We start from the raw sequence: 71513 nt of genomic DNA on the forward strand, positions 1-71513 counted from the left end.
CCTGGAGACTGGAGCTAGGTTCAAGTTTCCTTAGCGGGTAACTTGGAAACTAATGCTAGATACCAGCCTATTAGTTTACCTGAAGATTTGGCCTCTTAGTCTTATGAAAGAGAAAGGCATAAAGCCACACATCTTAGTTCCCAGGGGACTCCTGAGTCAAGACAAGAGGTATCCTCTTGTCCATGTCGTCTAGAACTTAGTGACACATCAACAATCCCCCTTGAAATGTTTTGTGCCTTTAGCACAGGAAGTAACTGTGGGCCTATATAGTATAATCAGGTGAACTGGCTGGCTGATAGGATCAAGCACAGACAAAAGGCACTCAGAACTGCAAGGCCTCACAGCTACCTATTGTTGGAGCCCTGGCAATGGCCTGTGGCTGGCCACCAAAAGCCCTCCGGCCTCCACTTGCAGTTGTTGCCTCTCAACTCTAGAAAGCCATTATTTCCCTTTACTCTTTGAGAATGAAGACTGGTAATGAAAATGTAAGGCCCTGGAAAGCATTCCCATATGTTAGTCTCAGCAACAATCCACAGAATGCCCTTGCTCCATCAGCCAACCTATTCACCATGGCCCTCACCCTTTGTGGCCATTCACAAGTCTCCTGACCTGACTGGATCTGGAATTCAATCTTTTAGCAAACTTTTACCCTATCTCTGGGGTCTGTCCTCCCCACCCCATGATATTCTGGGGCTTAGAGCAAACCAGAGTAGCAACTTTGGGTCTTCTCTGCTTCCACTCTGTGGTAGTGGGGAAAATTCCAGATACAATAAACTCCCAGATTAAATTGGTTGTAAAGTAGCTATTTCCTCTTGTTATGAGTCTCACAACTTACCCAAGACTTCTAAGACCCCCCCCCGTCCTGAACTTCCAATCTTTGTCCCAGCTCTCTGTTGAGAAACCCAACAACATCTTTCCCTGTTTTGTTTCTCTTTGCAGATCACTTTCTCAAGAACAAATCCAATTCACCCTGTCTATAAAATGATACACTATTACCTTATGTATATTTTTCATATAGCTTTTGCATTTGGAAACTGCTTACTTTTGTTTGAATGTGTTGAGTCTCCCACATACTCCCAACAGTAACTGCCTTACAGTCTATTTGTGGAGTTGGAGACATTTTACAGTGGAGGGTATATTTAGAGGGAGAGAGAGAGGGCGGCACTGCCATGGATAGACTCCTATAGTGCATCTCTGATTCACAAATCCATTTAGATTCAGGATACACATCCATGCTTGAGTTTGCTTTGGTGGATCCAGAAGGTCAGAAGTGATCCCCGGACAAATATCTAGTCCATACCAAGAAAAAGGAACTGGATGGCTGTCAGGAGGGGAAATATAGTTTAGTGGGTTAAAGTACTTGTCGTGCTAACATGATAGCCTGAGTAGAAACCACCAGAACTTATGTAAAAGCATGACATGTTAGCATAAGTATCTTTAATCTCAGACTTCCTAAAAGAAGATGGGAGGCAGTGACAGTACAATCTCTGGAAGCTTATTGACTAGCCAGATTAAGGTAAAAAAACAAACAAACAAAAAACAAAACAAACAAACAAAAAAAACCACTCTGTCCCAAAGTGGAAAGTGAGGACCAATACTCAAGGTTATCTTCTGACCTCTACATATGCACTGTGGCATGAATATGTTCTATTCACACACATAAAGTAATAACTATTATCTAAAATATTAAAATATTTGTCTACAAAATCAGAGAAACTGGATGGGTATGATGAGATTTTTATAAAAGAGCTAGGAAGTAAAGGCAGGACACTGGTTGAAATAGATGAAAACTCATGACCAGAGTTTCCTCAAAACAGTGTCAGAATACCGGGTGTGATCCAATTTTTCACTTGGGATATTAGTGAAGAGAGATATTGAAAATGTGTCAGAGCGGAGCGTGAGTGTTAGGACTTCTAATACCTACTTTCCCTCTATTCAGCCCTTGCACTTTGGTTCCAACTCCCTTACCCATAAGATTTGATGACACTTTGTAGCTTTTAACTGCTGTGGTTACTTGCCATTATTTGGAAGAGTCTGGATTAAGGAAATACAGAAAAGAATGGAAACTTGGAGGTAGACCTGAGTTTCAGATAATTATTCTTTATCTCTAGAGGGGCTCAAGAATGAATTTGCAGAGGACTGTGTGGGGATCTTGCCTTCTCTTGTATCTGTGCAGTTATACTAACCATAAGAAAAAGACAGGCCCCTTCATCATAATCAAATACATTATTGTATACGGTTGCAAATACTGTCTTCCACAAGCCTGCTTACACAACTATAAGGTCAAATAAGTCTGACATTTAGCCCTCTTTCCTCTGACCTCAATCTGTTCCCTGATTTGGAACAATATCAGCTCGCACAGAAGAAGCTAACTTGTTTATCTAAAGAGCTATTGTTCCTTTTTTAAGTGGATATTTTATGTGTTTACATTTCAAATGTTATCCCCTTTCCCCCTCTCCCATTTCCCCTCCCTCTGCTTCTATGAAGATGCTCCCACTCCCACCCACCCACTCCCATCTCAGCAACCTGGAATTCCCCTACACTGGGGAAACAAACCTTCACAGAGCCAAGGGCTTCTCCAACTATTGTTGCCAGACAATACCATCCTCTGCTACATATGAGGCTGGAACCATGGGTCCCTTCATGTGTATTCATTGTTCTGTTTGGTTGATATTGTTGTTTTTCCTATGGGGTTGCAAACCCCTTCAGCTGTTTTAGTCCTTTCTCTAACTCCTCCATTTGGGTCCCTATGCTCAGTTCAATGGTTAGCTGGAAGCATCCTCATCTGTATCAGTAAGAGACATCCATATCAAGTTCCTGTCAGCAAGCACTTCTTGGCATCAGCAATAGTGACTGGCTTTGGTGGCTGCATATGGGATGGATCCTCAGGTGGGGCAGTCTTGGGATGACCTTTTATTCAATTCCTGGTCCACTCTTTGTCACTGTATTTCCTCCTGTGACTATTTTGCTCTCCCTTCTAACAAGGATTAAAGCATCCATAGTTTGTTATTCCTTATTCTTGAGCTTCATGTGGTCTGTGAATTGTATCTTTTAGGCTAATATCCACTTATCAGTGAGTGCATACCATGTGTGTTCTTTTGTGATTGGGTTACCTCACTCAGGATAATATTTTCAAGTTCCATTCATTTGCCTATGAATTTCATAAAGTCCTTGTTTTTGATAGCTAGTAGTATTCCATTGTGTAGATGTACCACATTTTCTGTATCCATTCCTCTGTTGAAGGACATCTGGGCTCTTTCCCAGCTTCTGGGTATTATAAATAAGGCTGCTATGAACATAGTGGAGCATGTGTCTTTGTTATATGTTGGAGCATCTTTTGGGTATATGCTCAGGAGTGTTTCTGAGGAACCGCCAGTCTGATTTCCAGAGTGATTGTACTAGCTTGCAATCCCACCAACAATGGAGGAGAGTTCCTCTTTTTCCACATCCTTGCCAGCATCTGCTGTCACTTGAGTTTTTTATCTTAGTCATTCTGACTGGTATGAGGTGGAATCTCAGGGTTGTTTTGATTTGCATTTCCCTGATGTCTAAGGATGTTGAAGCATCTAAAAAGTCCAATGAACCCAAAAGAAATAAAAGCAGTCATTAAAAGTCTCCCAAAGAGAGAGAGAGAAAGAGAGAGAGAGAGAGAGAGAGAGAGAGAGAGAGAGAGAGAGAGAGAGAGAGAGAGAGAGAGCAAAACCAGATGGGTTTAGTGCAGAGTTGTATCAGACCTTCAAAGAAGACCTAATACCAAGACTCTTCAAACTATTCTTCAAAATAGAAAAAGAAGGAACACTACCCAATCCCTTCTATGAGGCCACAATTATAGGAATTATAAGAAGTAGGTAGTAAATGTCTCAATAGAGAAAATGGAAAGATGTGATTAGGAGGTATCCAATAGCTTTATACCTTGCAGGACAGGGTAGGGCAGGGAAGGGCAGAGCAGGGTAGGCCAGTGCAGGAAAGCAGAGCAATCCCAGCAGTTACCAGCACTAACTCTTGGGCTTGGCCATAGGGCAACATCAGCAGACCACTCTGCACACTCTGTATGGCAGACCTTTACAGGGTCCTACCTTCCCTCCTAACAATTCTATGTTCATTTTTCTCATTGGTTGGGAACAATAACAGATGATTTTTATGCATTTCCTGGAAGGTAAAAGCTTGTGTGTGTGTGTGTGTGTGTGTGTGTGTGTGTGTGTATGTTTTGTGTTCACACATAATTATGTTTTATACATTTCTTATTAACAGTTCTATAATTGGTTGATATTTTGCACCTTTGAACCCAGAGCACAAGTGTCAGATTCTTCTATCTTATCCAAGATATCCTGCTCAGCAGTTTAACTACTTTTCTGTTGGTGCTGTTATTGTTAGTGTTAGTGTTGAGTTTCTGAAATAGGATGTCAGCATGTCCTGGAACTCAGGCTGTCTTCAAATGCATAGAGAGCCTCCTGCCTCTACCTTCCAAGTGCTCAGATTACAGGGTGAACCATCACACTTGGCTAGAACTTTCTTTTGAACAGTGTTTCAGGAGAAACAAAAAAAGTGAGAGATGTCTAAATATAACCTTTATTTCTGAGGCCTTACCCCACTGAGGCCAAGCCTTCCTTGTGGTAATGGAAGTATTGATTCTTAAGCTGTAAGACGAAAGAGTACACATTGAGCAACCCATGGCTCCAGCTGCATAAGTAGCAGAGGATGGCCTTCTCAGTTACCAATGGGAGGAGAAGCCCTTGTTCCTGTGAAGGCTCAATGCCCCAGTGTAGGGGAATGTCAGGGTGGGGAGGTGGGAGGGAGTGGGGAGGTGGGGGAGCACCCTCATAGAAGCAGGGGAAGGGGGATGGGATAGGAGGTTTTTGCTCACTTGGAAAGGGAATAACATTTAAAATGTAAGTAAAGAAAACATCCAATTAAAAATGAAAAAGAATTCTGGTTATGTCACAAAGGCCTAAACTGTCTATGTTCCTTGATGACCTGGATCCTAGAAAGCTCTCCCTGACCATGTCCAAATCTTGAATTCCTCAGAAGTCAATCTAGGAAAGGTAATCCAAGGCATCCTGTGACTTCTGCAAGGCATTTTCTCATGACCAGGCTTTCTGTGTTCCACGTATCTGTGAATGACACTCTAGTGTGGTTACCTCTTACTTGGTGGAAAAGAGTTCTATAGGACAGAGCACTCTGACCTACTCCTTTCTCCAGAGGCCATCAAGGTCTTTCTGTAAAGAGTCAGCTTTTTGGGACAAGAGATGAATTTCTGATATCATGTATAACCTCACATACATGAGTGAAAAACCAATGTCACACAGTTATTCTATTTATAAAATTCAAATCAGAATAATAGCTGACGGCAGTATTATACTATGTACATGGTGATGGGAAAAAAATTAGAATTAGTTTTTGAGAGTGATGTTTTTATAATCAGAGATTGAATCAACATGGCAAATTGCCAAATGTTCCTGTGTAAACTTTTTGGGGTGTTGTTGTTTTTATTTTTTTCTGGTTTTTTTGTCTTGTTTTGTTTTGTTTTACTTCTAGGCCAGATTTTGCTCCAAGGTTATTGACTGTGGATATATTTCTAAGGGATACCTGGTGAGCCCCTGGCCCTGGAAGCTTCAAGTCTAACTTTATCTGACCAAGTAAGAGAAAGGAAAATGCCCAGCCTCTAGAATGCTCATCTAATCACTCATTCTCTCACTCAATGAGAATTTCTTTTATTTTTTTGAATGAACATTTATTGAGCTTACATTGCATGCCAGGGGCTACACGTAGAAGCTCCCCAGCCTTGGTCTAGTGGGCCAGCCCTAGATACATATGCAGTGTAGCAGTCTTGAAATGGTGTGGAACAAAGCAGATGTATGCGTGAGTTAAATACCTAAAGATAGGTTTCAGAAATCCAAAACTCAATACAAATTTATGGCAAAGGTGTTTATGTTTAAAGAACACAGATTTTCTTCCATTAAAATGTTATTTCCTCCCCCATTTTATCACCTGTTCCCCCTGCTAATCCTACTCATCAAAACCCCACAAATATCCATAGACATAACTATAGACCAACTCACGAAAGTATGCTGTAAAGGTTACATAAAAATAATTTTATAAATGGCCTTTCCTCTGAATTCAGTTTCGAAATTTTGAAGCATAGCCAATAAGTGATTTGGCAACAGTTAAGAAATCACAACTTCCTGTCTACCAATGTAAACTTCTGCAAATCCCATGCTAGATTCTGCTGATGCTAAAACAACCAGATTTCAGAAGTTTGCCAAAATCTGCTCTCTGCACAACTCCTGTACACAGAGGACCACACTGCACTGCTACTGCAAGCTATTGAAAGAGAACCTTCCAGGGATCTCAGCCGGAAAGGGGTAAGCTGTGCCTAAGCTTGTCTCAAAGATCTCATGCAAAATATAATTTCCCATCTAGAGGTCTGGGTTGGTGGCTACTGATGCAAACAAAGAAAGTACTAACAGAGCCAAGTAGTAGCAGGAGCCAAAGGAAACCAGCAGTATACATTGTACGCTGGGAGGACTGCCTGTCTGATGAGCCTGTGAATGTTGTGATCAACTAATTAGAGAGTAAACTTTGAAAGCCGAATGCAATGATAATCGTATCATTCGGAACAGGAAAGCAAGACCCTTCCAAGGAAGAATTTGAGCTATTCTTTGATTTTTCTGGCCCAGCTAGAAAGCGTATCTTTTTCCAGAAAAAACGGAGTTGGAGGTTAAGAGAGAAACAAACATTTTTACCTTCCTTTGCCTATAGAACATGGGAAGTTCCCTACCTCTAGACCAGTGGTTCACAACCTTTCTAATGCCTCTACACTTTAATATAGCTCCTCATGTTGCACTGACCTACAACCACAACATTATTTCATTACTACGTCATTACTGCAATTTTGCTACTGTTATAAATCATAACGTGAATATCTGTGTTTTCCTATGGGCTTAGGCAACCCCTGTGAGAGAGTTCTTTGACCCCAAAGGAATCAGGAATCGCGACCCACAAGTTGAGAACTACTGCTTTACAAACATGTTTCAGTATCTGCAGCCTGGTGATAGTTGGTCTTAATCACTAAAAGCTAGAATTTCCATAGCAGTAGCTACTTTTCCTGTTTGAAGTTTAAAACACTCATCTTAACTACCTCTGCCACTACTGCCTTACACTGCCTAGATACAGCAAAAGGTCTGTTTTTATCACTGTCAAAAGGTATCAGATTAAAATGCAAACAGACTACAAGTCTTTCTGAATGGAATATTTTATAGAAAAATCAGGGAAGTTTAAAGAACAATTGGAAAATCTGACACGAAAAGAATCTCATTCAAAATTGACCATGTATGTTTTCCCTAGCCGTTTAGTGCATATTCAAGGCCTTTGTGTGCTTTTTTTTGACACTAATTTAATGTCTATTTAACTTATTGGAAGTTAATTTTTATGCTCACTTAAGGTCCATTATGGATCTGGAATATCAATTCATTTTGCACTAAAATTTTATGATCCTTACAAATGACTGCAGTGGCCTATATGGGATTGGGTCCAACTAGACCAACAGCACATATGACACTGCAATTGAACTTGTCCAGTTTCTACTTGGTAAATTTCTATGAGAGTCAAAATAGCTGGGCCCTAAGAAAGGAGAGTATAGAACTGTAAGAGAATCAAAGTAAGCTTGTAAAGAGGTCCTTGGCTTCCACCTGTCAGCAGGGAGAATGAGATGGGTAGGTTTTACAAGCTTACATTGACTCTTTTACTGTTCTATATTATATATGTATGTTGACTGTTATTTCATTTTCTGTCAATCACTGCTTCTCATCCTTCCGTGTGAAAACCCTAAAACCAACAGAACTGATGGGATACAAGGCAGGCTCATGGGAAGCCCAGACTGAGAATGCCATATACACAGGGACTCATACTGTGTTTGGGTAATTTTTCCAGGACAGCTTAGTGACTCCCACAGGCTCTATTCTGGGAATTACCATTCAGAAGGAATGCCTTTCTAAGTTCTATTGCGATATTTTACGTGTGTGTGTGTGTGTGTGTGTGTGTGTGTGTGTGTGTGTGTGTGTCTGCAGACGCACAAATGTGCATTCCTTTTTCATTGGAAACTTTATTTATTTACATTGTTGGTGGGGTTGCAAGCTGGTACAGTCACTCTGGAAATTAATCTGGACATTCCTCAGAAAATTGAACATTCCCCTACCTGAGGAGACAGCTATACCACTCCTGGGCATATATCCAAAAGATGCTCCAACATATAACAAGGACATGTGTACATTCCTTAATGTTTAAGACAGTGTCCCTTGCTTGGGTGGTACTTGCCAAATAGGCTAAGTTGGGTGGTGAGTGATGTACCTGTCTGCCCTTTCAGTCATTACATCTAGCTTTTCTTTTCTTTTTTTTCCTTCTTTACTTATTTTTTTTTTTTTGGACTGTGATTCTAGGAATCAAACTCAGTTCGTTGAGCTTTCAGAGCAAGTATATTATCAACAGAGCCATACCCCTAGCCAGATTTTCAAACTATGGACTCAAACATATACTTATTTAGAGATATGAGCAAACAGGGTTTTTTGTTTGTCTGTGGTTTTTGTTTGTTTGTTTTTTTAAAGAGCACAAAGCCTGTGGTTCTCGGTGAGTATTAATAAATGCAAGGTGTGTGTCCTTTTCAGGTGATTAGAGCACTGATCATTGATGCCTATGTCCAAACCCAGTAACTTTAGTGTCATCCTATAGAAAGTCAAAGGATCAGCAAAGTCAGGAGTGCTTGCTGTGGTGGCCTAGTCAGCACAGAAAGGCAAAGTGGAATATTTGCCCCCAGTGTCTATATCCTGTAGATTTGAAATGTATGGTGGTTTATTATATGTTTTTTATTTGTTTGTTACGTGGTTGAGTGTTTTGCAAGCCTGTCCATATTGCCTAGTGCCTATAGATGTTAGAAAATGATGTCAGATTGTGCAGAACTGGAGTTTTAGATAGTTGTAAGACAACATACAGGTGCTGGGAAGAGAATCTAGGTTCTCTGCAAAAGCAACAAGCACTCTTCACTGCTGAGTCATCTCTCCAGCACCTAGCTATGATGGTTTTGCTCATCTCTGCCACCAGATCATTCTCAATTTGTTCTTTAGGTTACAGCCATAACTCATGAGTTAACTGAGCATATCTATGCTCTGTTCAGCTTGGCTGCTTACTATGGGAATGACCTTGGGTGAAGAAGTAACCTTTCAAAGCATCAGGGTCCAAGTCTGGGAAACAGGTTTTTGATACTACCCACCTGTGCTGACTTGTATGAGAATGAAATAAACATATGGGTGCTTTGTACTTGACTTATGGCAAATCCCTCTATGATCAAAAAAGCATACTTTTCACATATCTTTAGTTGTGCTGAATCAGGGGGCGTCTCTTTAGCATCAAGTTCACTCAATTGGCATTATGTTTCTCTTGCTCTCCAAAGCAGTTCATGAATACCTCAGAATTAGGGTAGACAAAATAAAGCACCAACTATTAATTTCAACTGAGATGATAGATCATATCTATATATCTTTTGTAAAATGTTTTTATTTTATGTATATGGATGTTTGCCTGCGTGTATGTAAGTGTACTGAATGTATGGCTGGTGCCCTCAGAGATAGTATCAGAGCCCCTGGAACGGAAGTTATGAATTGTTATGAGCTACTGTATGGTGCTGAATCCAGGTTCTCTGCAAGAACAAACGGAAGGTGCCCTTAGCCACTAAGCCATCCTTCCAGTGTGCTGTATACATCTATTCCTTAATTAGTTAACGAGTATAATAAATCAGTGATCAACATTATCAAACAAACATTAATTCAAGACCATGAACAGTAAGAAAGAAATCTAGGCTAGCAAATTATCAGCTCTGCTTCCCACCCACTTGGTGCTGGAAAAGCTAAATGATTCAATTTGTCATGTATAATAACTAATCGGATTTTTGAACACTTTGTAGTTACCAGGCCTAAGGAAGAACATTTCTGGAGAGGGGTACAGCTTGTCTGAGGTAAAACATACCATGTTGAAGGAAAATCATTTGCTTACATTGCTACTGGGAGGACTTCAAGGCCTTTCCCATGCTAGAGGAGCACTCGAATGCTAAGCTCCACTAGCAAATCTTTTTGTTGGTTTATTTTATTTTATTTTATTTTATTTTATTTTATTTTATTTTATTTTGAGGCAGGATCTTACTAGGTAACTCAAGTTGATCTTAAATTCCTTTGCCTCAGAGTCCAGCTGGTCTTGAAGGAACCCTTAAAGAGGGAGAAAGAGTTCTCTGTGCAGATTGACAGCTGGACTCCTAAGAGCTCTATATGCTCCTACCCTCCCTGCACTGTAGATTCTGTAGGGTTCATTTTAGCCTCACTGAGAGGTGCTGTGGTTCTAGTACTCATACAACTAGAGTTTTCCTGTCTGAAGACCACTGGACCAATGAGTACGGAGTGGCTCCCAGCCCACCCGTAATCAGTTCAGGGGGCGGGGGGACTTTGGAGCTGCTCCTTTCATCGAAACAGTGTTTTCCAAGGGTTAATTAGGTGTCCCACGGGGTACTGAGTGAGAAGAAAGATCAGTGTGCGAGATGACAGAGGTGGAGTTCCTCACCTCACGTTGTGTGATGCCCTTGGGAGAACTGAAGGCTGTGTCCCATGGATGCAAGCACTGTGCAGATAATGCACAGAAAAATAAGGGAAAGGCTGAGATTTGGCTAGCAGAGTGTCACAGCTGCTTTGTGGTACAGAGAAAGGGAAGTTAAGCAGCTTGACTTCTTTCTGTTGCTAATTTTTTGGTTAGTGTTTATGATTCATAGGCAACGTTTGAATAAATGAGTTTCGGTTTTCTCCATTTGACCAAGGCAACACCAGGTCAGTCCTTTGAGCACTAAAGCTCCACCCTCCTCTTCAGAGGTTTTCAGGCTGTCAGCTCATGGGTATGTCTGTGCAGAGACCATTTTGGATGAGTTCCCCTGGTAGTGGAATCCACAGAATCATGCTTGTTTACACACTATCACTTTTACTGTCACCAATGTGAGTGCTCAAACAGCAGAAATACGTTCCTTCACAGTTTGACGAGAAGTCTAAAAATCCACGTGATATAGGCAGACTTGAATCTTTTGTGGGTGTCCTGAAGAAAACCTAAGAAAGGACAGGGGCACCAGGAAACTTGGTGTTCAAGGTAAATAATCGCTCTGTGCGATTTAATCGCTTTAAAAATAAACCAAGCGAGTGGACCCCAGAGAGCCCTAGAAAGCCTCACCGCTGCTGCAGGCCTAGTCACCATCACATGGGGAGGAGCTGCATCTGTCGCTGCTGCTCCAGTCACCATCACCACAACCATGAGCAGTGAGGCCAAGACCCAGGGCCGCCAACGCCCTCAGCGCCACTGACACCAAGTTGGGCTCCACCCGCAGCAGCGGCAGCAGCACAAGTAGTGGCAGCCCGGGTGGCCTCACATCCGCGGCATCAGCCGGCGGGGAGAAGAAGGCCATCTTATCGAAGGTTTGGGGAACAGTAGAGTGGTTCAATGTAAGGAACAGATACGGTTTCATCCACAGGAATGACACCAAGGAAGACGTATTTGTACACCAGATTGCCATAAAGAATAACCCCAGGAGTGTAGGAGATGGAGAAACTGTGGAGTTTGATATTGTTGAAGGAGAAAAGGGTACGGAGGCAACAAATGTTACAGGCCCTGGTGGAGTTCCAGTTCAAGGGAATAAATATGCAGCAAACATAACCATTATAGATGCTATCCACGTCGTAGGGTCCTCCAAGCAGTTACCAGCAAAATTACCAGAATAGGGAGAGTAGGGGAAAGAACGAGGGATCGGAAAGTGCTCCTGAAAGACAGGCCCAACAACCCTGGCCCTATCGAAGGCAAAGGTTCCCACCTTACTACATGCGGAGACCCCATGTGCGCGGACCACAGTATTCCAAGCCCCCTGTGCAAGGAGAAGTGATGGAGAGTCCTGATAACCAGAGGGCAAGGTAGACCAGTGAGACAGAATATGTTTCGGGGTTACAGACCACGATTCCGCAGGGGCCCTCCTCGCCAAAGGCAGCCTAGAGAAGATGGCAATGAAGAGGACAAAGTATATCAAGGCGATGAGAGCCAAGGTCAGCAGCCACCTCAATGTCAGTATCGCTGCAACTTCAATTACCGATGCAGATGCCCAGGGGACCCTAAACCACAAGATGACAAAGAGACAAAAGCAGCTGATCTACCAGCTGAGAATTTGTCTGTCTGCTGAGCAGGGCAGGACTGAGTAAATGCCGGCTTACCATCTCCACCATCATCTGGTTTGGTCATCCAACAAGAAGAAATGAATAAGAAATTCCAGCAAGAAGAAACAGAGATTGGAGCTGAAGACCTTAAGTGCTTGCTTTTCACCCGTTGACCAGATACATTAGAACTATCTGCATTATCTATGCAACATGGGTTTTTATTATTTTTACCTAAAGATGTCTCTTTTTGGTAGTGACAAACATGTTTTTTAAGAAAAAAGGCCTGTTTTCTCTCAATACACCTTTAACAGTTTTTAAATTGTTTCATACCTGGCCAAGTTGAGATTTTTACGAACTTCATTTTTAATTTGTAATAAAGTCTACATCTTGATTTTTTTTTCAAGAAAGTCAATAAACTGCAAACACCTGTTAATAAAGGTCTTTTTTAAAAAAAGCAAGGACTGGAGAGATTATTCAGCAGTTAAAACCATGCGTTCAGGGCTGGAGAGATGGCTCAGTGGTTAAGAGCACCGACTGCTCTTCCAGAGGTCCTGAGTTCAAATCCCAGCAACCACATGGTGGCTCATAACCATCTCCCTTGATGCCCTCCTCTGGTGTGTCTGAAGACAGCGACAGTACAGTCATATACATTAAATAAATAATTTTTTTAAAAAGTAAAAAGAAAAAAACATGCGTTCATTGTTCTTATAAAAGATCTGAGTTCAGTTCCCAGCACTCAAGTAGGGTAGCTCATAACCATCTATAACTCCAGCTCTAGGAGACCTGATGTCTTGTTCTGGCCTCCAGGGGCACCTGCACTCACATGCACACACATACACAGCCCACACATAAGAATATTAGAACTAAAAATAAGCTTAAAATAAATCTTTTTTAAAAACCTACAGCTCAGGCCGGGTTTGCATATGTAATCCTGGCATTCAAGAGGCTAAGGAGGATCATGAATTCTAGGCCAGTATGGGCTACAGAGTGAGGACCTATCTCAAAACAAAAAGATAATCAAAATCTTGGCAAGCCTCAGCCTTCAACCCATACCTGTTTGTGTGCAGAAAGTTATGTTGCCACTGGAGCCAGGCTGAGGGAAGCAGATGAGGTCTTGTTCTTATTAAAGATTCTTTTTTGATCTTCATGGACTTCAATTGACCAAGTTCTGTTTTCAGGGTCCCCGAACATTTTGTAGTTATGGCATGTGTCTGCCTAGGCTCACTTTGATCAGACCCTACTTCCCCAAAGGGAGTCCATGTGGTTTCCTGTCTGGAATGCTGAAGTAGATATTCATAAGCAAAGTAGATGCTGGAGTTCCAGAGCTGAGCCTGGGATGGGTATGGTGTCTTGTGCTCCACCAGCCCAGCATTCTTACCCTTTATCTCTCCTGTTTTCTCTCAGGATAGTTCATTCTGGCTCTCACATTTTGTCTAAGGCTCATAGACTTCATCATTACACACACACACACACACACACACACACACACACACACACACACACACACTTTCTTGTATGTCTGTCCATCACTTGCATTCAGTGCCTGTGGAAGCCAGAGATGGGTGTTGGTTCCTCTGGAACTAGAGTTTAAAATAGTTATTGGGTTGGGGATTTAGCTCAGTGGTAGAGCGCTTGCCTAGCAAGCACAAGGCCCTGGGTTCGGTCCCCAGCTCCAAAAAAAAAAAAAAAAAAAAAAAAAAAAAAGAAAGAAAAAAAAGAAAAAAGAAAAAAGAAAAAAGGAAAAAAAAAGAAAATAGTTATAAGCTGCCAGGTGGGTGTGGTTATTTATCCCAGGTCTTCTTGTAGAGCAGTCAGTACTCTTAACCGCTGAACTCTGACTCCTATCACCAGCACTCTTATTCAGACTCTTAGTCAATCCACTGGTCTGCCCCTTTTGAGATGCCTTTGCCTCCCAACTATAGAACCCCTCCAGGATTTTATACTGTAAACTACTCCACCCACCCACCCCACCCTATGTGTCTGTCTCTGTTTGTACTATCTCTATATATTTTATTTTCATTTTTGCATTCCTGTTGTATACTTGAAACATTGCTCTCTCTCTATTTTAACTCTCATAGCTATCATGTCACATGTGTTTCAATTATTATACTACCATGAACATGAATTTGTGGTGGAGCACTTTCCCCAGCATGCACAAGGCCCTGTATCCCATCTCCAACATGTCAAGGAAGGGCATAGTTGGAACAAGAGAAAAGAAAAGAAGGGAATAAGGAAGAGGAGAGAAAGGAGGTGAAAGGAGAAAAGAGAAGGGAAAGACGGAAGGGGAGGTGTGGGCAAGGAGGAAGAAAAGAAGAAGAACAGGAAAAGGGAAATATATTTTGGTCCATGTTCTATTGGGCTGTGTTCATAAGAGGGCTCTACATATTAAGTGTGCATTAAATACGATGGTCTAATGAAATAGATCGAAAAGTCTAGGAAAGAGAGGAGGAAGATGAAGGGAGGAAAGACAGGAAAAGTAGAAGAGGATGAAAGGAGAGAGGAAGGGGAAGAGGATGAAATGAGGAGAGAGGAGAAGGGGAAGAGGAAAAAGAAGTCTGCCTTGCTTCTGGGATTTAGCTTCTGTTTGCTTTCATTTTAGTAAAACGTTACTGAAAAAATGTAGCCTTCTCTAGGGGTGTGTGTGTGTGTGTGTGTGTGTGTGTGTGTGTGTGTGTGTGTGTAAGCTCCCTGCTGCTCTAAAATCCAGATGGATGTGCTATATTCAGCCAGGGAGTGTTTGATGGCAGCTGAGTACCTGGAGAATTAACAATTGTGGTGATTTGAATAAGAATGTGCTCCACCCCCACCTTGGGCTCACACATTTGAATGTTTGGCTCCTGGTTGGTAGACCATTTAGGAAGGATTAGGAGGTGTAACCTCGTTGTAGAAGGTGTATCTCTAGGGATGGACTCTGAGATTTCAACACCCACATCAGGATCAGCCTTGCCCTCTTTTCTGCCTCCAACTTTTGTATTGGATGTGAGCTCTCAGCTACTCCAGGATCATTCCTGCCTGCCTGTCACCATGCACTATGGTGTTCATGGACTAACCCTCTGAAACTCTCAGCAAGCTCCAACTAAATGCTTTTTTTCTATATAAGTTGCTTTGGTAATAGTTTCTCTTCACAGCAATAGAACAGCAACTAAGAGAGAAATGCACAGAAACTCTGTGAGGACCTGTGTGGAGTGCTAAGGCTTGATGGCTGATCAGTCAACCATTTCCCCTCAACTTCCTTGCTGTCCACTGCTCACCATTTAATGCACTTGTCAAATTTTTGTTATTTGGAATTTGCTCACTCATGTTCTTGCCTCAGTGACTTCTTAGGGGTCTGGTGTTCGAAACTTCAAGCTCTTCACTGAGGAATCTCTCCAACTTCTATTCGTTTCCATGACCCATAATTCCTACTGTTACTTTAGACTGTGTGAGAAACTTGTTTTATCCTGAAGGAACTTTTACTCTCAAAAGATTCCTCTGCTTGTGACAAGAGGTTCTTGGTGTTCTTCATATCTAATTGCCCTGCTTTGTATAAAATATATAGTTGTATTTGAAACTAGATGTGGAAACCTTAGTTTGAGGAAGTGGGGCCTTAATAGACAGCCTCTTCTCTTGGTTCACTAAGGATATCTTACCAACCAATACGTCTATTAGTGTGCAAAGGAAAATATCTGGAATCTAATTATGCCAGGATACTGTTCCCCATAGACTCCTTTACAAATTAATGGGATTTCTTTTAGTTAAATAAGTTCAACTCAAGGACTTCCATGTAAGTCCAACACAACGACTTACATAAACCTCTACCTTTCCTTCTTTACTCTCTTCCTTTCTAATGTTCTATCTAAATTTCTAATTTTTAGTATACATATCAGATAGGTAAGCATTTTTGTATGTATTTCTAGTGCTGTGTTTGAAAACAGTTCTTGCAATAAAATACATGTTCAATAAATATTTGCTGAGTGAATGAATATAAAAATTCTTATATTTTCCATTCCATTTCCACATGATATTCTGTCATAAGATTACAACTAGACCCTTAACCACAGACATTGAGATTATTTCCAATCTTTTGCTGTTGTTAAAAGGCTTTGCTTAGAGCATCTTTCTACATAGACATTGGCATATGTAGGTATGTCTTTAGGATCTCCTTCTAGAATTGAAATTGCTGACTCCAAGTGTACATTTCTAGCTTTGAAAGATGTTGCAAACTGTTGTCCATCTTAAAAGTAATGTTAGTTTCTATTTATGACATCAAGAAATGAGCTATTTCATGACATGTCCAGCTGCACAGTGGATTGATTTTAAAACTTGAATCAGTGTAATTTACTGAGCAGGGTTGGAATATCTTTTTGTATGTTTAAGAAATATTCCCAGGGGAAGAAGAGATGACTCAGTGGTTGAGAGCACTCTTCCAGAGCACTTATGTTCGATTCCCAGCACTCACACAGTGGTTCACAATCATCAGTAGTTCCAGTTCCAGGACACCCAAGAGACTTTTCAGGCCTCCAAGCATACCTGGAACACATGATGCACAGACATACATGCACATAAACATACATGCACATAAATACCACTTATGTTTTGGGTTTTTAAAAAAGATTTATTATACATACAGTGTTCTGCCTGCATAGATGTCTCAATGCCAGACGAGGACACCAGATCTCATTATACATGGCTGTCAGCCACACAAGTAGTCGCTGGGAAGTAAAGGCAGGCTCAACCTCTGAGCTATCTCTCTAGTCCCACATTTCATTGTTAATATATGTTGGTCCATTTTCTATTGGGTTGTGTTCATAGGAAGATTCTACGTGATAAGAACATATTAACTATAAATAGATGAAACATCAAGGAGTCTAGAAATGAATCCAAACATGCAAGAAAGTTGGCCATGTATTAGCATTATCAAAACAGGGATCAGGTTGTTCCGCAGATGGTAGAGACAACTGGGTCTATACTGAGAAAAGAATAATTTGGGTTTACTTCTCATGACTTATGCCAAAACAGTTATAGTTGGGTAAAATATTTTAATGTTGAAAAATTAAACCATAAATTTAACAGGAAAAAAAGTTAGGAAAATTGTTGTTTCTAGAGTTGTAGTGTGGAAGCCTTTCCTAGACCCTATAAATAAGTCAAATTCCCTTGTTGGCTTGCATATGGCATCAAATAATTTTTTCAATCACAGGTGAAATCTTGTAAAATTATTTTTTTTCTTTTTTTTTTATTAACTTGAGTATTTCTTATATACATTTCGAGTGTTATTCCCTTTCCCGGTTTCCGGGCAAACATCCCCCTCCCCCCTCCCCTTCCTTATGGGTGTTCCCCTCCCAACCCTCCCCCCATTACCGCCCTCCACCCATAGACTAGTTCACTGGGGGTTCAGTCTTAGCAGGACCCAGGGCTTCCCCTTCCACTGGTGCTCTTACTAGGATATTCATTGCTACCTATGGGGTCAGAGTCCAGGGTCAGTCCATGTATAGTCTTTAGGTAGTGGCTTAGTCCCTGGAAGCTCTGGTTGCTTGGCATTGTTGTACTTTTGGGGTCTCGAGCCCCTTCAAGCTCTTCCAGTTCTTTCTCTGTTCAGTGGTTTGCTGCTGGCATTCGCCTCTGTATTTGCTGTATTCTGGCTGTGTCTCTCAGGAGCGATCTACATCCGGCTCCTGTCAGTCTGCACTTCTTTGCTTCATCCATCTTGTCTAATTGGGTGGCTGTATATGTATGGGCCACATGTGGGGCAGGCTCTGAATGGGTGTTCCTTCAGTCTCTGTTTTAATCTTTGCCTCTCCCTTCCCTGCCAAGGGTATTCTTTTTCCTCATTTAAAGAAGGAGTGAAGCATTCACATTTTGATCATCTGTCTTGAGTTTCGTTTGTTCTAGGGATCTAGGGTAATTCAAGCATTTGGGCTAATAGCCACTTATCAATGAGTGCATACCATGTATGTCTTTCTGTGATTGGGTTAGCTCACTCAGGATGATATTTTCCAGTTCCAACCATTTGCCTACGAATTTCATAAACTCGTTGTTTTTGATAGCTGAGTAATATTCCATTGTGTAGATGTACCACATTTTCTGTATCCATTCCTCTGTTGAAGGGCATCTGGGTTCTTTCCATTTTCTGGCTATTATAAATAAGGCTGCGATGAACATAGTGGAGCACGTGTCTCTTTTATATGTTGAGGCATCTTTTGGGTATATGCCCAAGAGAGGTATAGCTGGATCCTCAGGCAGTTCAATGTCCAATTTTCTGAGGAACCTCCAGACTGATTTCCAGAATGGTTTTACCAGTCTGCAACCCCACCAACAATGGAGGAGTGTTCCTCTTTCTCCACATCCTCGCCAGCATCTGCTGTCACCTGAGTTTTTGATCTAAGCCAATCGCACTGGTGTGAGGTGAAATCTCAGGGTTGTTTTGATTTGCATTTCCCTTATGACTAAAGATGTTGAACATTTCTTTAGGTGTTTCTCGGCCATTCGGCATTCCTCAGCTGTGAATTCTTTGTTTAGCTCTGAACCCCATTTTTTAATAGGGTTATTTGTTTCCCTGCGGTCTAACTTCTTGAGTTCTTTGTATATTTTGGATATAAGGCCTCTATCTGTTGTAGGATTGGTAAAGATCTTTTCCCAATCTGTTGGTTGCCGTTTTGTCCTAACCACAGTGTCCTTTGCCTTACAGAAGCTTTGCAGTTTTATGAGATCCCATTTGTCAATTCTTGATCTTAGAGCATAAGCCATTGGTGTTTTGTTCAGGAAATTTTTTCCAGTGCCCATGTGTTCCAGATGCTTCCCTAGTTTTTCTTCTATTAGTTTGAGTGTGTCTGGTTTGATGTGGAGGTCCTTGATCCACTTGGACTTAAGCTTTGTACAGGGTGATAAGCATGGATCGATCTGCATTCTTCTACATGTTGCCCTCCAGTTGAACCAGCACCATTTGCTGAAAATGCTATCTTTTTTCCATTGGATGGTTTTGGCTCCTTTGTCAAAAATCAAGTGACCATAGGTGTGTGGGTTCATTTCTGGGTCTTCAATTCTATTCCATTGGTCTATCTGTCTGTCTCTGTACCAATACCATGCAGTTTTTATCACTATTGCTCTGTAATACTGCTTGAGTTCAGGGATAGTGATTCCCCCTGAAGTCCTTTTATTGTTGAGGATAGCTTTAGCTATCCTGGGTTTTTTTGTTATTCCAGATGAATTTGCAAATTGTTCTGTCTAACTCTTTGAAGAATTGGATTGGTATTTTGATGGGGATTGCATTGAATCTGTAGATTGCTTTTGGTAAAATGGCCATTTTTACTATATTAATCCTGCCAATCCATGAGCATGGGAGATCTTTCCATCTTCTGAGGTCTTCTTCAATTTCTTTCCTCAGTGTCATGAAGTTCTTATTGTACAGATCTTTTACTTGCTTGGTTAAAGTCACACCGAGGTACTTTATATTATTTGGGTCGATTATGAAGGGTGTCGTTTCCCTAATTTCTTTCTCGGCTTGTTTCTCTTTTGTATAGAGGAAGGCAACTGATTTATTTGAGTTAATTTTATACCCAGCCACTTTGCTGAAGTTGTTTATCAGCTTTAGTAGTTCTCTGGTGGAACTTTTGGGATCACTTAAATATAGTATCATGTCATCTGCAAATAGTGATATTTTGACCTCTTCTTTTCCGATCTGTATCCCTTTGATCTCCTTTTGTTGTCTGATTGCTCTGCCTAGAACTTCAAGAACTATATTGAATAAGTAGGGAGAGAGTGGGCAGCCTTGTCTAGTCCCTGATTTTAGTGGGATTGCTTCAAGTTTCTCTCCATTTAGTTTAATGTTAGCAACTGGTTTGCTGTATATGGCTTTTACTATGTTTAGGTATGGGCCTTGAATTCCTATTCTTTCCAGGACTTTTATCATGAAGGGGTGTTGAATTTTGTCAAATGCTTTCTCAGCATCTAATGAAATGATCATGTGATTCTGTTCTTTCAGTTTGTTTATATAATGGATCACGTTGATGGTTTTCCGTATATTAAACCATCCCTGCATGCCTGGGATGAAGCCTACTTGATCATGGTGGATGATTGTTTTGATGTGCTCTTGAATTCGGTTTGCCAGAATTTTATTGAGTATTTTTGCGTCGATATTCATAAGGGAAATTGGTCTGAAGTTCTCTTTCTTTGTTGTGTCTTTGTGTGGTTTAGGTATAAGAGTAATTGTGGCTTCGTAGAAGGAATTCGGTAGGGCTCCATCTGTTTCAATTTTGTGGAATAGTTTGGATAATATTGGTATGAGGTCTTCTATGAAGGTTTGATAGAATTCTGCACTAAACCCGTCTGGACCTGGGCTCTTTTTTGTTGGGAGACCTTTAATGACTGCTTCTATTTCCTTAGGAGTTATGCGGTTGTTTAACTGGTTTATCTGTTCCTGATTTAACTTCGATACCTGGTATCTGTCTAGGAAATTGTCCATTTCCTGAAGATTTTCAAATTTTGTTGAATATAGGTTTTTATAGTAAGATCTGATGATTTTTTGAATTTCCTCCGAATCTGTAGTTATGTCTCCCTTTTCATTTCTGATTTTGTTAATTTGGACGCACTCTCTGTGTCCTCTCGTTAGTCTGGCTAAGGGTTTATCTATCTTGTTGATTTTCTCAAAGAACCAACTTTTGGTTCTGTTGATTCTTTCTATGGTCCTTTTTGTTTCTACTTGGTTGATTTCAGCTCTGAGTTTGATTATTTCCTGCCTTCTACTCCTCCTGAGTGTATTTGCTTCTTTTTGTTCTAGAGCTTTTAGGTGTGCTGTCAAGCTGCTGACATATGCTCTTTCCTGTTTCTTTCTGCAGGCACTCAGCGCTATGAGTTTTCCTCTTAGCACAGCTTTCATTGTGTCCCATAAGTTTGAGTATGTTGTATCTTCATTTTCATTAAATTCTAAAAAGTTTTTAATTTCTTTCTTTATTTCTTCCTTGACCAGGTTATCATTGAGTAGAGCATTGTTCAATTTCCACGTATATGTGGGCATTCTTCCCTTATTGTTATTGAAGACCAGTTTTAGGCCGTGGTGGTCCGATAGCACGCATGGGATTATTTCTATCTTTCTGTACCTGTTGAGGCCCGTTTTTTGACCAATTATATGGTCAATTTTGGAGAAAGTACCATGAGGAGCTGAGAAGAAGGTATATCCTTTTGCTTTAGGATAGAATGTTCTATAAATATCCGTTAAGTCCATTTGGCTCATGACTTCTCTTAGTCTGTCGACATCACTGTTTAATTTCTGTTTCCATGATCTGTCCATTGATGAGAGTGGGGTGTTGAAATCTCCCACTATTATTGTGTGAGGTGCAATGTGTGTTTTGAGCTTTAGTAAGGTTTCTTTTACGTATGTAGGTGCCCTTGTATTTGGGGCATAGATATTTAGGATTGAGAGTTCATCTTGGTGGATTTTTCCTTTGATGAATATGAAGTGTCCTTCCTTATCTTTTTTGATGACTTTTAATTGAAAATTGATTTTATTTGATATTAGAATGGCTACTCCAACTTGCTTCTTCTGACCATTTGCTTGGAAAGTTGTTTTCCAGCCTTTCACTCTGAGGTAGTGTCTGTCTTTGTCTCTGAGGTGTGTTTCCTGTAGGCAGCAGAATGCAGGGTCCTCATTGCGTATCCAGTTTGTTAATCTATGTCTTTTTATTCGGGAGTTGAGGCCATTGATATTGAGAGATATTAAGGAATAGTGATTATTGCTTCCCGTTATATTCATATTTGGATGTGAGGTTATGTTTGTGTGCTTTCATTCTCTTTGTTTTGTTTCCAAGACGATTAGTTTCTTGCTTTTTCTAGGGTATAGCTTGCCTCCTTATGTTGGGCTTTACCATTTATTATCCTTTGTAGTGCTGGATTTGTAGAAACATATTGTGTAAATTTGGTTTTGTCATGGAATATCTTGGTCTCTCCATCAATGTTAATTGAGAGTTTTGCAGGATACAGTAACCTGGGCTGGCATTTGTGTTCTCTTAGGGTCTGTATGACATCAGTCCAGGATCTTCTGGCCTTCATAGTTTCTGGCAAGAAGTCTGGTGTGATTCTGATAGGTCTCCCTTTATATGTTACTTGACCTTTTTCCCTTACTGCTTTTAATATTCTTTCTTTATTTTGTGCGTTTGGTGTTTTGAAAATTATGTGACGGGAGGTGTTTCTTTTCTGGTCCAATCTATTTGGAGTTCTGTAGGCTTCTTGTATGTCTATGGGTATCTCTTTTTTTAGGTTAGGGAAGTTTTCTTCTATGATTTTGTTGAAGATATTTACTGGTCCTTTGAGCTGGGAGTCTTCACTCTCTTCTATACCTATTATCCTTAGGTTTGATCTTCTCATTGAGTCCTGGATTTCCTGTATGTTTTGGACCAGTAGCTTTTTCCGCTTTACATTATCTTTGACAGTTGAGTCAATGATTTCTATGGAATCTTCTGCTCCTGAGATTCTCTCTTCCATCTCTTGTATTCTGTTGGTGAAGCTTGTATCTACAGCTCCTTGTCTCTTCTTTTGGTTTTCTATATCCAGGGTTGTTTCCATGTGTTCTTTCTTGATTGCTTCTATTTCCATTTTTAATTCCTTCAACTGTTTGATTGTGTTTTCCTGGAATTCTTTCAGGGATTTTTGCGATTCCTCTCTGTAGGCTTCTACTTGTTTTTTTTAATGTTTTCCTGTGTTTCCCTAAGTGTGTTCATGTCTTTCTTGAGGTCCTCCAGCATCATGATCAAATATGATTTTGAAACTAGATTTTGCTTTTCTGGTGTGTTTGGATATTCCATGTTTGTTTTGGTGGGAGAATTGGGCTCCGATGATGGCATGTAGTCTTGGTTTCTGTTGCTTGGGTTCCTGCGCTTGCCTCTCGCCATCAGATTATCTCTAGTGTTACTTTGTTCTGCTATTTCTGACAGTGGCTAGACTGTCCTATAAGCCTGTGTGTCAGGAGTGCTGTAGACCTGTTTTCCTCTCTTTCAGTCAGTTCTGGGGACAGAGTGTTCTGCTTTCGGGCGTGTAGTTTTTCCTCTCTACAGGTCTTCAGCTGTTCCTGTGGGCCTGTGTCTTGAGTTCACCAGGCAGCTTTCTTGCAGCAGAAAATTTGGTCTTACCTGTGGTCCCGAGGCTCAGGTTCGCTCGTGGGGTGCTGCCCAGGGGCTCTCTGCAGCAGCACCAACCAGGAAGACCTGTGCCGCCCCTTCCGGGAGCTTCAGTGCACCAGGGTTCCAGATGGTCTTTGGCTTTTTCCTCTGGCGTCCGAGATGTGTGTGCAGGGAGCAGTCTCTTCTGGTTTCCCAGGCTTGTCTGCCTCTCTGAAGGTTTAGCTCTCCCTCCCACGGGATTTGGGTGCAGAGAACTGTTTATCCGGTCTGTTTCCTTCAGGGTCCGGCAGTGTCTCTGGCAGGGGTCCTGCCGCTCCTGGGCCCTCTCCCACGGGAGCCCAGAGGCCTTATACAGTTTCCTCTTGGGCCAGGGATGTGGGCAGGGGTGAGCAGTGTTGGTGGTCTCTTCCGCTCTGCAGCCTCAGGAGTGCCCACCTGACCAGGCGGTTGGGTCTCTCTCTCACCGGGTCTGGGAGCAGAGAGCTGCTCTTGTAAAATTATTTTATGCGAGTTCTGTCTACCTACACAGAGGACTATAAAATAACCAATAAAACGTTGTCCCCAGGCCATTCACTGACTGATACACACAGGAAAGTATATAAATGACCTTCAGATTGAAATCCATGTAGACTTAGATATGCATAGGGCCCTAGATAAATATACTTCCCACCGTATCTTACAAGTTGTTTACATTCCTGAGAATCTCCAATGCTATATGCTTTCAAGCACTAGCTTATGATACCGTTTTGATCTATGGTCTCATGTAGCCTGGATTTGTGAGAAGGTGGCAAAGAGATGAACTTGAACTCCTGATCTTCCTGTTTCTACCTACCAGGTGCCAGGATTACAAGCTTGTACAATTCACCCCAGTTTAATCGGCACTAAAGATTGAACAGATATGGCCACTGGAATGCTAAGATGATACTCTACCAACTGAGCTACAGTCTAGCTGAGGTCATCGTATGAACACGTTTTCAAGTTGTATTAGCTTTTTATTGCTACAAGATAAGTAGACTCCACATTCATAGTTTTTGAGTGAGATTCATTTGCTTGCTTAGAGATGAAAGCTCAGTTTGAACAACTTGGTTTCTATGCTAGGAGTGCTTTTCAGCACGCTAGATTGCCAGAAATACTTGTAAGAAACAGTCGTACATTCCTTAGAGAAATTTCAAATTTAGCAAGTAAGTAACTATTAATCTCAAAGTTTGCATGGTCAACAGTCCACATTTTTTGCATGATCACTTCATTTGAAGCACTGTTTTGAACCATAGATTTCAAAAGAAAATTATCAAATATGACAATGAGTGGCTTCAAAATTGAATTCAGGGGCTGGAGAGATGGCTCAGTGGTTAATAGCACTGACCTGGAGTTCAATTCCCAGCAACCACATGGTGGCTCACAACCATCTGTAATGGCATCCAATGTCCTCTTTTGGTGTGTCTGACAGCTACAGTGTGCTCACCTACATAAAATAAATATATTTAAAAAAATTGGAGCCAGATTAGCTTAAATCCCAACACAAAACTATATCATTCTGAAAGTTATTTAACTCTTAGAGTTCTCTCGTTCATCTGAAAAATGTGGATAATAAATTGTGTTCTTATGAGCCTTACTGTGGTTAAGGAAATGCTGATGTAGCACTTAGTGCAATGCCTGATGCTTTTGTGTGTGTGTGTCACGGATTTTTCATGTTTTAGCAATGTAAGGAACTAAGAGAATCTACTATGTATCATCACCACAGAGAAACAGAAAAACAGAGGAAATAATTGCGAGAACTGTCGAAAGCAAGTAATGATGACTTAGACATAAATGTCTTGGATGATACGAGAATGAAAGCATCTTCTTGGGAGATGCATCCGACAACCAGCTCCTTTTGGTTGCTGGCCAAAGTTTTAACAAGAGTCATGTCAATAGGGCTGGGGAAACAGCTCAGTGGATAAAGCACTTGTTATATAGTCTGATGGCTCAAGTTCAGAGCCCCCAGCATCTACACAGGAGCCTGGAAAAATGTGGTGGCTGCCTGTAATCCCAGCTCTTGGGAGACAAACATGCTGGGTCTCTGGGGCAAGATGGCTATCTTGACTGGCCAAATTGGAAAGCTCTGGGTCTCATTAGAGAGATCCCACCTCGATAAATAAGTGGTGAGTGACTGAGGAAGAGAATTTGTGTCTCTCTGGCTTCCACATGCAGACGCCAGCACATATGCATGCATACCACACTTGCAAAAGAATGGTTGTACAAATACTTTGTTGCTAAAAATATGTGCCACGTTATGCTATACACTTACCTACACCCATGCTTTGTCTCAGACTTAATATGGTGGTGGGGCATCTTGATTAATTCCTTTTCAGAAGCATCCTATCATCATGTCTCGGAGTTTCATCTTTACCATTTTAGCTCCCTGAAATGTAAAAACATGAATATTCTGAGATGCATTTGATGCAACATATTAAATTATTAGTAGCCTTCCATACCTCAAAACTCTTAAATATGGTAGAACACTGGTAAGTTTGCCAAGAAACATCCATGAAATATTGCTACTCTAATATGGTACCTTCCATTTTTGGTTTTCCTTAGGAAAACATGTCCCCTCAGTCGTGGATTCTGACCTGCTTTTGCCTGCTCTCCTCTGGAACCAGTGCAGTCTTCCTCAAAGGGAACTTTTCCAGAAGCTATCCCTGTGATGAGAAAAGGCACAATGCCCTTGTGACTGCAGAATGCAATCATCGTCAACTGCATGAAGTTCCCCAAACTATCGGCAAATATGTGACAGATGTAGACTTGTCAGACAATACTATTATGCACATAACAAATGAGTCCTTTCAGAAGTTTCGAAACCTCACTAAAATCAATCTGAACCACAATGCCAAACAACAGCACCCAAATGAAAATAAAAATGGTATGAATATTACAGAAGGGGCTTTCCTCAGCCTAAGAAATCTAACTGAATTACTGTTGGAAGACAACCAGTTATATACTATACCTGCTGGGTTGCCTGAGTCTTTGAAAGAACTTAGCCTAATTCAAAACAATATATTTCAGGTAACTAAAAACAACACTTTCGGGCTCAGGAACTTGGAAAGACTCTATTTGGGCTGGAACTGCTATTTTAAGTGTAATCAAATCTTTAAAGTAGAAGATGGGGCATTTAACAATCTTATAAACTTGAAGCTTCTCTCATTATCTTTCAATAACCTTTTCTCCGTGCCTCCCAAACTACCAAGCTCTCTAAGCAAACTTTTTCTGAGCAATGCCAAGATCTCAACCATCACTCAGGAAGACTTCAAAGGACTGGAACATTTAATATTACTAGATTTGAGTGGAAACTGCCCAAGGTGTTTCAATGCCCCATTTCCTTGTGAATCTTGCAACTTAAGTGCGTCCATCAGAATACATCCTCTTGCTTTTCAAAATCTCACTCAACTTCGCTTTCTTAACCTCTCTAGCACTTCCCTCAGGACGATTCCTTCTACCTGGTTCGACAATCTGACAAATTTGAAGGAACTCCATCTTGAATTCAATTATTTAGTTCAAGAAATTGCCTCAGGAGCATTTTTAACCAAGCTACCCAGTTTACAAACCCTTGACCTGTCCTTCAACTTTATACATAAAGAATATTTACAATATATTACTATCTCCCCGAACTTCTCTATGCTTCGTTCTCTCAGGAAGTTGCACTTAAAAGGTTATGTGTTCCGAGAACTTAAAAAGGAACATTTCAAGCCCCTCCAGAATCTTCCAAACTTAACAACCATTAACTTGGGCATTAACTTTATTGAGAAAATTGATTTCAAAGCTTTCCAGGATTTTCCCAACCTCAAAGTTATTTACTTATCGGGAAATCGCATAGCATCCGTAATAGATGGTACAGACCACTCCTCTTGGCGAAACCGTCTTAGGAAGCCTCTCTCAACAGACTATGACGAGTTTGATCCACACATGAATTTTTACCATAGCACTGAACCTTTAATAAAGCCACAGTGTACTACTTATGGCAAGGCCTTGGATTTAAGTTTGAACAATATTTTCGTTATTGGGAAAAGTCAATTTGAAGGTTTTCAGGATATCGCCTGCTTAAATCTGTCTTTCAATGCCAATGGTCAAGTGTTGAATGGCACAGAATTCTCATCCATGCCCCACATTAAATACTTGGATTTAACCAACAACAGACTAGACTTTGATGATAACCAGACCTTCAGTGACCTTCATGATCTAGAAGTGTTGGACCTGAGCCACAATGCACACTATTTCAGTATAGCAGGGGTAACACACCGTCTAGGATTTATCCAGAACTTAATAAAGCTCAAGGTGTTAAACCTGAGCCACAATGGCATTTACACGCTCACAGATGAATACAAGCTGCAAAGCAAATCTCTGAAAGAGTTGGTTTTTAGTGGAAATCGCCTTGACCGTCTGTGGAATGCAAATGATGGCAAATACTGGTCCATTTTTACAAGTCTCGAGACTCTGACACGCTTGGACTTATCGTACAATAACCTTCAACAAATCCCAAATGAAGCATTCCTCAACTTGCCTCAGAGCCTCCAAGAGCTACATATCAATGATAACAGATTACGTTTCTTTAATTGGACATTACTCCAGTATTTTCCTCACCTTCATGTGCTGGACTTGGGGAGAAATGAGCTGTATTTTCTAACCAATTGCCTATCGAAGTTTACACATTCCCTGAAGACACTGCTGCTGAACCACAATCATTTCTCTCACCTACCTGCTGGCTTCCTCTCCGAAGCCAGGAATCTGGTGTACCTGGATCTAAGTTTCAACACAATAAAGATGATCAATAAATCCTCCCTGCAAACTGAGACAAAAACAAACTTGTCTGTTCTGGATCTACAAGGGAACCATTTTGACTGCACGTGTGACATAAGTGATTTCCGAAGCTGGCTAGAAGAAAATCCGCATGTCAGAATTCCTAGATTGGTAGATGTCATTTGTTCCAATCCTGGGGATCAGAGATGGAAGAGTGTCATGAGCCTAGATCTCACGACTTGTGTGTCAGATACCACTGCAGCTATCCTGTTCTTCTTCACATTCCTTACCACCTCCACAGTGCTGTTGGCTGCTCTGGTTCATCATCTGTTTTACTGGGATGTTTGGTTTATCTATCACATGTGCTCTGCTAAGTTAAGAGGCTACAGGTCTTCATCCACATCCCAAACTTTCTATGATGCTTACATTTCTTATGACACCAAAGACGCATCCGTCACTGACTGGGTGATCAATGAGCTGCGCTACCACCTTGAAGAGAGTGAGGACAAAAGTGTCCTCCTTTGCTTAGAGGAGAGGGATTGGGATCCGGGATTACCTATCATTGATAACCTCATGCAGAGCATAAACCAGAGCAAGAAGACAATCTTTGTTTTAACCAAGAAATATGCCAAGAGCTGGAACTTTAAAACCGCTTTCTACTTGGCCTTGCAGAGGCTAATGGATGAGAACATGGATGTGATTATCTTCATCCTCCTGGAACCAGTGTTACAGTATTCACAGTACCTGAGGCTTCGGCAGAGGATCTGTAAGAGCTCCATCCTCCAGTGGCCCAACAACCCCAAAGCGGAAAACTTGTTTTGGCAAAGTCTTAAAAATGTGGTCTTGACCGAAAATGATTCACGGTATGACAATTTGTACATCGATTCCATTAGGCAATACTAATGCTGGGAAGTTATGGCTCTGTGCCATCAAAAAAACCACACAGCTTCTCTTTATAATGAACTGTGGCAAGTGAATGGGCACATGGCTGCGCGAGGTGCTGAAAATAAGGGACAATTGGGTGTTCAGCCCTAAAGAGGACACTTATACCAGCTCCCCTAGGGCTTGGGTAACTTTGTGGAAGAGGGAGTTGGAAAAAATGTATGGACTAGACTATAGGTAGAAGGGCTGAAAAATGCTATCTTCTGGGCATGACAGCCATTTTGACCATGATGGCACAGCAGCTAGGGTTGCCTGCAGTGAGTGTGCACAAGACTGGGCCTCTTATCAGTCGATTATGGATGGGTGCAGGCCCCATAAAACTCTACTCCATCTTTCTGAGGGGCAGGTCCCCTCTACTCCACCCTTTTGCACTATTGGCTATTAGTGAGTACTGGGGAAAAGGCAATCATTATCTTCAGCCGTGTACCCATTGATGAGCCCAGATTCAGTAGATGGTTCAACACCCACGGTTATGCAGAAAGCCCTGGTAAAGTCAGTACACTGAAAACCAAAACCACAATGCCTGAGCACGAGAAATGGTCTTATAAGGTGGGTAGGTTGGCAGCAGTGGGAGAGAAGATAGGAAAAGTGGGCATGAAGCTAACCAGAATGCATGGCTTCTCTCTCATAAACTTCACTCTGGGATCCACTCGCAAGCTCTGCCCCATGCAGTTGTCCTCAAGATTCAGCTTCTCCTGTGTGTTAGCCGTCGTAGTTCCCTGCTATGTGAACTTCTTTCCCAAGGCACCTTGTTTCATCAAGGCCAGTGACAGGAGACACAGAGGTTGACAACAAGTGTCAGTCGTTTGGAAGTGGATCAGAAAATGATAGCCACAGCTGGATTCTATTTAGTAAAAGTCAACCACAGATCCTTCCAGCTCCAGACACCAAATACCTCAGGTTGAGAGAAAGCTATTGAAAGCCAGGGTAACAGATCTGAGGGCCCCTCAGCTAAGAGGAAAGAGTTTGACTGAGACAAGTGATTGAATCAATCATTATCTATTTCTTTGGGCTGAAATTAAGAGACAGCTTGCCATCTTGGTCACAGATCCTCAATCCTAGGAAGGTCAGGTCACATGGGCCATCATAGCAGGCAGCTTATTGTACCGACTTTTCAATCCCTAAGGACATTTGCCACTGTATCTAATGATTTTGACATTAAGATGCTGGTGAAGTTGATAAATCCATGCCTATGAGGTTATATTACATTGTGATTGCATTAATCTTTCTTTTACAATGACATTTTAACATAAGTTTTGAGATTATAACTACATCATTTCCTCCTCTTTCCTCTCTCCAAAGCTGCACATGTGCCCCAGTCTGACTTTTACAAATGTTGTCTACAATATTTACTTTTTAAGCTTTTGATGTCGCTTAAACACTGAAGAGGATAGTTCTTAAACGCCTTTCAATTCTTAATCATTTTAAAGGTATTTGTTTAAATGGAATGATTTTGGGGTACTTGTGATCTCCTGTTGGTATATATTTTCAAATGAATGATTAAAATTTCTTCATTTTACATGACAAATGTGTGATAAATCTGTAGTAGACAAAACGGACTCTAATATAAAAAGTTGTCATTTGCACTGATTAGTTTTGAGATTCCTTTTTATTACTATTATTTGACATACCAACTGCAATTTTCCCTTCTTCCTCTCCTCCCCACTCCTCCCTCCACCTCCTCTTTTACCCCATCCCATTCACTCCTTCATTTCTCCTCACAAAAGAGCAGGGCTCCCATATATATCAAGTTGCAGTAAGACTACGTACGAACTTTCTACCTTAAACCTCCCTTCGTATTATGGCTGAATGAGGCAACCCAGTAGGAGGAAAGGGTCTCGAACGCAGGCTAAAGAGTCAAATACAGCCCCTGCTCCCACTAATAAGAAGGTTTCCGACATGAAGACCAAGGTACACCACCAGAACATATGTGCAGAGGCCCATGCAGGCTCCCTGGTTAATGATTCCGTCTCTGTGAACCCCTATAAGTCCAGGTTAGTTGACTCTGAGTTTTCTTATGATGTCCTTGACCCTTCCAGCTCTACATTCCTTCCCCCTTTCTTTTGCAGGACTTAACATTTTCTTTCACCACTGTATTAATTTCTTCTACCCCTGAGAGTCTCTCTTCCATCTCTTGTATTCTGTTGGTGATGCTTGAGTGTGTAATCCTGTTCCCTTACCTAGATCTTTCTATCTCCATGATTCTTTTAGTTTGTGTTTTTTTATTGCCTCTATTTCTACTTTTGGGTATTGACCATTTTCATTCATTTCCTTCACTTGTTTGTGTTTTCCTGGGTTTCTTTTAAGGGATTTGTTCATTTTTCTCTGTAACTATCTCTATCATCTTCATAACATTGGATTTAAGGTATTTTTTTTCTGCTTCAGCTGTGTTAGAATATCCAAAGTTTTCTGAGGTAGGACAGACAGGCAATAGTGGTGCCATATTGCCCTGGGTGGTTTTGATTGTATCCTTACACTGGCCTATAGTCATGTGAGCCTGTGGTTCTTATAGGTTTACTTGGCCAATTTCTGAGTTTTTCTTTGTTGGATGGATGGTTTTTGGATGTCTTCCCCCTTGCTTTATGATTCTTCTCTGATCTTCTGCTCTGGATGCCTGATTTGCAAGTCTCTACGTCCAGTACTGTGTCTCTGTTAGAGTTTTGGTAGCCTGCATGACTTCTGAGGTTCTGGCATTCTGGTAACTGGTGTGACCTCTGGGCTTCTGGCTACAGGTATTGCCTCTGGGTTTCAGGTCCCTGGAGTTCCTGAGGCTGCTAATAGTGACATGGCCTCCAGTAGAGATGGAGTTTTCTTCTGGAGTTGTAGGCTAGCATATGGAACCCAGGTGAGGTAGTGCACTTGGGAACTGCTGGGCAATGTTTAAGAGTATTAGTGAGTGGTGTCTTATCTTAGGTTATTACTGCCTGCTTTGCCTCAGGTAGAAAGAGAGTCTTTTGCTGAGATCGTGCACACAGATATGTAGCTTAGGGCAAGGGGTCCTGTCAGAAAATGGGGTCCCTAGTACCTGTGTGGCCTCTGGTAGACCAGGAGTCTTCTACTTAGATTTCTGTTTGGAAAAAAATCTTCTGGAAAGATAAAAAGAGAAGCAACTTTCATATTAAGATAATTATTAATAAAATAATTTCATCTTGTTTCAGTATCACGCGAACAAAAGCCAAGTGTCTATTGGTATCTTCTATTCATTCTTCCAAACAAACCAAGTTTGACACTTCTCACTACATATACCAGTGTCCCTTTGGTCAATCTATAGCACCCTTTGTCCTGTATCAGTGTGAAGCATCTCATGAAATTTATAGAAGAACAGTGGGAGATTATGCAAATATAAAAACATAAGGCCTAAGAAGATAGCTCTTGTAATCCAGGGACTGGAAATTTAGGAAGAGGGCTTGATGGCTGGCCAGCCTATCACAATTAGGGGAGCCCTAGGGCTCAGTGAGAGACACTACTTCAAAATATCAAAGTTGTTTGCACACACTTTCACATATATGTGAAACTAACACACACACACACACACACACACACACACACACACATCAGAGCAAGGGGGGAGAAAGGAAGAGAAAGAAAGAAAATCCCTTTGAATATAAAGAAGAACCTTTAAAGCAAAGCACCATCTTTCCTTAAGTATAGCTTATATTATCTTGATAAGTACAACTTCAGTGAACCTTGTAGGATGAGATATTTTTAACACATGCATTCCTAAGACCTTTACCAAAATAGTATCTCATAACATTATTTAATATGGACAATCTCACTCAGAAGGGGAAACAAAATAGTCATTCATTGGGGGTAGATGGAAGAAGGGAACTGGATTGGAGAGGGGTTGAAGAGGGGAGCAGGGATTGGGATCAGGTAGGGGGAGAAGGAATGGGGAGAGGGCTGGGATTGAAAAATGGAAATCAAGGGGGGGTACCTCTGGGACTAGCTGGAGACCCAGGATAAGGAGGGTTCTGGGGAATCGATGGGAGTGACCATAGCCAGGACTTCTATTAGCAGGGTATACAGAAACTTAAATGGCTACCTCCTGTAGCCAGGCAGGGTTGAACCTTCAACAGATGAAATTAAGGTGGTACAGCCATCAGTCTGTAACACATCCTTGTTGTCACAACATTAACTTCATGTATGATAAAAGGCTTTTCTTATACTCCCTAATAGTTCTGGCAAAAATAAAAGTAACTGAACATCATTTCAGTAGTGTTACAGTTATAGATTGAATGGGAAATGTCCCCCATGGACCCATATGGTAAAGTTGTTGGTCTCCAGCTGATGGTCATGTTTTGGGAGGGAGTAGAACCTTCAGGACATGAGGCCTATATATTAAACATAGAACCATAGGGGTGGGGCTTATGACTTATAGTCTGACCCAGTTCTCTGCTTCCTGGCTGCTAACACGATATAACTAGATGCCTCATGCTCCAGCTGCCAGCCCATCCCCACTGCCACCACAAACACAACCTTTCCCCCACCAAGATAGACTACCATTCCCCCAAACTAGGAGTCACCACAAATCATTCTTCTCGTAAGTTACTTCTTTTTAGGCTTTTGCTCATAGAGATGAGAAACATAACCAATATGGGAAGTCAGGAAGGATCTCTATGTAGCATATGCTTTTTGGAAGCAGTCTGTTGACAAAGTCAAGAGTTAATGGAAGTTACAAATAGTTTTACTTTCTCCTTAGTAACTGTATTTATAAATAGAAGAGAATGGATGCAATCCATAATATAAATGTTTCTGAATCCTGTTGATTCCTCATTCAAGTTTCTGGTATGAGAAACTCAGACTTGAGATTTGTCGGTGAAGAAGTTGCCATTACTCTGATTTTTATCATTAATTTAAAAGCATACAGAACTTATATGTACTTTAAAGTTTTTCAAAAGTTACACAGGGTTCAACGATGAATTATAAATCTTTACATGGCCTATCTTTTACTTCCTGGGAGATCTCTCTGTATTACAACAAAGTATACAGGTTCAGTTGTTATAACAGAGATCCAATAATACAGTGGTTTACTTCTCTGTACCAACATATTGGTTACTTTTCTCATTGCTGTAACAAAGTACCTGACAAAAACATCTTAAAGAAAGAAGAATTTATTTTGGTTAATAATTTGAGGATATAGTTCATTGTGGCTAGAAAGATATGGTAGAAAGAACTTGGAGTATTTTGTTATATTGTGTCTGCAGGTAGGAAGGAGAGAGCAATGAATGATGACATTCAGCTCATTCTTTTTTAAATCAGTCCAGAATCTCCGGCCAGGATATGATGTCATACAGTTAAGGTGGGCCTTCCCCCCTCAACTAACCTAATCTAACTAATCCCCTATAGGTAAAACCAGAAGCTAACCTAATTCAGAAACTCTTTTATAGGAATTCCTGGAGATCTTACTTCTAGGCAATTTTAAATTCTGTCAAGCAGACAATCAACACTGAACCATCATATCCAACATGATTGACTCAATGAAGGTAGTTGAAGTCAACAGCCATTCTCTGCATGGATGTCCAAGTTTCCTTGTTCCTTGCTCTTGCTATACTGCTGTCTCCTAGGGAATAGCATTGTCTGCATGTGCCATGGTGTCTTACCACTACAATAAGATTCAATTCAAAATATTCTACACATTGTAGGAAGGGATCAAACTTTTAAAAAAAAATACAAAACTAGAGTCATTATGTCCAGACTCACTAGTGGCATGCTGTCTTGTTCTCTTTCATTGGTGAAGACTTAATTGACATCACTTAACTACTATGTCTGCTAGGAAATTTACCAAGTAATGTCATAATAACGGAAGAAAAGAAACACAGATTTAGCACACTGCTAGTAGTGTCTGCTACAACTTCTAGTTTTCAGTGCACATCCAAACCTTAATTGTTTCTTAAACCATAAACGGAAAAATAAAAGCAAGAATGTTGCTCCTTACATTTTGTACTGGTCTTACAATATTTCTCAAAAGTTTCTACAATGTATTTGCTTTCATTTTATGTGCATGAGTGTCTTGCTGGCATGTGTGTATGTGTACCATGTGGGTGCTAGGAATTAAACCCAAAACCTGTACCCTAGTAATACATGCTTAGAACCACCGAGCCATCTCTCTAGCCCCTTAAAGTGTCTACTTTTCAAAAAAATATATAGCATTTTTTTTAAAAGAACTATACCGTGAGGAATTTTTCCATTGTTTTACTGCTAAGCATTTGGATTGTTTCCAATATTTTGCCATTGGAAATAATCTTATACTACCTATCTCTTTGTGTTTATATGCACATATTGATAGAGTAAAATAGGGTTAGAACAATGATTTGTAAAGAATCATCTGAAGCACTGATCTGTGAATTGAGTATGCATGCTCTATCCTTGGGGATGACAGTGGGGTTTCAGCAGCAGATAATTCCCACAGCTCTTCTGGGCTTTACTCTAGCAGGGACTCAGGCTGGTAGCTCCAGCCCTGCATCGGGTTTCCCCATGGTCGCCCAAGCAGTCCACTAGGTCCTCTGTAACCTAAGAAGTGGCTGTCACACTTCCATGGCTCCTGTACTCTGCACAGCTGCAGAATGAGTACCACATGGATATTGCCAAGGCTAATTGCTTGTGCACTCTTGAGTGATGCTCGAATTGCATTTGAACATGCCTGAACCACAGCTGAAAACCAGAGTGCAGAGGCCAAGGTGGCCCTGGACAGTGAGCCTATTCTGCCCTTCAAGGCTTGCCCTTTAATATTACTGGGATGGGAGGGGCAACCTTAAGATCCTCTGAAATGCCTTTGTTTGGATGTATAACACCAGGCCCTAGTCATGATGATGCCCATAACTAGCCAGTTCCTTGACAATACTCTAATAGAACATTTAATTCTTTTACATGTATAGGCTCCAAATTTCCCATTTTCTACTCTACTTATCTTTAATTATAATTTTATTTACATACTAGGTCAGTCGTTTACCCACTCACCTTATAAATGATTGTATTTGTTACTTTTCTCTTTGCACTGACTAAATCACTAACAAGAAACAGCTTAGAGGAGGGAGGATTTACACTGGACTCTAAAACCATCCAAAGGTATAAAATTAAAGTAGCTGTATTGTAAGCCATGACTTAGGTAAGTTTTAGGCATTACCTTGAACCAGTCCTAAGAAAGTAGGTAAATACTCTTTAAATCATTCATTCTCAGGGTGCATTCATTCTCAGGGTGCTGAAGAGATGGCTCAGTGGTTAAGAGCACTGACTGCTCTTCCAGAGGTCCTGAGTTCAATTCCCATCAACCAAATGGTGGCTCATAACCATCTTTAATAGGATCCGATGCCCGCTTCTGGTGTGTCTGAAAGTTGACAACAGTGTACTCATACATAAAATAAATAAATAAATAAATAAATAAATAAATAAATAAATAAATAAATAAATATTTTAAAAAAGAAATCAAGGTTTTAAGACACACACTTAGGTTGCTCTGAGAACTCCTGGTTCAGCAATATGTTTAGATCTTCATTGTCAGCACCCTTGAACTTAAAGTTATAACCTCATCCACTATTTCCATGAAAACCAAAAGAAGCCACAAAAACACTCTCTTTATCTCAGGCCTTGAGATAAAGGAAGAGGGATTGGGAAACCCTCAAAACGTACTTAGCAATCCACTGTCTCCCTTCTTATTCTCAGGGGCTAGTAGGTTGTGTGTCTAGGCACCATAGAATGTCAACAGTCTTGGATGCTATAATGTTGATTCCACAAGACTCAGCATCTGGGCAAGAAGCACTTATATTTTTATCTGACTAGTGGGCAAATACTAGAAGTAAAAAACCTTGTAAAAGATCATAACCTTTCAGGTGTTCAGAATTATAGTTAAAGCCATGTTGAGAACTGATGCAGTTAATTATTAAGCTTTATTTAGGTTCTGCTTTGAGATGCTTAAAATGATAGACAGACACTCCCAAATCCTAGGAGTGGCACCCTCAAGGTCTCAAAGAAGATACAGACACAAGAAGAAAGGGCTCCACATGGATTGTGGTATGATAACCACTGAGAAACCACTGAAAAAGAGTCACCCGCTGCTGAGGCCTGGCCTGAACTATGGACAAACAGGAATACCGGACATGCCTTGAGTTAAGACAAAGCAAGGTCAGTTTCCCAAGTTCTCCTCTACAGGAAGTCTCTCAGATTTCCCAAGCATGGCATCAGAAGTTTCATCCTACCCTGGGACCTGTGTCCTCAATGAAGCCATCAGCATCACAGTAACCTAGTGAGGTGACTGGGTAATGGGTAAGCCTGTCATTTTAATTGACACATGGGCCGTTTAGATTACAATATATCCTCGGCTGTCTGAGGGGTTTGAAGCCAGTGATCAACAACCTGTGTCTCATGGTAGTGATTGGATAGGAAAAGCTTTGTAAAGTCTGAAGAATGTATTTAAAGGTCAGGAAGACATTCTGATGTGGGTAAATGCAAGTTATTAAGGATCTATCTTTTTGTAAACTTAAAAAGATTTTATATAAGCTTCAGTGAATCCACCTCCCACAGCCAAATGGAGTCAAGGTAAGTACTGTCAACTAGAAGTCTATTTCCACCCCCACCTGCCCATTCCTGAGGGTGGGATCTATTTCCCTTTCCTTGGCCCTGGAATCCCCACCCCTCCTACTACCACCAAGACCATGGGCCTAAGAGTTTCAAATATACACCCAAGAAAGTTTTTCTCCCTAAATTTATCTTCTGGCCCTAACACCCAGGTGTTCTCTCAGAACGTGCATCCAGGAAGCTCCAACACATTTACTCACAGGTGCTCTGCTCCAGCTTCACAGACAACTTCAACTGGGCCTACACACTCCTACCCAGAGATGGTCCTACAACCTGGACAGCAGTGAGCAAACAGCTCTTCCAGGACTTGACTAACAGTCCAGCTTTTTGTCCATACCCCATAACAATGACACCCCAAAGTCAGCAGGAAGTAGTCATGAATGATTCCATCACCCATTATTCATTTATAATTTAAAAAGGCTGGGATGTTTGATTTCAGACCCTGGTACATGGGACTGAGGTTCATATTTTACATATCAAAGCACACCTGACCTCCAGGTCTCCCAGTATCCCTCAGTCACTACTGGGCATGACCCTAACCCTGAACTTTCCAACGCAGGAGCTGGGATACCCTTCCCCCAGAGGTTCTTCCCTATATAATCCAGACATTTGGGTCTCTCTTGCTCCTTCTCTCTGTGCATGCATCCTTTCTCTCTTTCTCTACCCCCAGTCCCCTCTCTGAGGCAACTTCCCTGGCCTCCTTCCACAGGGCACTGAACTCACCCACCCTAGAGCAGCTTTGCAATAAACCTGTCTTGAATATACTCTAATCTGGCTTGAACTGGAACATTTCACAGCAAAGAAATCACCTATCCCTACACAATGCACATATACCATTTCAGGTTATATGCTCAAAGGAATCTAAGTGAGCATATGGCAAAGATACTCAAATATATATGTTTATTGCTGCACTGTCCACAATATCCAAAATGTGGCATCAGTCTGAAGTCCATCAACAGAGGCATGAAGAGGAAAAGGAGGTACATGTGCACAATAGATTTATCCTCTCATAAACAAAAGGAAACAATTTTATTTATGAGAAAGTGAATGGACATCATCATGTTAAGGGATATAAGCCAAATTCAGAAAGACAAATATACTATATTTTCTCTTACTAATGGAATGCATGCATATTTATTGAGGGGAAAGGTATGGAGAAAGGCAGGGACTTGAAGGAGAGAGGGGAAAGCAATACAGAATAATAGGTCAGAATGACAAATATTCCATATTCTTGTTCATATAGAGAATGTGTGTGTAATAAAGAAAACTCTTCTTCAGGGCAGCAGGCTTGGAAAACATTTGGTTGTCATATAGCTCTAATATGCACGGTGACACACTCCTCCTGTCCAAGAGAGCTAGATAATACACTTTCCTAAATATTTATCTGTGGATTAAAAATTGTTTTTGCTTGTAACGTATGTACTGAAACCAAGGGTTCCTCTTCCAAAATGCTGATTTAAAAACATAATGGAGACCCCCCCTTTAACCTGATAAGCCCTTGAAAGTGTTCCCAAGTGTATGGTGACAGTCACTATTCTGCCACGGATGCAGAATAAAATAGGGGAGAAAACCCTCAGGCCATATTCCTTGAGCCGTTTATATTTAGCTGAGCTGCATCTTGCTCAGCAAGTACTAGTTTTCTAGAGGGGACATTATTCCAATGATACAGGTGACAACAAGATGGAGCATACGTCAGAAGTCAAGACAAAGAAAAGGTAACCATGATAGATTCTTCTTTGATACAGGATGAAGAACATACCATTCATTTCAGTAACATCATCAGCCATAGACAAGCCTAGCACTTGACACAACTGAAAATAGACCTAACACTCGCTTCCATGGACTAGGTTATCTTTTTCTGGGACCGAGGAAGATATCTGGTGACTTACCAGGGAATATTGTACTTTCAATGGCATTAAATCCCTTGGGAATAACTAAAGCAACTACTTTCTGACCTTGAAAGAATTCCCACCTTCAAAACAGCAAAGCTGAGCCAATGGAAGTTGGCTAGCCTGGAGATAGTTTATACATTGAAGAACAACATGAGATATGTATATGCATATACCAGTATCATATGTACAAGCATCCGCCTGGAGATGGAGATGGCCAGCATTAACTGTCTAGTAAGTACAAATAAAAGGAGCTGGAGAGATGGCTCAGTGGTTAAGAGTACTTGCTGCTATTGAAGAGGACCAGGGTTCCATTCCTAGCATGCATATGCTACCTTGCAGTCATTTGTGACTCCACTGCAGTGGATTCGATGCCCTTTGAAGGCCCTAAGCACACACAAGTGGTGCATAGACATACATGCAGACAGAACACCTATACACATTAAACCAAATAACAAATGTGAAGAAGTACACGGGGTAGCAATAGTTTCTATTTCTACACAAATGTACTGTGCAGTGGCACGTATGTGTGTACACGTGTGCACATGAATGCAGAGGACAGAGGAAAGCCTCAGTTGTAGAAGTAGACAAGTTCAGGGTCATAAGCATTGGCATGTTGACTTTGGGGTGTTGAAAAGATATTATAAAGTGAGACTTTGTCCCAGTGGTACTGCGAAGACCTTGGATGGCATTATTCTTTATTGGAGATTAGAAGGAACTGTCCTCTGCATTTGGGGATTTTACACAGCATTTGAGTCTTGCTGCTGCATGCCTGTGGGGCCGTACCTTTTGCAGCTTATATATAATACATAGAAGGAAAACAGAGACTAACTTCTTAATGTGCAAGCATGAATCCGACAGCTATGTTTTGAGAGTTGCTGCCTTTTGCATTAAAACTTGTAAAAGCATGAGGCTATATGTCTCCACATAAGTGACTGCTTTAACTAGGGAAGAGAAAGTTGCTAGTGGTAGTGTGTGGATGCTTCTGCAGATGCAATTTCTATTATTCTGGATTGACCTTAGTGGATGTTGTATTCACATCCAGTCACGGGATTCCATTTGCGCTCACAGAAACCGTCACCCCGCAAAAACTGAGAATCTTATAAGCAGCGAATGACTTTGTAAAGGCCAAATCTACAGTGAAAAGTGTGGAGTGATAAAGCTCCCAGACTCAGGACTCAGTCAAGGGCATCCTCACATTCACCACATACCTGTATTTTCCCATGGATGACAGGGCTTTATAAAAATAAAAGGTCCTAGCTGAGTCAGAAGAGGCCTGTCTAGAATACACAAAGACCTACCTTCCATCTGCTACACAAAAACTAGATGTGGCACAGACTAATCATCCTAGAGCATAGCATCGAGAGAGAGCAGGGGTTAGAAGCAGGAGGGTCAAGAGCTCAAGGTCATCTTCAGAGTAAGTTAAAGGCCATCCAAACAAAAAGATTCAGATGGCCATGGACCAGAGACAAGGTACACTGCCATCAGATCAGAGTGTCTCCCTCTCTGGCTACCCCATTTGATATATTGGGAGGAGCTCAATTTGCCTACAGCGACTAAGGGAAAATGTGGAGCAACAGCCTAAGGTATTCAGGCTTTGTTTATCAAAGGGACCTTGCACTCTTACAAATCGATACCAAGCACTGCCAGCAGATGGCAGTAAAGGTTCGTCTAGTGCTCTAGCTTTGGGCTAGTCAGGCACTCAGGGTGTGGTATCTTCATTGTTGATTCTGAAACCTGGCCCCTCACCTGCCTGAAATCTGCCAGAAAATCTGGTTAAAGGCCAAATTCCCACTGAATCAGAGAGCACTTCTAAACAGGGCAGTGTTTGGGAACCTCGCCCTACACAGTCAGATAAGCAGTCTACAGGGATTCAATTCAGACTTTAAGGAGTAAATTCAAGTGCAAATTTTCTATTGGCTCCTGGTGATGTCATTTGCTGTGGCTGCGAAGCTGGGAGAACGGGTTTTCTAAGTGTGGGGAATCTTTGTTCTCTGCAACACCCACCTGGAACCCCGGAGCTTCACTGTGCAGCCAGGGCCCCCAAAGTAACTGGATATAGTACACTGCTCTGCTCCAGCACACCCAGAATGCCTAAGAAACGATGGAAGTGCATTGCAGCGTTTAGATAAATTCACTGTGCAGTAATGGCTCTCATCTTGGCTCCACGGAACTCAATCTCTAAGCCAAGTCAGGCTTTGTGGAGCTTTAAGTCACTCACTCGATACCAGTTCTGCCCCCAAGTTCTCAGTTCTAGTGGCCAGGTTCTGGGATGGAAGGAGTTCTTAAAAGGCCCAGAGTAGTTCCAGGCCTTCTCTATTGGCTCCTGAGTTCCTAACCGTCTCACCACTTTAGATTGTTTCCATCTCGGGCACATTTAAAATAATATGCAAACTTTAACAAGGAATAGAAGCCCCATTGCTATACAATATCAAGCAAAGTCCATTTCTGCTCCCTCCTGAACTGCCACGATTAACATTGTTCCCAAAAGGTCAACTTGATATTTGCTTTGTCCCTTTCTGAAAGAAGCACTTGTATCTGCTTGTCTTCAAATACCTGCAGGTCATCTAAGAGGAAGTCCGCGGTGTTTTTCCTTTTGGAGGACCTGGTCATTTGTTTACATACAATCTCTTTAAACCTTCACGGCTGCCGGTGGAGGGTGGAGAATTCATGATTGTTCATGCACTTCCTGGGCTTCACGCTCCATTTAGGACAGGTCAGCAGTGACCCAGGTGAGCCTGGTCAAGTGCCAGTTCCACTGGTCACAGTGAGAGTGCCATTTCGCCTCCACCACTCTAATGTGGTAGCGGCAGTTGAACTTGCTGTTAAGTCCTACAGTCCTCTTGGGTAGTTAGACTAACTATAGCCTTCAGAGGTAGCCAGTGGTGGAAGAGTGGGTAATGGCTGTAAGGGTGTGGCAGAGGGAGCCTAAAGCTAGTTGACCATACACGGAGCTGACAACACTGCCAGGCCACCCACTCAAAAGCTGGGTGAGTTTATTTACAGAGCTTGTCACTGCCTCGAAGCTTCACTTTGGTCACCTCTACTATCAAGGGAGAAAAACCATTCCTCGGGCTTTTCTTAAAGGAGGGTTAAACCTGAGGTGCGTTGAGAAATGATCAGTGACTGACTTGTGGGGTGGGGAGAGGCCCTTGGGTAGTGCTTGCCAATTTCCTCAGCTCACGTGCCCCTGCCTGAAGGAATAGTCTTTTCTTGTCCTATCTAGGCTTTTGCTGCCTTCTTTGGCTCCCAAACCTGGCTTTCAGCACTCTTCCTGTGATTGCGACTCTCTGAACACTTTTCAGTCTTTCCCCTAATCCCGGAGGATAAAATGAATACCTTTTAGGTCCTTTTTTCCCCCATCTCTCTCCACCCTCGCACTTCCTTCTTCTCAAGCTCACAGCAAAATTACTAGATTTGGAATGTATGCTTATGGGATAAATGAAGGGGTGACTGGAAGCTGACATTAGCAACAGTAAGGCGGGGCCTCGGGTGCCGACCTCTTAAAGCCGCAGAGCAATAAAGCATCGTGTTTTGATAGTGCCTGCAGCAGCCCCTCCTGCAATGCATCCTGGGATCTGCAGGGAAAAGCAAGACATTCTGGCAGAATCAGCCCTCCCCTCAGAGACCGGGTATGCCTCTGTTTTTTTAGCATTTTCCTGGGGGAATGAAGAAGTTGATGTAGGAATCCGAGGAGCCACAGACTCGGCTGCAGGCATCTTGGTTTCTGGAAAGCTCCTACCTGCATTTGGCCCTTTAGACTAGTTGCTTACCTACTTTTCTCATTTAGCCATTGTGAAAGAACCTGTGCTCAGCTTCCTTCTAAGACATATGGAAAAGAAACAATAGATGTTTAAGTAAGCTTTTTAGTCCTGCCACATAATACAGGCCAGCAGTTGTGCCCACGTGCTAAGAAGGGGCAGGGCCACTGGGAAAGTTCACATTCTCATGGGAAGTGAAAGTGAGTCACATTGCTGTTTCTGTCATGTGACAGCTGTGGGACAGAATCAACTCACTGAGCCTCTGCTTCCTGCTGATAGGGTGACAAGCCTGGTAGCTTATACCTGTAAACTCTACCATCTGGGAGGCTGAAGCTTGTCGGAATTATAAACCGAGAACCCTGTCAAATAAATCGAAACAGTCAAACAGGGGTGATAAGAGATTTTTCTTTACTAACCACTTCCAATGTGACTGGTCCTGTTCTAGCAGCGCCCCTCAGCCAGAAACCCCAGAATTTCAAAATGGCAGCTGCAGCTTTGTCCGTGTCAAATGGTACCGGAGCTTCTTTGCATCTTTGCTGTGGGTCATAAATGCAGCCTTTGGAGGTTGGTTTGTAAATTATCTTCGCATTTTTTTTATTTGTTTTGCTTACTTGACCTCCATTAGTTTTCTGGAGAGAATCTCTTTATGTTGCCCAAGCTGTCCTTGGACACATAATACTCCTAACTGTCACAAGTGCTAAAAATACAGGTTGGCGTGCAGCGCATGTCCAGTGAGGGTTGGATATTTCATTCTTGAACACATTCTAAATAAGTTCTCTGATACACATTTGGAAATATTCTCTATTCCTTAACTTTTCATTTTCTTACCAATGCTTTTGTTAGGAGCAAAGGCAATTGATTTTGAAATTGAACTTGTCAATGCTTTCTTTTTGGGGGTATGACTTCAGTGACACATGTATGAAATACTCGCTAGCAGGATGGGGTGTTATATGCCTGTTATCCCAGTATTTACAAGGCTGAGTCAGGGAGATCACCAGTTCCAGGCTAATCTAGGCTTAATAGAGCAACTCTGTGTCCAAAAGAAATAAATTGTTCTAACCCCTCCCACCAGAGACAGAATTATTTTCTCTTCTGTTCACTTCTACAAATTTTGTGGTTTTTTGTTTGTGTCTGCAATGAAGTTTTAATATTTTTATTCTTAAAAATGTTATACATGTATAAAATGAAATATCACATTTAGGCCCATTCCCCCACTCCAAATTTCCCCCCATCCTCCTCAATTGCTCTCCCTACCAACATCATATATTTTTAAATAACTTTCCAAGTCCAGATAGTGTTGCCTACACGTATGGGTCTGGGGCATCCACTAGTGTATGGGAAACAAACCTCCTTGTGACCACACCCTAAAAATGAATGAATCTCCCTCCCACAGCAACTGTCCACTGCAATAGCTCCTCGGGAAGAAATAGGACCTCGAGATCATCTACCCCATCTATGACAGAATTTTGTCTAGCCTCGTGTTGTACAGATCTTGTGCAGGTAAGCACAGCTGCTCTGAGCTCATGAATGCACTTACCCTGTCACTCCCAGAGGGAAATATTTCACGGCACCCCTCCATGTCTTCTGACTCTTACATTCTTTCTGCCCCCTCTTCCTTGATGTTTGATGTTGGAGCTTATTTCTTATGTGATATGAGATATGGATTTAAGTTATGAATATTTATATACCTTGAATTTCCTGAAAAATATTAAACTAATACATAGCATCAGTTTTTTTTTTAAAGAATATCAAGATAGTGTGAACTTAATGGTATACCAAACCTAGAACCCTCCTAAGCATGAGCCCTAAGCCACTGTTATGGCACAGTTAGGAAGCCATTCCTGAGCAGAAAGAGCACATGTACCCTAGAAGTCTGGCTCCAGATTGCTACGTTAATATTTGTGACATATGGCTGCTTGGGGAAACATTTGGGAAGTTGAAAGTAGGGTTATGCATCCCTGGACTGAAGAAAAATGCAGAAATGGAAATATGTAGAGGAATTAGCAGGGGGGAACTCTGACCCTCCTGGCTGAAGTATTGCTTACTTAGAGGAAGTAGAAGCGCTGCAGATAGAACTGGCTTCAACCAGCAGCACCAGAACTTCTTCTTTGTCCTTCTCCTGGGGGCAAGAAGTGCTGGCAAGTTCAGAAGCAGGGAGTGGCCTAGGCACGAGTCATGGATGTAGCGCTAGGGGGCAGTGTGGAGCAGATCTAGTTAGAGCAAAGGCTCCTTGGAGTCAGTTGTTAAAAAGCCTCCCAGGGGCCGATATAGAAAGCAAGCACAGTAGAGGCAGGACAATGACACGAAAATGACTTTGTTCTCTTTCTGGATAGAGCCGATTGGGGAGGGAAGAACATTTATCATGCATACTACTGGCTTGCATTTTTGTTTGGTAGGACATTAAGCCTTTCTGGGGGTACCACCCACGACATACAGGTTATGCCTTTGAGATAGCAATGTCAGTCCCAATCTCCAGGAAGTAAAAAGTCTTTGGGAAGAAAACAATAAATAAATAAATAAATAAATAAATAAATAAATAAATAAATAAATAACATACAAACAAACCAAAATAAAGCAACCTCCCCTCCAAAACATACCAAAACAAAGCAAACAATACATGCACACACATATCACATACAACACCAATTAAAGTTCCTTAGAGGAACAGATGTTAGTGGTCATAAACTCAGCCATTTCTCAATTTGGTTTCCCCCTACACAAATAATCCCCTTTTGATTTTTAGAGGCATAGTCAGCTCTCTGCTTCTGTTCCTTGCATATAATTATGTCACATAATAACAGTAACAATGGAAAATGCTGATGCAAACAAACAGTGCGATTAAGAAAAACAAAATCAGAGAGAAAATAAACTTTGCAGATAGCTCCAAGATATCTCTCTCAAGCTAGCTAGCTAGAGCAGAAACACAGCTGCCAGGGTTCAAGTCCCAGTCCCCATTTACCAGTGTATGATTTGGGGCACGTCGGCAGCAAGCTTCCTTCATAAAGCATGGGTAATCTCAATCATCATGCCATCTGCTTCTGAAGGTAAGACAAGAGATTTTTTGATTAGCCTCTAGCATACAGTAAGCAGAATATAAATATCAGTACATTGACCTTGAATGACAGTTACATTCAACAGTATCTCATTTAAAAATATCACATGACTATCGTGTGTGTGTGTGTGTGTGTGTGTGTGTGTGTGTGTGTTCCAAGATGGATGAAATATACAGTGAACACCAGGTTGGGGGAAACCTTATGACTGCCTTAGAAGCCTAGAAAGAAGAGCCCCGTGCTGCTGCCACTGGGACTAACAAACAGGATCTCTGGCACAATATGGGGAACCTGAGGCCAAAGGGAGCAGGAGCTCCATGCCTAGACCTGTTTTTGGAAGAAATTCTCTAAATTAATGAGTTGGCTCTTCATAATTCAGGGGTCCTGCAAGCCCAGTTCAGTTAGATGCTTTGTTTTCAAAAAGCATCATTGATGTGAGCTGATGTTGCTATTCCAAAAGACACAAACCTGTGTTAAGACTTGACCTACCACTGAGGAGACACAGTCCACTACGAGGGACAAAACAAATGGACACAAATGGCAACAACTAGAACAGCTATCACCACAGAAGACTTGTGTTGGCGAGTGAGGACATCATCATGGTTCTTCATGTTCATTGAGAACACACAAAATGGATGTGTTTTGTTTTATGTTATTAAATCTCAATCAAATTGACTATAAGAGATAAGACAGAAAGGAAGTGAATTGCCCTGTTAGCACATTGCCTGCCACATAGTGGGCTCTTGGGAATACTTTGATACATGAACCATTCAGTCAGACAGCAAGGCTAAGGCTGTGCACGGTGCTTGGAACTCATAGGCTTCCTTTCATCCTCCATGTTGTCCAACAGCACAAGGCAGGGAAGCAGAAGGAACCCGGAAGTATGGGTCAGAGGTTGGGAGATGAGATCGTACCTCTGCCCTGGGGTCTCACTTTTTTTCCAGTCTCCCCCTTCCTCCACCACCACAGGTATCCTTCCTTACATCACCCTTCTTCAGCACCCCATTGGAACTCACTGGGGGAGACCTAGAAGAAGTCTGTGGAAACTACCTTCTACAGACACGGCTAGCTGAGCAGGCTGGCTAAGAGATGAGGAAACCAAGAAAACCGCAGCCCCTTGTCTGCAGGGGCACCAGCACAGAAGCCTTTTGCTGAGCCTAGGACCTATTTCTGGCCTCACTGTTTGTCCTCTTACAAATCACGTACCATGTGCCTTACCTCCTTGCTCAAAGGTGAGATGCTGGCTGCCTAGTGACATCCTTCCATGGCTTTCTGGGGCATGGGACAAGAATGAGTTCACAGAAACAAATGAACGCAAAAGGAACAAAATCGGGCACTTGGATGAATGAGCTCTTGTGTAATGATGCTGCAGCCTGGCCACCTGTGCTTCTAAGTCAAGAAAACCCTCACAGAGTATTCAGACACATACATACACACCTTCCCCACCTCAATGAAAACAGAAAGCAGTCCACCAAAATGTAATGTTCTGCACCATATTACAGGAAGTAATCTAAGGAGTAGCTGGTGAAATGAGGATGGTCTTAATGGGGTCTAGATGGGTAACAGTAAGTGTGAAAGGTACATTCTAGAACAGAGTCTGATGCATGGTGGCCCAAGGGTTCATTTACTTTAGGATTGTTCAGAGCCACAGGTATCACAAGAACTGTCTGCCTGCCCTTTAAGAGCACAAGTTCCTTTACTTGCAAATAAGCAGGAAGTCCCCCTCCTTGGGTTGGGCCTCTGGGCGGTGCCTTTCACTTCCTTCCAAAGGTGTTTTCCTCCTAAACCCCAAGCACCAGGGTCACATTCTGTTACTTTCACAGGCCTACCCAACTGCCCTTGGCTGGACTTCGTGGAAAGTTTCTCGATCAAGAAAAATAAATACTATTTTTTTAAATGCATGAAAGGTGAAGATAAAACATAAAAATAATATTTTACACCAATATAAAAGTAATACTAAGTGTTTCTGGTACAAGTGCTAAGTTTTATAAGTGAAATCTCCACTCCTTTTTCCCAGGATCATATTGTTGGTCATTCTTGAAATTCTCTTGTGGAGAGCTGGTGAGCAGTATTCAGTGAGCAAAGGTGCTTGGTGACAAGCCTGGCGGCCTGACTTTGGAACCCCAAGACCTGTCAACATGGTGGAAGTGAGGAACTGACTCCTGGAAGTACTTGTCCTCTGGCCTCCATATGTAGTACATATGCTCAATATACTCACATGCTCACACTTAAACACACACACACACACACACACACACACACACACACACACACTCACACACCTATATCCAAGTGAGCCTTCTGTGTCAGTGTTTATGTGAGCACTGTGTGTGTGTGTGTATGTATGTGTGTAACATAGTAGTAGTTAGTAGTAGTAGTAGTAGTTGTTAGTAGCAGTAGTAGTAGTAGTAGTAGTAGTAGTAGCAGTAGTAGTAGTAGTTAGTAGTAGTAGTAGTAGTTGTTAGTGGCAGTAGTAGTAGTAGTAGTAGTAGTAGTAGCAGCAGTAGTAGTAGTAGCAGTAGTAGTAGTAGTAGTTGTTAGTGGCAGTAGTAGTAGTAGTAGTAGTAGTAGTAGTAGCAGCAGTAGTAGTAGTAGCAGTAGTAGTAGTAGTAGTAGTTGTTAGTGGCAGTAGTAGTAGTAGTAGTAGTAGTAGTAGCAGTAGTAGTAGTAGCAGTAGTAGTAGTAGTAGTTGTTAGTGGCAGCAGTAGTAGTAGTAGTAGTAGTAGTAGTAGTAGTAGTAGTAGTAGTAGCAGTAGTAGTAGTAGTTAGTAGTAGTAGCAGTAGTTGTTAGTGGCAGTAGTAGCAGTAGTAGTAGTAGCAGTAGCAGTAGTAGTAGTAGTAGTAGTCATAGGAACTCCTACATATATGGAAGCTAGAGGTTTATGGTTGGGTCACTTCCTCTCTACTTGATTCCTACAGGCAGAGTCTCTCTGAACCTGGAGCTTTCTTACTAGCTAGACTGGTTGTCCAGCAAACTTCCTGTCTCTACCCACCACCCACCCCCAGTAGTAATCAGGATAGTCCAAAGGCCCTGGCTCCCACCAGTTTTCCAAATTGGTTCTAATTCTTCTTAGCTATGATTTCCCAAAATACTAAGCTAGCAGAGTAGAGGGGAAATTTCAAGCTGAGTCTCTCCAGCTAAAACTAATGTTGCCGGATATGAGTTCGATGCCAGGTTACTGGAAGACCCCTTGAATGTGTAAACACTGCAGGTGGGAACAAAAGGAAAACAAAGGAAGAGCATCTCCAACCTCCTCCCTTTGCTCTTTTGTATGGCTACAGTAAATGGAATGAACCTATGGCTTTGTGACTTGCTATGCTGGGAAGCATTCTCCCACCAAGTAGAGGGAGTATATCTGCAGGCCCCGTGGTCTACTTTTAAGATAAACAAGACCATTTTGTGCCCAGCAAACAGGTTAATTCCAGCTGTTGCGTTCAGTCTCTTCTAAAGAAGTCCTCAACAGCCCAATTACTTTAGAATTTCTTTAGGGGGAAAAACCTTATTAGAGTAGTTATCATGGGTGTACTTCGTAAATAAATATTTTCGGAGTGCTTTTTGACATTTCACCTTTGAAAGTTTTCCCTTTTGGAGAATCCTGGGATGTCAGATTATAGCAGGGTTCCTTATAAGGTGTTATCCAGGGGTTTGGGGTGGGTGGGGTGCCTTCACTCCCATGCACAATCTCATTGGTATTGGTGCATGGTGGGAGAATATTTCACCACCATGGAGATTATAACAAAAACTCCCATAATTCCCAAACACCATGTAGGAAATAGGGAAATTAAAAGTCTTGGGGCTGGAGAGATGTATCAGTTGTGTTAAGAGCATTTTTTTGCTTTTGCAGAGGATCCAGGCTCAGTTCTCAGCATACATGGTGGCTCACATTTATCCTTAACTCCAATCCTAGATGGTCTGACACCCTTTTCTGACCTCTTCCAGCACCAGGCACCAGGCACCCATGGAATACACTACATACATGCAGGCAAAACACCCGTATTCATAAAACAAAAAAGAGATAAATCTTTATAAAAGATTAAAAAGCACGTCTCAAGCTATTGTAGCTTTCTGTGAAGAAATTCAACAATAACACCTTCATACAGTGATCAATGTTATTTTTTAATATTTCCAGTAACAAAATAAACGAGTCACTCTACTTCTGGTTGTAGACAACAAGAAGGTCAAAGCATCCTTCATGCCTGCGTTATTTTTGCCCTCAAAGAAAACACACAAATTTAATCACGAGGAAACATCTATTAAACATAAATCAAAAGAAATTCCATACAACAGCTGTCCTATTGTCAAAAATATTAATGTCATGGAACACCAAGAGAGCCCAAGGAAGTTCTATATTAAAACATATCAACAGGATATAGCAATTAAATGTTTGCATGATCCTGAATTGGAATCTGGATGAGACAGAAACTGTTAGAAGGACATTATCAGACAAAACTTGAATATGTCTGTAGATTAGATCACAGTATTGTAGCACAAATAATTTCCTGGCGCACATAATTTTACCAGTGTCCATGCTGTGGAATGCCTTTATTGTTAGTCAATGTGCATCTAGGGATGTGAGGTGGGGTGGTAAATGATTTCATATTCACAGCTTCTTTGGAAATGGTTTTAAAAATAATACATAGGTAAGTAGGTAAATAAAATGGCTGGCAAAGGAAAGCAGTAAAATATTAAAACTTGGATGTCTGTCCGAGGCAAAGAACATGCAGTCATTAATTATCATTGAAGTTTTTCTATACGTTTGAAATTATTCCAAATGATTTTTTTTACATAGTCTGGTAATTCCAAACATGGTTTGTGCTACAAACAAATAACAAACTAGGCCTAATTACCAAAGGAAGACAAACCAGTAAAACTGCAGAAACCAGAGGCAAAGAAGCCAAGCAACAGAGATGGCTCAGTGGGTAAAGGCACTGCCACCAAGCTTGAGGACCTGATTCTGATCCCTGGGGTTCAAGTGGTGGAAGGAGAGAATTAACCTTGCAGGTTTCCCTCTGACTTCCACACATACACTGGTGTGTGTGCATACAGACATACCCTAAATATATGTAAAACAATAAAAATGCATAAGTTCTATCTTAACAAAAAGTACTTCTCACCTATTTTCATGACCTAACCCCTTTCCTGGTGGTTTTAACACTCTTGTGCACAAGAGTGATAATTCAGTGTGTATTTTTTTTCAATTCTCTCTCACTACAAAATTTAAATTTCTTTCATCCAACTGATTTACATCCACTACCCAGTAGGCAGGTAATGATCTTTACCCAGCTCAATCCCCAATGGTTGTTTCTCTCTCTGGAAGTCAAAGCCAGAGAAACCTATACCCGGAAGGTCCTCTCTGGGTTGCCTCCCTTTTAATACTCTTGTTGTGGTGGTGGTGGTGGTGGTTGCTTTGGAAAATTGGATATAGCATTTTTTTGTGTATAACCTTTTTTATATATACATTATATAACAATGAACCATTTTGAAGTAGATGGCTCTCATTAAGTATACTTGTGTTGGACAAAAATTACTTCTACCTAGTTTTAAACCATTTTTATTGCTCCCACAGTAAGCCTTGAATCCATTACAAGGTCATTTTCCATTCTTCTCAACTCTTAGATCCTGTTAACTACTGATACACTTATTGCTTCTGGGTTTTTAGAGACTGGATGATTAATATAAACAGAATCATACAATATGTGGTCTTTGTAACTAACTTTTTTCCACATTGCATAATATTTTCAGGTTTGGCTATGTTATAGTAGGCTTCAATACTGTATATCCTTTTGGGTAATGCTGGAAATTGAACTCTAGGCCTTGCTACTAGAATGAGCTATATCGCTAGCCCTTCATTTATTTATTTGAGACAGTCTCACTCACTATACAGCCCATAGTGGCCCCTTGAAATCAGTATGTAATCAAGACCGATCTGTCTTTACCTGGGATTATACTTGGAATATATGGTAATTCAGTGCTTAATCTGAAGACTAAGGTTAATCTTAAATCTTTAGTTGAATCTGAGGTGGAATTCAGGAATTAATGTGTCTGTTGATTTCAATTGTCCCTATCATCCTTCCCAGTTCAGATCATGTGGACCTGGCTGTAGATTGCACATTCTGGTAAGTAACTCAAGTAGCCTCTTTTTGTACTTTCCTTTACAATGAGTAGGGCTCCGATGTATAATTTCTACTTTAGATGCAAAGACAAATGCCACAATAGAGTATGATACCTCCCCTAGGAACAGGTATCAGAGAGACTCAGTGATCGGAGTACAGAGGCTAGGAAAGGCTTGCTTTCTCACTGACCATACATGTCTGTCAATGTCTGCACACACGTAAGCTGAGAGCTGCGGGTCACCCTTAGACAGGAAAAAGAAAACAGCCAAAAGGAAGAGAACTTGTGTCTACGCACTAAAAAACCCTAGGGACAGGTAATGGCTGGTCTAGGTCATCAGCTTCAAGCGTCATGAGGCTAAATTGAATCTTTAAATAGAGGGGAGAGGCTAAGACATTCTGTGCACACAGGTTAGCTGTTACAATAGCACAGAATGGGTGGAAGGTGAGGAGCCCAAAAACCTTCCAAAAAAGGCAATCTGAACTGCAAAGCAGGACGAGACAACCCAAGAACCTCCCTTGAAACCACTGGAGGTCCTGTAAGGAAGTTCCTTTCTCATAGGCATTAAAAGACCAGGATTTTCTGGAGTGGGGGTAGGGTGTGTGTGTGTGTGTGTGTGTGTGTGTGTGTGTGTGTGTGTGTCTGTGTGTGTCTGTGTCTGTGTCTGTGTCTGTGTCTGTGTCTGTGTCTGTGTGTCTGCATACATGTTGGCATGTGAGATGTGAGGGTACATGTTCATGCACACATGTTCTATGCTATGCACAAATGTGACTCAGCCCCAGGTAACCAAGGCTGAACCTCAACTGAAGAGGAAAATAAAAAGGTGACAAGAATGATGAAGTAAGGACACAAACACAGAGTAACTTCTAAAGTTCTGACCGCCAAGTCAATGTGTGCTTGGACTTCACATTGTGTTTAATTTAAGAAGCCCATTTTTGTGCTTGTGCTTTCAAACATGTTTTCTACTTTCCTAAATAATCTTTTCCCATATCGCCACCACTCGTGGCTGTGAACCAACAAGAACAGGATGTTTCTGCAGCTGGGCAGCATGGGTGGCTGTGGCCAGGTCACTGTAGGCAAAAAGAAAGAGGAGATGAACACCGGGCTCATCCTAGATATAGGAGAACAAGGTCGTGAGTGGCACTGGAGACACACAGGAATCTACAAGCTGAAAGATTGGCTTCATAACACAGGGAACTCTGTAAAGAAGGAACTTGTGGAGCCTCTACATGAGATCATGAAGCATTTCAAGATGGCAGCAGTATACTACTGTTCGTCAGGGTTTGCTGAGTGCAGGGTCCAATCTAACACAGGCCACAAACCCAGAAACCCAGCCCCAAACAAGCTAATGCTTTGGACAGCATTCTTCTGAAATATGAAGCAGCTATCTGCTGCTTGAACTTGCTTTCCTCGTCATAAAGCCAGAGTGCTACCTTTTGCTAGGAATATGGAAATTATATCCCCCCCACCAGTGTGAGTGAGTGTGTGTGTGTGTGTGTGTGTGTGTGTGTGTGTAAGTATGTGCTGTCATTCTTTAGACATTATCTACCTCGTTTTACATTTTGGTTGTTGTTATTGATTTTTGTTTTTTGAGCAGGGTCTGTCACTGGCCTGGAAATTGTAACATAGGGTAACCTGGTTGGCTAGCGCATACCAGGGATCTGCCTGCCTCTACCTCTCCTATGTTGGGATTTTATTCGTAAGCACCACCACACCTATCTTTTTATGTGGGCTTTGGGAATTGAACTCAGGTCCTCATGCTTGCAAGGAAAGCACATGGCTGAATGCATCAGCCCTGGGAATATGAATATATATATATATAATACATACATGTGTGTGTGTGTGTGTGTGTGTGTGTGTACATATATACATATTTCACAGAAAAGGTTTAACAGGACTGAGGATAAAGTTTAGTGGTAGAGTTGCTGCCTAGGACTTTTTAAGGCACAGGGTTGGAATCATAGCAGGAAAAAAATAAAACAACCACAACATCAACAAGTTGAAACCAAGTTTTCACACCCATAGCTGAGCATGGCCTATAATGCCTCCAATCCCAATGGCTAGAATCACAAGCGTATGATACCACTGGTAGCTTATAGTAACTATAATTTAATAACTTAATTATTTAAACTTCAAGTATGACTGTGAACCAGACATGTGTCTGTGATCCAGGGAATCCAGAAGTCAGAAGAGGGGGTCAGATCCCTGGGGACAGCAGTTATAATTGAGTCACCATGTGGGCACTAGGAATCAAACCCAGGCCTTCTGGAAAAGCAGCCAGTGCTCTTAGCTACTGAGCTATCTCTCCAACCCAGATATCTATATTCCGAAGTGTTGTTTTTTATTTGTTTTGAGGTACTGAGGACTAAACCCAGGACTTTGTACATGCTAAGTATATGTCCTACGGATGGGCTCCTCCTGAGCCCTATACAAAAGCCTTAAGCACAGTAAGTTGGAGGATTTATAGACCTAAGATACAACTATATATCTTTATTTCTAGCCTGTCTACAAAGCCAGTCTGAAGACCTTAGCATGCTAGAGAAACCTAGCATTTAAATGAGGCCATTTCTAAGGCAACTGCTCTAAGTCCCGACCACATTACTGGGGTTGCTGTATGATCTTAGCTTAGTGGGTTAGTTAATTTCTCTATACCTCCTCCATCTACAAAGTGAGGGAAATAACAGGCTTCCTTAGCAGGTCTTCTGGGATACAGCAGGGAGAACTCCCAGTATACAGCAGACAGTCAGAAAATGCAGGCTCTTAACACTGCTGTTATTATGGCCATGCTCACAAGCAGTCTCATTCTCCAGCCTGTTACCTACCTTCCTTTCAACAACATTTCCTGCCACTCTCTTTCCTCCCATGCAAGTCCCTTGCCAAACCAAAATTACTACTCACTGCCCTCTGCAAGACTCAAAAGATTCTACATTTTTCAACCGGCTGCCCTGGCTATTTGGAGACTGAGTAACCACTTGGAGGGGATGTTGTAGAGGCAAACTCAAGCTGCAGAAATTCCTTCGGATCAATGAAGGGGACAGGGCAATTAGCAATGCTGCACATGCCTGGGGTGGAGGGGGTGGGGTGTGGGGAGCTCTTGGTTTCCTCTGTGCACACCGGTTTTCTTCTACTCATTTTTTTCTCACACTGGCCGAGGGAGCCCTTTGTTCCATCGTACTGGAGCCACAATGTGGAGCTGCCATGGGTGAGAATGCTAGACAATGCTAGAGAAAGATCTCTTTCAGCGAACCTAGTGGCGGGAGTCGAAGGAAGGACATAGACTTATAACAGAGGAATGTTTACTTTAGCTTAAATTTTCTGAGCCTCAGTTTCTTTTGGAGTAAAATGAGGAAGTCAGAAACCAGTGCTTAGGATGAGAATTGAATCCTATTTTATATGCAAAGGCTTCAGTGAGGTACAAAAGCTAGCAAGGACTTGATTTTGAAGATCCCTTCCCTCCTTTGTCCTTTCATCTTCTGTTACCAAGGGACTCTAGGCTGTTCACGGGGATTAAGCTTCTCCCTGTACAAGGGGGGAGGGGTAACTGTAAAGGAGGGTTTGAAGGGAAGGTGGCAATTGGAGGAACCCCAGGGGAGTGTGGGCTGCATGCAGGTGGAGCAGATGGTCCTGAACTCGGATAAAAAAGAGTGGGATTTGAACAAGCAAAGAGCTGAGAGCCCTCTACCTTCCCTGTCCCCAGGCTCCTCCTCTTTTTCCTTCTTATTACTGCTCTGGCCAAAACTAAAAAGTTAAAGATCATAGGACCATTTTCATGAGCTCAGACTTCTATGGGCTGTCACTCCATCATTGGAAATGGACACGACTTTGGCCCAGGCCCACACTGGAAAGCAAAAGAAAACAAAGCGCCTGCTCATGCCACTTCCTGGTTCTGTGGGGCATGAGCTTCGACAGGGAGGGGCCACTTTGTTGGGTTTCTCCCAGGGTGCCATGGCCTGTGAGCTGAGAGAGGCAAGGCGGTTGTGAGGTGGGCTCTTCGCTTGCCTTTCACTGAAAGGCCCCAAGAACAGAATCCACCATGCAGCTGAAGGGACCAGGGCCTCTGAAAGCAACCTTTTTTTTTTTTTTTTTTTTTTTTTGCCTCTTCACATCCTTGTCTTTGTCACTTAATTGGAATTGAAAACTCCCACCTCAGTGGTTTTTGTGCCCAGTATATGCTAATCTACTTATAAATGCTTCCTTCCCTGAAGCAGCAATTATCCCTGACATCTGGAATATTAATGCTAAGTAGATTCAACTGTCTGAGATGTAAACCGGTTATTGGAGTCATCTGTTAAGGAACTGATTTCAAGTACTGAGACTCAACTGAAGCAGTGTGATCGTGGTTAATTGAGCAAATACTATCTTCTAGGTGTCAAGAAATATACTGGTTTATTACCCAGGCTGGCCACAAACTCCACTCTGGATGACCTTGAATTCCTAATCCTCTTGTCTCTGCATCCTGAGTGCTTGCATTGCAAGCATGTCGTACTATTTTATGTCACACTAGAGATGGAACGTAGGCCTTGGTGTAGTCTAGGCACGTGCTCTGCCAAGTGCCACAAAATACCTAATTTTTGCTAATAATTCATTAGAGAAATAATATATTCACATATTAATTATGTAGAAATATACAAAGAAATATATACATTTCCCTTTATAGAGACACAATGACAAATTACTTGAGGTTTTTGCTAATGGCAAATGCGAAAACATTTATTCTTTTCTTCTCAACTTTCTATTTTAAATAAGAACAGGGCAAAATGCTCGCTTTTGGAAGTTTGGTCCCAAGAACTTGATCTTTCCACAATTCCTACCACTACTTAACACCAATTGTCCACTTTCCAGAGAGGAGTTAAACGAATAATGGACAAGAGAAGCCCAACACTTTGACAGTCCCTTTTATTTGCATTTCATTCTATCTCTATCACCCTCAGTTCCCCGGGCAAGTTGCTTCCTCTCTTACAGCCTGCCTGTTCTTTTTCAGTCAGCAGCTAAAATAATCTGCCTGCTACATTGTTATGAAAGTAGAAAACTCTAGATGTTTACAGAGTCCACTCTTCAATCTCCTCTGGCCGCATAACTTCTGTAAAGGCTCATCTTTCCTAAGGCAAACAGGCAACCAGGGTCAAGGCTATGGCATTCCTTTGACGTAGGAAGACACAGAGGCAGGGACAGCTGAGTGAAGGGACATGGAATCCAATGACCCACCAAAATGGTGTCAGTGTAACTGCAGAGGCCAAGCAGAAGAGGTCAGGAATGCATCCCGCAAGATCCGTTCTGTGTTTCAACAATGCAGTAAACTCCCTTCTAGTGAACACGGGGAGAGAGGGGATGTGTTACCCGAGAGGTGACATCTAATGCACGCTCAAACAGGTCCAGGGCCCATGCAAAGGGCAGAAAGGCGGTCTCCCAAGTAGAGCATTAACTGGGAAACCACATGGGTCACCTGCTCCTGCCTACCCCCATCTCCTTCCTCCTAAGTAAAAAGAGAAGTAGATGAAGAAATGGGGAAGTCCAAGCTGCCCCAGCAGTACCAGTTTAGGGTCCTTATAACACTTGACTCACTGCCAGAGAGGCAAAGCCTCTGTCATAAAAAATGCTTAGCAAAGGCTTTCTGGAAACATCCCTCCAGAGCACAGAAAAGGAGAAGAAATGTTTTATAGTTCTCGATGTCTCCGAAATAATCCCAAGGATGCTTTTTAATATCCTACGTAGCTTCTTCCTATCACCTACCACTTGCAGGCACAAGCTTGGTACCTGCAATTACTTTTTAGTAGCAAGTAGGTCCCTGGTACTCGCCGACTCAGGTGCCATTTTGAAACCAGCACCTCTCTACCTGAATCGTCCACATGTGTTGCTGAAAACCTTTCCCTCAAAACCTAGCTCGCACTTCTGTTTCAATCCTGATAGTAAAGCTAAAGGATCTTGTGATCTTCGGGAATCCGTGGCTTTCATTAGAAATCACTTTTAATTGATGAAAATAAAACAGAAATGAACTTCCTTATTGTCAGTCAACAGCAAAAGTTGAATTTGATTTAATTTTTAAGGGGCAGGCTGTGCTCTCCATAAAGCTCCCAATTAGCTTACACCTAGCAAATGTTAGTTAACTCGATTGCTCACAGAAATTACAGCAAACAATATAGATGCTGCAATGCTAAAACTTTTCTTTTAAAAATCCACCCAGGGTTCCTTTATCACCCTCTCATATTAAGGGGGAAGACAAGCGAGGGAGACAAAGAGGGCCGGGTGGGGCGGGCGAATGCGGTCCACTGGTCTGAAAGCTGAGTCATAGGAATCAGACCCCACCAGCCCTTGTACGCGGGACACCGCACCCTATGATGCGGGCGTTGGCTGCAGACAAAGCCGGTTTCTAAGTAAAAAAATGTCTGTCCCCTTAGGTGCCACTCGGGACCTTAGTTATCACGCATTAATCCTTAAGAACAGGTTTGGGCGGCTATTGCAAAAGTTCAGGATAATAAAATAGACGTCAAATGGGGGAAGGGGCATTTTGAAGGCGTTTGTTCCGTTTCTAGTTCCGCCATCGATGTGGTTCAAGGGCCCTGGTGGATGGGGATGTGGGGGTTGGGGAGGGGGGGGGTCCGACAGGCCTCTGAACGCCCTTCCGGAGACGCGGCGTGAAGGAGTTAAGCGGGACAGCGGGTGACATCACCTCATTTGCATATGAGCGCGCATAAAACGGCGCTCGCCGCGCCCCTCCCGACAGTCGGCAGCGGCCTCTGAGCAGATCGTCTCTCCTTGTTCGCCCAGCTCGCTCAGGTGAGCCCCAGGGCCCCTTCCTTCTATCCTTCCCTGCCTCTCCGGCGGAGGCGCTTGCCTCATCCTTAAAGCGAAGTCCAAGGGGTACTTCCAGGCAAGGTTGTTTCGGGGGACCGGGGCAGGGGGTATCTGAGTAACGGGAAGGGAAATCGATGATAAGAAAAAGCCCCCCCCCAAAAAAAATCGGGCATTCTGCTGCGCAGCTTAGAGGGGAATTGGTTTTTTCTCCTCGACCCTCTCTCCGAAGTGTTTTCCTTTACTTAACTGGCTGTAATTAATCAGAAATAGAAAGATCCTTTGTTCAAACGCTCTGCATTCCCCTTAAACGCCTGATGGCTTCGAGGGCTGTTATCTGTGGCAGGTTTAACCTACCCGGCCGGCCTTTAGCGTGAAAATTGGGAAGCCCTTGCAGAGGAATGTATGCAAAGGCGGTCAAATGGCCCCTGCATGCAGATCAAGATGCGTTTGCGAGAAGTGGGGAGGCAGCTTTGTGTGCCGAGGCTGCATTGTTGGGCAGGAGGAGGAGAGGAAGCGAGTAGGGCGGTGGTCGGCAGCTGGCGGCGTCAGCTCCCTCGCCTTTGTGAGGAGGAGAAAGCTGGACCGCCTGGTATCTTTTGGGGAGCCAGCCCCGTTTTGCGACCTTGGCTCTATTTTAAGAGATTTTACTAGACTTTTTCCTCTTAAACTGGAAGTGGCTTCGTTCTATCCCAATTTTAATTTTTCAACACTACAATGTTAAGATTCCGCAATGATGAATTTTATTCTACGGAAATACCTTTGAGTATTTCCACCTTCACTCTTTGATTCTTCACTTTGAGAATATTAAGGGGGAAGATTTTTTTTTCCTATAGAAAGACTAAGGTCTTTAGCGAGGAGTCAACAAGGCAATAGGATTTTAGGCTTTGGGGTTTCGGGCGCGCGCGTTTGGGGTGCTTTCAGAACTGGGAGAGGCGAGGGTGGGTTCCTCTTTCTTAGCTTTGGTCTTCGTTTTGTACCTGCAGCTCCTTCCAGCAACCATGTCTGACAAACCCGATATGGCTGAGATCGAGAAATTCGATAAGTCGAAGTTGAAGAAGACAGAAACACAAGAGAAAAATCCTCTGCCTTCAAAAGAAAGTAAGCTGTTCGCCCTCGCCCATTTTCAGAGCCGGCTGGGCGGGAGCAGAGCGGGAGCTGCAGTCGGGAGGAGGAAGGGAGGGGCCGCGGGGAGGATGGGGGGTTCGGGGGAGGAGCCGACAGTTGATGATGATGAATATGGCCTGCAAAGGTTAATTAAAAACTGTTTTGCAGCCAACAAGCGCCGGGCTTCAGTGATTTAATAATGGAATATTTATTATTCTGTTATGCAAATACATTTATTGGGTAACTGCTTTGGTTGAGTATGTCTTGCTCAGCGTGGCTACTATGTATCCTTCTAGAAATTTTATAAGATGAAAAGAGATTTTTTTTAAATGAACATCGTGTCATTTTAGACGGTGCTCTAAGCCTCCATCTTTTTTTTTTCTTCCACAGCAATTGAACAAGAGAAGCAAGCTGGCGAATCGTAATGAGGCGAGCGCCGCCAATATGCACTGTACATTCCACGAGCATTGCCTTCTTATTTTACTTCTTTTAGCTGTTTAACTTCGTAAGATGCAAAGAGGTTGGATCAAGTTTAAATGACTGTGCTGCCCCTTTCACATCAAAGAATCAGAACTACTGACCAGGAAGGCCTCCCCCCGCCTCTCCCGCCCACCTGCTGGCCTGGCTGGCAGAGAGGGAAAAGAACTTGCATGTTGGTGAAGGAAAAAGCTGGGTGGGAGATGGTGGAATTGAGAGTAAAATAAAGATGTCTTGCAGGATATAAAATGCAGTTTAATCAGAGTGCCATTTTTTTTTGTTCAAACGATTTTAATTATTGGAATGCACAATTTTTTTAATATGCAAATAAAGTTTTAAAACCTGGCTGGCATGTCTGTTTGGTGTCTGGAAAGGGGTAGTTACATGGGTGATAAACCTTTGCAAAGCTGCCTGCCTCTTGGTCACTGGGACATAGAAGTGACAAACTACTTTGGCATCACAGCGCTGGGTTAGTCAAGGTATATGAAATACCTTGTCTATAGCAAAAGATTGGGAGGTCTCATGCAGATGGTGAATTCCTAATGGATTACATGAAAGATTTAATGAAAATATCTGAAGTTGGTATAGCTGCCACTGTTGGAAGAAGGGGACTGTGGAATGAAAGGGCGGGGGCAGGGCATGAAGGGCCAGCCTGAGGAACTTAAATGTAGTTAAAACCTTTTATGAGTTTTGGTAAGCCAACATTGAATGTATTGCATATCACTCAAAACAAAAGTTGGTGGTGCTTCGGAACATTAGCATTAGGTATCAAAATGAACTTGGCTAACCAACTATCTGGTATTGAATGAGCGGAATTTAGGGCAACCCTGAAAGGTAAAAATAAAGATCACATTTTAGTATTTGCTTTAGAAAGGAATTTAGAGTTTGTCCTCGTCTAGTGGCCAGTTTGCAAATCAAGCTCAATATTTAAACTCAGCTTTATAAAAGTCAAGTTTACCCTTAAATGATGATTTGAAGTTGCTGAAATCCTAATAAGGAACGCTTGGGCTTAAAGGACAAATGCAGGACAGGTGAAACCTGGGCCAGAAAACCATCGGCTGACCCAAAAGGCTTGAGTCCTCCCTAATCTTCAGTCATCAGAACTATGTATTTAATTGGTGGGTACAAGCAAAGCCCTTGTTCTGGCCAGGCCACAGTGTGTAGAATTAGAAGGAAAACAAGCTATCAATTTTAAACAATAAAATGAAGGTACTTGAAGCTCCTTGATGGATGGCCCTGTTCTGCACGAAGCTTGCCGATCTATTAAGCCAAATACAACAATATTTCAAGGTCACTAGCTCACTTACTGTCTCAGCACGGCTAAAACACACAAAGCAATGTCCCCAGGAGGAACTTTTCTTCTAAAAACGAGCTTGTGAAAATACCGGTTCGTAGGGTGGGTTGGGCATTACTAAACCCAGTTGATTTCCTTTGCTCAACACTTCCTTTGAGAAATGCACATGAAACCACGGACCTGTGGTTTAGACAATCAAGGAGACCATCAGTGAACGGGTCTTTATTTGCCTATCAGGGGTAGGATGCATGGACGTGTCGGCCACAGCTCATTCATCCTGTGGAGAGGAGACTGAGACAAAGGTTCTGGAGGTAGCAGTCCTCTAGCCTTAACATTTCTTTGCTCACCTACAAGGCCATTTAATGAAACTGTTCAAACCACAAAGAGAAAACAGACACATGCAAATTCTCGCTGTGTGCATTTCCTAAAGGATGAAAGATGGAAAAAAATTAGAAACGAAATCCACAAAATTCCAGGGTTCCTCAATTTAAAAAAGGATAGGGAAAGGGATGGTTCGGAAAGGTCCATGATGGAAAATATGGCCTTTCTGTCCCAGGGAGACCAAGACAAAATGTAGTGAGGACAAAAAGGCAGAGTTAGAAATCTAGGCCTGGGCTTATAGCTCTATTGGCTGAGTGCTTACCTAACAGGCATGAAGCCTGAGGTTTGATTCCTAGCATTGCATTAAACCTGGCATGGTGGTGGAGGCAGGAGGATCTTTCAAGGCCACTGTCAGCTGCACAGGGGATTTGAGGCCCAACTAGGGTACAAAGAACCCTTTCTCAAAGTAACAAAAATGAAAGGAACTTAAAAATGACTGAATGCTGCTGGCTCCTTAGTGTGAGAAATGGGTGCAAAGTCAAAAACAATTGCCCACATCATGAGATACTGGAATTTGGGTAAAATGCTACTTGAATAGAAGAGAGTCCTTTGCCGCTGTTTTGTTGTCGTTGTTGTGATCATGGTGGGCTATTCTTACTGTTATGATTTTTTAACTCTTTATTTGATGAAGCTTTCTGTATTCAGGAGAGACTCTTTCAGACAGGCTGAAGGTATTTAAGAATCAGCTTGGGAGTTTATGTTTCTGCTATCCGAGCAGAGCACTTACGGTTGCAGGTGTTTGCAGAGATGTTGAAGGAGAAAAGAAATGTATCATTAGTACTAGAGAAAGGATGTTTCAATTAGAGACTCTTGTTACCACAACTTTGACTAGTCTCCTCCCAGCAGGAATCAGGCCAAAGGACCTTGCGTACTCTCCAGGCAAACTGAACCTGGTGGTGCATGCATGCAATCCAGGACTTGGTAGGCTAAGACATGGGGATCAACCTAAGTTCCAGGGCATTTTGGGTGACATAAAAAAAAACTGTCTCTAAAACAAAATGGAGTAAAAACAGGCCACGGAGTTTTGCAGTTCTGTAAACTTTAAACCCAATCAAAATGAATAAAACAGAACTAGAAAAGAAGAAGCTCACTGAAAGACCCATGGATAGGAGCTGTTTTCAAATCTCACCAAAATTTCAACTATTTTAACTGTGCATGTTCCAGTCCTTCTAGTAGATGGACGTTTAAAATTACTTTTCGGGAGAACAACACACTTGTTGGTGGTGTGTGCAAAAGGACTGAGCAAGTGTAGAAGTAGAAGGCACGTGGGCAGACGGTCTGACACGCACACAGCCTCTCAGCGTTGTTACCAGGCTTCTTTCAGCCCTTCTAGGAGCCTCTAGGTTTTGTTGCCTATGCACGCATTGAAGAATCTGTTTATTTCTCCCAGAGAAGCATAATTCCTCAAGACACAAAAAGGAGTTTGTTTCTTTTTTTTTCTATTTCTAAAAATATGAGTGCTATTCATGCTTACTAGAAAGAATACTGCATTTTGGAAACTGTGTTACAGCCAAAAAAATAAATTAAAAAAAAATCGTGAGTCTTCCTTAGCTCAAAATGTACGTTTAAACATTTTCAATAATATAGAGAGCACCAAATGTTTCATTTTCCACAGCAGCCCTCACGGGCCTAGTGTGAAAATAAGAAAAGCAGAGTAAGTACTTTCTTTGCCCTCACCCCACTATGTTCAGTTTTATACTGTGTTATTTGTAAAATTTTAAGAGTTATTTGTAAATTATCTCTTCATGACCAGCTTACATTGTAGTCTAACAGAAATAAACACACCATTTAGGGACTTATCTATATTTTATTGGTGTATAAAGAAAAAGGACACAATTTCAAGCTTAAAATACACATGTAGAAAGAACTGAAACTTGAACTCATCGGTTTATAGTTCCTTGGGCATTTGCAGTCTTCTCTAGACACATTGACGTGTGGGTCCTGCTCTCCTCAATTGTGTGCACTGGGCTGAGCATGCTACTTTCATTGGTTGTGTATTGTGTATTCTTTCCTGTTTAAATGTCTCATGTAGTAAGGGAAACATTAGGTAGAGCTTTGCTCCTTAATTGATGGAGACTTCATGCAACGTGCTTGCTTACGAGTACTTTTGAACATGTGATTAATAGTCTAGATAGCACTATTATATGTGTGCTTTTTTTTTAGAAAAAATCATCGTTTAATTTAAAGAACACCATCAGAATATATCTGCAAGACTGCATTGTCAGTTCCTCCAGAAGAAGAGGAGGAGGAGGAGGGGAAGGAGGAGGGGGAGGAGGAAGAGGAAGAGGAGGAGGAGGGAGAGGAGGAGGAGGGGGAGGAGGAGGAGGAGGGGGAGGAGGAGGGGGAGGAGGAGGAGGAGGAGGGGGAGGAGGAGGAGGAGGAGAAAGAATAAAAAAAGAAAAGCACCATGGAAATCATGTTTATTAGAAGGCCAGAGAAAAATAATGATGAGATTTAGCTTAAAAAATTCTAAGATTCTTGAAGGGCAACTTACTTCAGAGTGGAAGAAACCTAAGGTCATTTTAAATATCGTATATGTAGGCTTCTTTCATTGAATATCATGTACATTTAAAGGGACTGTTATACAAAATTTCTTTCTTTTCCTTTTCTACTTTTTTCCTTCTTTTCTTTCTTTTATATTTTTTGATAAGGTCAATTATTTGTTTCTGCCAACTCTAACTCCTTCAAGTTGCCAGACAAAAAGTATTGGAATATTTTATTTAGTTTATTTACATGTCTCTTCTCGGATTTCTCTAATGCACACAGTTTCTTCTATACTTTCCAACACTATTTAAATATTAGCCGTAAACATTTCATCTCCTGTGAAACTCTGTCATTTCTTTTTTTTACTTACATTTTCTGATCCAGGCTGTGCTGGTAAGTTCCATGATCTCCTCGGTGGCATTTTATTTTGTTTTGTTTTGAGACCAATGTCTCACTATTTAGTTTAGGTTAGCCAAGATCTCTCTGCTTCAGCCTCCCCAGAACTGAGATTTGAAACATCACCATGCCTGACCCTTTAAAATATCTCCCAAAAGGACATATTTAGAAAGCTTTGAATACTAACTTGCCAATGACTTTGGTTAAGCTGATTTGAGTCTGTAACTACAGCCAGCAACATCTTCCCCACACTAAGCCAGAGTGATGCATCATTACTTTATTCTAACAATATTTACTGATATCATGTCGAGTAGTTTATTTGCCTCAGACTCATAGGTAAAAAGCCGTAGTCCCTGTCCTTGTGTATCCTCCATTAATTAGAAGATACTGTTTTCATTTAAGTTTGAGTGGAGAAAGCAAAGCCATTGCTCCCTTGAATTTCCATGTTTCAGGGGTTGAGGCAGAAATATTAGGGGTTCTAGGCCATCCTGAGCTATATAATGAGTTTAAAACCAGCCTGAGATAACACGAGACGCTGTCCTAAATAAGTAAATAAATAACAGACTGGTAAGATGGCTCAATAAGAGAATGTGGACAAGGGTAAAGAAAAGGAGCCTGTCATCAAGTCTGACCACATGTGATCCATTCCCCAAGCCACATATGGTAGAAGAAAAGAACTGACTCTTGCAAGTTGTCCTCTGATCTTCATTTTTGTGCTACAAACAAACAATCAAACAAACAAAGATTAACCCTGAAGTCCAGTCAGGCTAGCCAAAACAGCAAAACAGGAAGGTCAGTGGGAGACCCTGTCTTTAAAGATAATGTGGTGGGGAAGCCATTGAAGAAAGATATATGGATATCAGTCTATGTTGTCTGCACAGGCTAGCTTGAGTAAAGACACCTTCTCCACACCCATACACCACACACACACACACATACACACACACACACACACACACACACACACACACACACACACACACTATGGTGAGTTTTCCAGAAAAGTACTTCTTATTGCTAAGTCCTTCCTCTGTTTATGTCTTCTTTTAAACTTAACTGTAAAATAGTTGGAGGCAGAAAACATCACCGAGAAGCAGGGAAGATGATACAAGCCTACAGTCTCAGTGCTCTGCAGGTAGAGACAGAAAGATCAGCACAAATTTTAGGTCAGCCTGATCTATATATATCAAGTTGCAGACCAACCAAGGCTATATAGCAAGACATTCTGGCTATATAGCAAGACATTCTGAAAGAGAGAGAGAGAGAGAGAGAGAGAGAGAGAGAGAGAGAGAAAGAGAGAGAGAAAGAGAGAGAGAAAGAGAGAGAGAGAGAGAGAGAGAGAGAGAGAGAGAGAGAGAGAGAGCGCAATGTTTGAAAAACCCTCAGGGAATTTAGCAAGATCATGAGTGCTCAAAGCTATCCATAAGTACAATACCTGATTGGCTGAGGAATAGGTCATATTTATTTAGTAGGATTCCACTGCTTCAAGTATCAATGGAGAGGGTCAAGTTATGTTCATAATCTATTCAAAGCAGCAGGAACCATTCCTGTCACATTATTGTCAAACCACAGGAAATGATGCTTTTCCTCATTACCACATTCAGCTCTGTAAGTGGCTGATAGCCTTGCCTGCACAGTCTTTCTGATAGTGTTTTCTCAATTTAGAAACAAAAATATTTCACAAGATTAATGTTTGTGTGTGTGTGTGTGTGTGTGTGTGTGTGTGTGTGTGTGTGTAATGCCAGATACCATGGGATTGTTTCTATTTAAAAGAGCAGCTTGCTTGGAGGTCAGAAAGAGTTCTTTTTTTCTTTACAAACATTCATTGAGCACCTACTGTGGACTCAACTCTTTCCTGATTGCTGGGAACACAATAATGCCCAATCTGGGCTGCTCCAGGCAGACTCCAGGTGAATGGGCAGTCCCTGAACACCATAAGTCAAGTGTGTTCATTCAACAACTATTCCCTCTGCTCCTATTTTTGTTCAGTAAAATCCTGGACTGGGAGATGAATTGGAACTGGATTGGGAACAGCTACAACACCTGATGAAGGAGTTTGAAAATCACTCTTAGGCAAACGGGAGATGGCAGAGTTGAATTCAGAGTCCTCATGAAGCAGCTTGTAGCACTCTGTTCTGCTACGTAGGCATAAAGGAAGGTTGGGCAAGAAGAAACAGTCCATACTTGTCATCCCAAAAGCCGATTAAGATCCCCTTGTTACAGTAAGCTGGCACCAGGAGGTAATAAATCTTACTACGATTGGGATTTCTTCGAGGCTGTGTGAGCTTGTACTATGTCTAAATTCTAAACACTTTTCTGTGTTCATTTGCTACTGATTTTAGACTGATGTGAACAGAAAAGCAATAGCTTTGAATATTTAAGATTAGATCATTGTGGGGGGGGGCATTTCTAAGAATTGCAGTCTATCAGACCAGCCAAGAGCTGGTCTTCAATCACACATTAAGCTCCTGAATCTGCTACAACAATAATCACATTCTTCAGAGCCCAAAACAATAGAAATGAGGTTGGAAGGAGACTATTCATCTACCTTGCACAAAGCTCTGGCTTAGATCCCCCAGCATGGCATAGATCAGGTATGGTGGTCCTCACATAAGAATTCCAGCACTTTGATGGTAAGGACAGGAGGTTCCAAAGTTCAAAGCTATCCCCAGGTATACAGCAAGTTCAAGGCCAGCCTGGGCTACAGGAGACCTATCTCAAAAACATGAAAACAAAACAAAAAGCAAAATACAAAAAAAAAAAAAAACCCAAAACAAAATAAAAAGCAACAGCAAACAAATGACAATAATAGAAATGAATGGTGCTCCCAGGCCTGGAGACAAAAAGCTTAACATCAAGGGCTTGGCTGTGCCACACTCCTTTCAAAGGTTTTCAGGGAATAGGATTTATTGTGTCTTAGTTCCACATGGATCTAGATTTTCCTTAGTTCTGGCTGCACATTTCCAATCCTTGTATCTATTTATATAGCTTTCTCTGCCACCTCCCATTTCTTATAAGGGTACTGCGTTGGATTTGGGGCTCACCTTGGTCATGCAGTATGATCTTATCTCCAAACCCTAAATGTATTTGTAAAACCCTTGCTCCAAGTAATTAAACATGCTCACCTTTCAAGGATTTGGTATGCTTTTGGGGGGGATAGAGGGCTGTTCAACTCACTCTGATTCATGACGAGTAAGTCAAGTCATCACAGTGTGATTGAACTGTTTAGCGATATTATGGGCAGGGTCATTTTACTAAATACATGGGTCTATGGAAGGACAGACAGAAATTGAAGGGTTGTTAAACTGCATTACTTACTTTCCTCTTTATGTGACAAAATAGCCAATTAAAAACAACTTGAAGAAGGAGAGTTTTATTTTGGTTCATGGCTGAAAGAGAGACAGTCCATCATGGTGGGTGAGGAATGGCAGTGAAGGTCTTTGGTGGTGGGAGTGTGAAGCTACTGGTCATTATATCGTGGCAGAACCAGGAAGCAAAGGGATCAGACTATATCCAGACCCCAACTACAACTTTCAAAGCTGGCCCCTGGTGAACCACTTCCTCCAGTTCAACTCTATTTCCTAAAGGCACTATAACTTCTTAAAATAGAGTTGTCAACTGGAAATCAGTATTTTAAGAAAAACTTGTGTGGACCATTTTACATGCAAACCGTTACACATTTTAAATGACAAACCACTCTATCATTCAAGGGCTAATATAGAAAACTGGTAGGAACTGTCATGGAATGAATACTGTTTCATAAATAAACATTTCCTAGTAGGATTTTCTTAAAAGTGAAGGTATGTTACAGGGTTTCTGTTGCACGATCTGCTGACAGATGATGGTGGAGACCCTAGGCTCATCAAATTAAGATCAATCTAAACTATAAGAAGTAGAGGAAAAATGAGAGCTCTAGTTTGTGAAAGAACAGTTATAATAACTAACCTGAACTTGTGATTTCAACAAATGTTGGTAGCTTAAATTCAAATGTGAAAGAACTCTGTGAGTTCATGTATGTGAAACATACACACTTTAAGCTGTGTGTGTGTGTGTGTGTGTGTGTGTGTGTGTTGTACATTTTTGTAATGTTTCATTGGCTGTCTATAGGTTCTGTGCTAAATGTGTATGTAAGAATACATGCATATGTCAAGAATGGACACAGCTTTGGTATGAGGAGGCAAGACGCCTTTCAACTCAAAGTTCAAATGTGCTGTAAAGAGACCCAGTATAAAAAAGATAAAACAAACAAGATGAACTCAATAGAATCAACATATTGGCACCTACTGCTTTGCTCCTTCATCCTCTAAGGAGTTGTTCTCTGAAGCAGACCATGAAGTTTCCCAGTACAGAGATGGCTATCCAAAAGGAAGTCAGTTTAAGTCTGAATCCCAGGTTTCAGTGAATGAATTCTTCAGGTTGGAAGGATGCAAAGGTGAAAAGGATCTAACATAGATATTAGGAGTCATGTGCCCCACAGAAGAATGGAGAGTTCCTGGACCTCATAATGAGACCCTGACTCAAAAAAATGTACATAAGGGACTGGAGAAGGAGCTCAATGAAGAGCACTTGCTGTTCTTTCAGTGGACTGGAGTTTCGTTCCCGGTATCCATATAAGAAGACACATAACTACCTGCAACTCCAGCTCCAGGGGATTCAGTGCATCCTTCTGGCCCCTGCGAGGACCTCCTCCACCCCCAGTACACACACAAATGGATTCTGGACAGCTGGAAGTCTCCTTCTCCTACATCTGGAAGCTCACAACCAAGTACTGCACCATCACTGTACATGAGAATTTCTGAGACATTTTCCTTGGCATGGCCAGTTCCCACTTGCTGCCATGACTTCCATCCCAGGTGTGTCCGGGGAAGATCCACTAGGGTGAGAATGCATTAGTGCTTTAAGTCATAAGACCAGGTGAAGCAGAAGTGTGAGGGGCCCACGCTTAGCTAAGAGAAGCTGCTGAATAGCCCGCTGGCTGCCATTTTAACCTCTACTCCATGGTTTATCAGGCCACACTCTAAAGTGTGATTTTCAAATTTCAGGCCTGGTCATAGGAAATCAAATCAAGTTAATTGAGTTGATTCTTACCAGCATCAAAAATATGATATAAAACAAAACAAAACCAGCAAACAAACAACAATAACAGGAAAAACAAGACAAATAAATCACTACAAAGTAATAGAACAAGGGTTAGCAGATTCTGCTCTGAGGAGCTGTAAATTTCTGTGAATTATTTATGTGTGAGAGAGTAAGGATATATATGCCTATGCAGGTTGACATGCGATGTAAAATGTTTCTCAGTGTGAGTTACAGCCACATTTGTCTCGACTCCCATTTCTCAGCCTTTACCTTGATCAAAACCTCATTTTCTTTTTTTCTCTCTGTCTGACTTAGATTCCTAATCAATTACTTTACACTGACTTTGAACCCATTCTGCCCACACACACTCTGGTAAAGCTTCACACCCTAGTTCTGAATCTACTCCACTAGCCTATTTTCCCACCTTCAGCTACACTTTCAACCACTGGCAGATAAAATGGGACACTTTCCTAAACAACTGCCTCTAAACTTGTTGCTTATTCCTTGTCTTTTGGGGATAGGGTAAGGTATGTGTATCATTAGTTCCATGGGATTTCCGTTTTTCATTTACTAAGGAGAGGAAAGGGGGCCACAAAGCAGGGGCTTTCTGTGTGAACTGAAGGAAATAAGTACATCACAGATGCTCAATATATGGTCTTTGATCGCAACCCTCTTAGTTCTCAAATAAACACAATGTGATTTCTCCCCTCACTTGAGCTCTTGCGGGCTTTTGACCACACTGACTGCACCTTCCGTTCTGAATCCCTCATCTCTCTTCCCACCTGTTAGCCTCAATTCCTCTGTTCTGCTTCCATCAATTTCTGTGACTGCCTTTTCTGTCTCACAGCCCTGACTCCAAGGTTAATGCTCTGGTGCTAGACTTGACACTACAAAGTGGAAGACAGTCTTTTCATTTCAGAATATATATACCAGAAAGCCTTCGAGTTACTGGTTTTATTAAGTTTCACAAATAATTGGAGGGGCTGGAGAGATGTCTGAATGGTTAAGAGTACTTGCTCCTCTTGCAGAGGATAGGAATTTAGTTCCCAGTACCCACCTGATTAGTCACAACCACCTGTAACCCCCATTCCAAAGGACTCAATCCT

The 71513-nt window shown here is 41.8% G+C and overlaps 3 protein-coding genes and 1 pseudogene across 11 annotated transcripts; all 4 read left to right on the plus strand.

Annotated features, from left to right (window-relative positions):
- Positions 1-6227: 6227 nt before the first annotated feature.
- Positions 6228-29128, plus strand: Tlr8 (toll-like receptor 8). Its single transcript, NM_001101009.1, has 2 exons — positions 6228-6362; positions 25883-29128. The coding sequence occupies exon 2, from the start codon at positions 25889-25891 to the stop codon at positions 28976-28978; it is 3090 nt and encodes a 1029-aa protein (NP_001094479.1). The 5' UTR covers positions 6228-6362; positions 25883-25888; the 3' UTR covers positions 28979-29128.
- On the plus strand, positions 11222-12671 carry Ybx1-ps7 (Y box binding protein 1, pseudogene 7; annotated as a pseudogene).
- A 13108-nt stretch (positions 29129-42236) lies between the features above and the next one.
- On the plus strand, positions 42237-52860 carry LOC134484016 (uncharacterized). 9 transcript variants are annotated; one of them, XM_087601162.1, is made up of 5 exons: positions 42237-42467; positions 43019-43109; positions 43687-43802; positions 44632-44738; positions 48306-51980. In XM_087601162.1, the coding sequence occupies exons 2-5, from the start codon at positions 43042-43044 to the stop codon at positions 48327-48329; spliced, it is 315 nt and encodes a 104-aa protein (XP_087457288.1). In that variant the 5' UTR covers positions 42237-42467; positions 43019-43041; the 3' UTR covers positions 48330-51980. The 9 variants fall into 9 exon arrangements, 5 of the variants coding, with proteins under 5 accessions (XP_087457288.1, XP_087457286.1, XP_087457284.1 ...); XM_087601160.1 differs by having other exon boundaries at positions 42275-42580; positions 43684-43802; positions 48306-51978; XR_015646954.1 differs by lacking the exons at positions 42237-42467; positions 43687-43802; positions 48306-51980 and adding exons at positions 42503-42580; positions 52367-52860.
- A 6256-nt stretch (positions 52861-59116) lies between these two features.
- Positions 59117-61118, plus strand: Tmsb4x (thymosin beta 4, X-linked). The gene is made up of 3 exons (NM_031136.2): positions 59117-59174; positions 60176-60290; positions 60687-61118. Exons 2-3 carry the CDS (start codon positions 60191-60193, stop codon positions 60719-60721), a joined length of 135 nt encoding a protein of 44 aa, NP_112398.1. The 5' UTR covers positions 59117-59174; positions 60176-60190; the 3' UTR covers positions 60722-61118.
- The last annotated feature ends 10395 nt before the right edge of the window (positions 61119-71513 follow it).

The sequence above is a fragment of the Rattus norvegicus genome, chromosome X (assembly GCF_021556685.1).
Source record: "Rattus norvegicus strain SHRSP/BbbUtx chromosome X, alternate assembly SHRSP_T2T, whole genome shotgun sequence".
Lineage (NCBI taxonomy): Eukaryota > Metazoa > Chordata > Mammalia > Rodentia > Muridae > Rattus > Rattus norvegicus.

Coding starts and splice junctions, on each gene's coding strand:
- LOC134484016 (XM_087601158.1), top strand. CDS start 43,042: ATGCATCCTGGGATCTGCAGGGAAAAGCAAGACATTCTGGCAGAATCA. Junction 43,110..43,683: donor GCCCTCCCCTCAGAGACCGG/GTATGCCTCTGT, acceptor GTCCTGTTCTAG/CAGCGCCCCTCAGCCAGAAA. Junction 44,739..52,366: donor GTTGTACAGATCTTGTGCAG/GTAAGCACAGCT, acceptor CATCCTTCCCAG/TTCAGATCATGTGGACCTGG.
- Tlr8 (NM_001101009.1), top strand. CDS start 25,889: ATGTCCCCTCAGTCGTGGATTCTGACCTGCTTTTGCCTGCTCTCCTCT.
- Tmsb4x (NM_031136.2), top strand. CDS start 60,191: ATGTCTGACAAACCCGATATGGCTGAGATCGAGAAATTCGATAAGTCG. Junction 60,291..60,686: donor TCCTCTGCCTTCAAAAGAAA/GTAAGCTGTTCG, acceptor TTTCTTCCACAG/CAATTGAACAAGAGAAGCAA.